This window comes from Eleutherodactylus coqui, chromosome 1 (assembly GCF_035609145.1).
Source record: "Eleutherodactylus coqui strain aEleCoq1 chromosome 1, aEleCoq1.hap1, whole genome shotgun sequence".
NCBI classification, from domain to species: domain Eukaryota; kingdom Metazoa; phylum Chordata; class Amphibia; order Anura; family Eleutherodactylidae; genus Eleutherodactylus; species Eleutherodactylus coqui.
In genome coordinates this window covers 189989319-190053869 of record NC_089837.1, presented here as the reverse complement: position 1 = coordinate 190053869, position 64551 = coordinate 189989319, and the positions used below count along the sequence as shown (strand labels likewise).

Here is a 64551-nt window from a genome sequence, read left to right as displayed (position 1 = left end):
AGTAGTTTGAAAGTTGTATTGCTTCGCATGCAAACCGCGTTTTCATGCGATGCGATGCAACAGAGAGAGAGGCTCTATAGGGAAACATGGGCTACAAAACCTCACATGTCGTGGGCATATCGCTGGACCTGCGAGGTTTGTGTGTCGTTTTGTAGCATGCTAGAAAACATCGCATGTGTAAAGTAAGCCATAGGAAACCATGGGCTTCACATACATGCGATTTGTAGCATTGTAGCAAGGCTACAAAATCGCGCGACTTTGTCGCCCGTGTGAAGGAGGCCTTAATCTACGCACATTGAAAATGTGATACTCTTTAAGTAAATTTTTGTTATTTGATGCTGTGGGCAATGCACACATCAGGTTTGCCAAGTGCACAATTATCTGATTTTAGCATCATACTTCAATAGTATTCAAATAAGTATAATCCAATTTTTTAAATACACGATGCACCTATGTTGTATGCATCAAGAACGTATTCACACAATTTCTTCTTTGCTAGACTGGTCTGTATTGAAGAGGCGCAAACCATTACATACACACAGCCTTCACACTCACACTCACAAATTCACAAAAAAAAAAACAGATTCACATTGAACCAAGAAGTGTAACAACCTAATTGTCTTGTGCAGCAAAAAGAACACATTTTCAAATCCCCCTTTACACACACATTATATATATAAATATATATATATATAGAGAGAGAGAGAGAGATATGTGTGTGTGTATATGGACAACTTTTAAATTACTGTACATAAATATCCTTTCAAATCAATTGTTAAGTTGTGCTGCTGGGACCTGTTGATCTACAGGTTTCTAGACCACACCCTCATGGCTGTGGAATAATTGAACTGGCTTGGTGTGGAGTTCTCCAGCCAGCCAATCCCCACCGGTCTGCTGCACATATATACCAGCCCTTCTGCCTGTATTGTGCATCTGTGCAGGTGGCTGGACATGTGTGTGAACAGTGATGTGTTCTGTGGGTCTGCACAGGTGGCCAGGCATGAGGTATGAGCAGTCCTATTCTGCGTGGTATGCAATCCCTACTGTGTTGGTGTGAACTGCATCCTGTCCTGCTTTGAATTGTTTCAAATCCTTGGCATGTAGGCAGGTTTCATGTGGAAGTTGTCTTGTAAGAGTAGGTACCAAAGAGACAACAAGCACTCTTGACGGCGTGCTTGTGGGCTTAAGTATCTTGGCCAAAATATTAACTAATACCTTGTACCATATCTATTTCATTTATTTATGCATGGTGAGTGTTTTGGGTGTTTATTAGTCGTCAATTTATGTCTGTCCATGAGTACTGTTTGTACTTGTCAGGACTTGAACCAGGAACCTCTTGTACTACAAGCACTGACCCTTCTTATTGCGCTATCCAGCTTGTGAACACTTTCACTGCATAATTCTCAGACCTGTTCTCTGATCCTAGTTATCTAGCTCCTACCTCCTTTTCCTGACCCTGCCTCTTGCCTTGATTGCACCCCCTATAAAAGCATGGCTTTGCCACACCCTCAGTGTGTGATTATTGTACTCCACCACCCTGATCAAGCTGCTCTTCCTCCTGCTCCTCAATAAGCATACCGATACCTCCTGCTGCTGACCTCTGGCTTCCATTTGACTATGCTTCTGCCTCATCTCATCGTACTGCATACCCATACCTACTGCTGCTGACTTTTGCCTTCCATTTGACTACGCTTCCATCTCATCCTAATTATTTTGCATACTGATACTTCCTGCTGCTGACCTTTGGCTTCCATTTGACTACGCTTCTGTCTCATCCCATGGTAGTGCATACTGTGACTTCCCGATAACGACTCCTGGCTACTCTGACCATTCTCTAGTGATGAGCTCAGCTACTACACCTACGGCTCCAAACCAGCATTGGTAAGACGCGACAAAATAATCACGCCCCCTAAAATGGAGTCCATAGTAGCCATGCTCAGGAAACCGGTCTCAGAGCTCCAAGAGTTCTGTGCCTCCTACCAGGAAAGGGTTGCTTCTATGCAAATGAGATCGAGGGGATACAAAGGCAACTCGAGGAGATGTGCAATTCAGAGCCAGATGTCTGCATGCCATTGCCATGAAAATTTGCTGGAGATTGTCGCCAATACAGTGGTTTCCTAATTCAATGACTGATATATTTCCAGATGCAGCCAAGCTTATTTACCAATGACACGTAGGTGTTTTTCATCATTACCCTCCTCACTGATGAGGCGCTCGCATTGGCCTTGTTATACAGAGACATAGTTCATAGTAATCTGCTTGACAGCCTTGATGCCTTCACGACTGGAATGGGTCAAATTTTTGATGATCCAAACCATTGTGCCATGGCCAACAAAAGGTTACATAACCTACGACAGGGGCGACGTTCCTTTGCAGAGTATACAGCAGAATTTCATAGCTGGGCAAATTATACCATGTGGGATCCAGCTGCACAACAGAGACATTTCGTCGGGGATTGTCGGAGTGGGTAAAGGATGAACTTGCCAGAGTGGAGACTCCTGAAAACCTGGAAGACTTCATTCAACTATGCATCTGGATTGACCAGAGACTTTCAAAATGGTCAAAAGGGAGACTGCAGTTGGGGCACTAACACCCCTTATTTCATCAGCCAATTCACATTGAGTCCTCCTCCGAGGACTGAAGCCACACCAGAACTGATGCAGGTTAATGTCATCCACAAACCCCTTTCCACAGCTGAAAAGGAAAGACACCCTGTTGATAATCTGTACCTTTATTGTGAAACTCGGGACATTATGCTTTAAACTGTCCAAAGGATTCTCGCCCTAGCCAACATCAAGGCCACAAGCAATCTAGCCATCACAGAACAAAGGGATGTCACCAAACACACCTTTGCATCAGTAATTCAAGACAGTTTGAAGACCCTTCGCCTGCTCCATTTTGTTCTCCCAATAGAGATCTTCACGGAAGATCAGATGATGCAGTGTTCAGTGATGCTGGATTCGGGAGCAGGAGGTAACTTTATGGATTTAAAATTTGCTCTTGACAAAGACATTGCCACCAGACTTAAACCCATACCAATTGAAGTGGAAACCATGGATAGATCACCCTTGTTCTCCGGACCTGTCACACAGGAGACAATCAAACTGAAGCTCCGCATGGAACCGGACCACCAAGAAACGATCAGCTTCCACCTCATCTCATCCCCTAAATTTCCAGTGATTCTTGGGATCCTCTGGTTCTCTGCCCATAATTCCTCTATTAACTAGAAATCAAGGACCATTGCTTTTCGTTCAGAATTTTACAAAGTAAGTTGCCACCCCTGAACCAGTGCAAGGCCCCGCGGATGATCAACAGGACTTGGACGTTACCAGTTCATTACCAGATGTTTAAGGATGTCTGCAGCAAGAAGAAAGCTGACCAGCTGCCACCTCATTGGCCATATGGCTGTTCTATTGAGCTGCTCCCTGGATCTTCTATTCCATTTGGGTGTATCTACAACCTCACAAAACCAGGGATAGAGTCCCTTTGGGAATATTTGGGTGGAAATCAAAAGACGGCCATCTTCCTCCCTGGTGGGAGCACCCATTAGCTTTGTTAAAAAGAAAGACTCTACTCTTTGGCCATGCATTGACTACTGGGAGCTAAACAAGATTACTGTTAACCCCTTAATGACATGGCCTATTTTGGCGTTGAGGACCAAGCGCTTTTTTGGTATTTTTCCATCTCCATTTTTCAAAAGCCATAACTTTTTTATTTTTCCGTCGACGTGGCCATATAAGAGCTTGTTTTTTGCGTGGCGAGCTGTAGTTTTTATTGGTGCCACTTTTGGCTACATAGACTATATCGTAAAATTTTTAATTTTTTTTTTATGATAACAGGGAGAGAAAACGCATCAATTCTGCCATAGATTTTTTTTTTCTTTTTTTTACAGCGTTAATCATGCAGCATAAATGACACACTAAATTTTTTCTGCGGGTCGGTACAGTAACAACGATACCAAAATTGTTATTTTTTTTAGGTTTTTACACTTTTTTGCAATAAAACACCGTTTTTTTGGAAATCTTTTTTTTTTCTCTATAGCTGCATTCAAAGTTCTGTAACTTTTTTATTTTTCTATGTACGGAGCTCTGAGGGCTTATTTTTTGCAAGACCTGCTGTAGTTTTTATTGGTACCATTTTGGGGAATGTACGGCTTTTTTGATCACTTTTATTGCATTTTTTGGGAGGCAAAATGCTAAAAATTAGCATTTTGCCTCTGTTTTTTAGGGTTTTTTTTTAACGCTTTTTGTCGTACAAAATAAAAAGCATGTTCAACTTTTTGTACACGTCGTTACGGATGCGTCAATACCCAATATGTCGGGTTTTAATTTTTTTTCCCTTTTTTTTATGCTAATATTACAAAAAGCATAAAAAAGGGTTTTTTTTACATTTTTCTTTTTTTTACATTTTTCTTTTCTTTTTTTTTTACACAATTTGAGTCCCTCTGAGGGACTTGCAGCACTATGCCTATGATCGCTGTTATAAGGCATGGCAGAGCTACTGCTCTGCCATGCCTTATCGCTTGTACAGCGATTATAGGCACAGGCAATACAGGACATCAGTGTCTGGCGTCCTGTTGCCATGGTGACAGGCCGGGCTCTCGCGATGACATTGCGAGAGGTGGCCAGAGACACAGAGGGAGTCCGCTCCCTTTGTGAACTCTTTCCCTGCCGCGATCTACTTAGATCGCGGCAGGGAAGGGGGTTAACAGCAGGGGGGCGCATCTCCGATGCCCCCCCCCCCCCCCCGCTGTTGCAGCGGGACGCCGGCTGTGACTGACAGCCGGCTCCCACTGCGGAATAGCGCGGGATCTTATGTGATCTCGCGCTATCCCCAGGACGTACCGGTACGTGCTGTTGCGGGAAGTACCAGGCTCCCAGGACGTACCGGTACGTCCTGGAGCGGGAAGGGGTTAAGAATCACTATCCTCTCCCCTTAATTCCAGAACTGCTGGAGAGGCTTTGAACAGCCAAGGTTTTTACTAAACTAGATCTCAGAGGAGCATATAATCTGGTATGTATCTGCCTCGAAGATGAATGGAAGACGGCTTTTAGAACAAGATATGGACACTTTGAATCTCTAGTGATGCCATTTGGTCTCCGCCATACTCCCGCTACCTTCCAGTACTTCATCAATGACGTATTTTGAGACCTGTTGCACTAATTCATAGTGGCATATCTCAACGACATCCTCATTTTTCCTGATAAGTTGTAGGAACATCGCAAGCACGTTCGGGTGGGCCTGGAGTGACTCCAAGAGAATAGTCTCTACATTAAGCTAGAGAAGTGTACAAATACAATTTCTAGGATACATGATCTCCCCAGACAGCCTGAGTATGGGCCACAGCAAGATAAAAACCATCCTGGACTGGCCCGTTCCATAAAATGTGAAGGAGGAACAGCCCCTGATCGGCTTTACAAACCTTTACTGAAAATTTATTAAGGATTTCTCAAAGGTCATCTCTCCCATCACCTCCCTCACGAAGAAAGCACACACATTCTTCTGGTCCCAGGAGGCACATGTCGCTTTGGAGAAACTTAAGGCTCTGTTTACCTCAGCAGCAGTACTGATTCACCCAAGACCAGAAGTGCCTTTTGTTGTTTAGGTGGACGCCTCCAACTCCGCAATAAGAGTTATCCTGTCACAACAAGTCAGAGATAAGATGTAACTACACCCTTGTGCATTTCTGTCCAACATCATATCACCCGAGGAGAAAAACTATGATGTTGGGAACAAGGAACTTTTGGCCATCATGGTGGCTTTCACTGAATGGAGGTACCTCTTGGAAGGTAACGGATCTTACTGACCATAAAAATTTAGATTTTCTCTGCACTGCCAAGAGGTTTATCTGTAAGGCAAGCAGGATGGGCCCTGTTTTTCTCCAGGTTTGATTTTATTGTGTCCTACAGCCCCTGTTCTCGAAATGGCAAGGCAGACGTATTGTCCAGGATATTTTCAGAGCCTGAAGTGAGTGCAAATACAAACCATACAATTCTGTCCCCCCCCCCCAAATTTTATTGGGTATCCTACACTGTGAAGACTTGCTAACAAACCTTAAGAGAGGATATAAAAAACTCATTCTTGAGTCATCCTTCTAAGGATGTGAAACTTTTCTTTACAGAGGGGCTTTGGAAGTGAGAAAAACAATTATATGTCCTAGAGGCTGGACACCTCAAAATCCTTAAATTAGTCCATGATTCTAAGCTTGCCGGTCACCTCGGGGTCACAAAGACTGTAGAACTTTTACTTTGTTTCTTTTGGAGGCCCAACTGCAGGATGAGGTGTGGAGAAGTATGTCACCTCTTGTGAAGTATGTGCTCGAATTAATACATTTGAGAACCTTGCTATTAGAAGCGTAAAAAAAGAACATAGACAAAAAATTCAGAAGGAAAGTAGAGGAGCAAGAGACACCAATCACAAACTAAAATGTTTCTACACAAATGCACAGAGCATGGGAAACACGGAGAATTGGAGCTCCTAACACAGGAAGAGAAATATGATGTCATATGCATCATGGAAATTTGGTGGAATAATACACATGATTGGAATAAAAGGCTTGAAGGATACAACTAATTTGTGAGAAACAATCCTAAAAAAGGGGAGGAGATATTGCGTTGTATGTTAGGAAAACATTAACCTCCGCAGAGATTCAAACTTCAGAGCATCGTAGTTATGTAGAAACTGTTTGGGTAAGAAAACAAAGAGAGAATAACAGAAAGGACACTATTGTAGACATTTACTATAAGCCGCCTGGACAAGCAGAAGATATTGATGAACTCTTTCTACATCAGATGGCCAAGCTCTCAAAAAAGCATGACATAGTGATCATGGGAGATTTTAACTATCCAGACATTTGTTGGGAATCTCTCTCAGGCAAAAGTAATGATCCAACTAATTCTTATCCACTCCAAAAAGTAGAAGAGAAAACAAGGGGATCTGCTATCTTGGACCGAATTCTTACCAACAGTAAGGGAATGGTTGAGGAAGTAAGAGTGGCTGGGACCTTAGGAGGCAGTGATCATGCTATCCTTAAATTTTGGATAAAAAGGGGAGGAAGACCTGAGAAAATTCAGACCTCAAGGTTGGTTTTCAGAAAGGCAGATTTTAATGAACTCAGAGGGTAGGGAGAATCCAATGGCTGGATGTTCTTAGGGACAGAAATGTCCAAGAAGGTTTGGAAACATTGCGAAATGAGATTCTCAAAGCACAATCTTTAACAATCCCTAAAAGAAGAATGGGAAGCATTTAAAGAGATCAGGATGGATGAACACAGAACTTGCACATATGTTAAAAATGAAGAAAAATGAAACAGGATTCTAGAGGTGAAGGTCCAAATGGATTGCATCCTAGGATACTAAAGGAAGCAGCAGAGGTAATTGCTGAGCCACTCGCCATAATCTTTCAAAATTTCTGGAAAACAAGAGAAATCCCAGAAGATTGGAAAAGGGCAAATGTTGTCCCTATCTTCAAAAAAGGGAAGAAAGTGGATACAGGAAACTACAGGCCTGTGAGCCTGACTTCTATACCGGGAAAAATCTTTGAACAAATTATTAAACAACATGTATGCAAGTGCTTGAATAAAAATGAAGTAATTAACAAAAGCCAGCATGGGTTTGTAACAAACAAGTCATGTCAGATAAATCTAAATTCTTCTATGACAAAATCATCGACTGGGTTGATCAGGAAAATGCGGAGGATATAGTATATCTTGATTTTAGTAAAGCATTTGACAAAGTATCTTAGCTAAGTAGCAGCAAATTGGAAACAGGCTTGGGTATACTAATAGATCATAGACTGAACATGAGTCAACAATGTGATGCAGCAGCCAAAAAGGCAAACAAAATTCTGGGATGTATTAAGAGAAGCATAGAGTCTAGGTCACGTGAGGTAATTATTCCCCTCTACTTTTCCTTGGTCAGACCTCATCTGGAATACTGTGTCCAGTTCTGGGCACTCCGCTTTAAAAAAGACATAGACAAACTAGAGCAAGTTGAGAGAAGTTATCAAGATGGTGAGTGGTCTGCAAATCATGTCCTGTGAGGAACAGTTAAAGGATCTGGGAATGTTTAGATAGCAAAAAAGAAGGCTGAGAGGAGACTTAATAGCTGTCTACAAATATTTTAAGGGCTGTTACAGTGCAGAGGGATTGGCCCTTTTTGCATTTGCACAAGGAAAGACCAGAAGCAATGGGATGAAACTGAATTGGAGGAGAGAAAGATTAGATATTATAACTTTCTGACAGTGAGGATGATCAATGAGTGGAACAGCTTACCACAGGAGGTGGTGAGTTCTCCTTCAATGGAAGTCTTCAAACAAAGCCTGGAGAAATATCTGTCTGGGATGATTTAGTGAATCCTGCACTGAGCAGGGTGTTGGACCAGATGACCCATCCAACTCTACCATTCTGTTATTCTACAAAGATGGCCCACTTCATCCCTATACAAAAGATTCCCACTGCCAAGCACACAGCAGAGTTGATGATCCGGGAAGTTTTATGATTACACGGAATTCTGGATGACTTGGTCTCTGACAGAAGGTTCTAGTTTACCTCAAAATTCTGCACAGCCCTGGGAACCACTGTAAATCTTTCTTCTGCCTTTCATCCCCAATCTAATGGCCAGACTGAGAGGACGAACCAGACCCTGGATCTCTGCTGCTTCATTTCACATTTCCAGGATGACTGGTTGGACTACCTACCAACGGCAGAGTTCCCCTACAATAATGCCAAGCACAGTTCAACTGCTTCAAACCAGTTCTATGACAATTATGGTTCCCATCCAGTCTTCATTCCTGGCTTTAACCCTTTCCAATCCAATTTTGGATTCAGGGTTTCATAAAAGGCTTTCTCTTTTTGCTGTTATACAACGGTGCCATCTGCTAGCTAAAGCCAGTGTGTGTGCGCCAGAGAGGCTCCGACAGCGGAGTGGCTGGCAATAGACGGTGTAGCGGCTAGTCGGTCGCGACAACATCGTGGCATGGTGGTTTCAGCACAGGCAAAGACCGGTTGCCTGGTTAAGCAGGTCAAGGGTTAATGCATCATGTGCAGGGTCTGCTTGTGCTGTCTGCCTTGCTGCATGAATGCATGCTGGATTAGCCATGCCTTAGAGTGGTTTTCTATTCACTCTGCCATTGTTTCAGGTGCAGAGAGGCTACATATTCTCATCCCTTCTGGTGAGCAGTGCTGCTTATTCCGTTCCATAGTGGAGAACTTGGAGGTAGCAGTTCTGCTGTGCTGGGTGGTTTTCAACTTGCAGATACGTCGCTGCTGATTCCTTTCCAGTTTGTTTTGTTGCTTTTCATTTCTGTTTTTGCTTTGCATGTTAGTTTATCTCTCCAGGGGTTCCTAGAGGGACAATCAAGGCCCAGAAAGAAGACCGCTGGGCCGCCTTTTATCGAGGCGATGTCCCCACTTTAGGCAGGGAACCATCACCCTCCCTGCTAGGTTAGGACCAGGCTTCCTTCCCTCTCCCTGGAGTAGTGCTACCGTCCCGCATAGCGTGGTGCGCGACTCTTTTTCTACCATATGTATGTTCCCTGTCACCGTGCGGAGTGTTGTACTCTGGTGTCGCATGGGCCTTACTTCTGGGTTACATACTTCGGTTGTGGCGCGCACTGTTCGTCAGTGCAATAGGTAGTTAACTACTGTCATGGTTACCATCACCCTGCGTGAGTGCTGAGCTTAGTGCTCGTGTGCTGCACGGACATGACAGATGGTAAGAATACCCCGTCAGACGTTTTCTGACATTGGAGCTGTACAATCTTCAATCAGAATGTAGGAAGACATCAGATAGTGGATTGGAAAGGGTTAAAAATCGTAAGGTGAACATACCCTCTCTCAGCCCTTCCCAATCTCAGTGAGGGTCAGCTAGGTGGCATTTCGTTTGAAACTCCCGGGCAGCTTGAAGATTCTCCCAGTCTTCCATGTGTCACTACTGAAACCACTCAAAGAGAACACATTTGCTGGAAGAAGTCAGCCACCTCCTCCACCCTGATCAAGCTGCTCTTCCTCCTGCTCCTGAATAAGCATACCAATACCTCCTGCGGCTTCCATTTGACTACGCTTCTGCCTCATCTCATTGTACTGCATACTGATACTTCCTGCTGCTGACCTTTTGGCTTCCATTTGACTATGCTTCCATCTCATCCCATTTGTACTGCATACCGATACCTCCTGCTGCTGATCTTTGGCTTTTATTTTGATTACACTTCCGTCTCATCCCATGGTACTGCATACTGTGACTTCCCGATAACGACTCCTGGCTATTCTGACTACTCACTAGTGACCGACTTGGTTACTACAACTGCGGCTTCAATCCAACATTGGTAAAAGTCGACAGCAATTTTGTAGTTTACGGATGAAGGAGACCTGACATCAATTTCCTTGTTACCTTCATCATACACTTTAATTCACTATCTTTTTTTCAAACATGCATATTTCTCTGTCTGATTCACTGTACATAATTCTAGGCAGCAGTAACACATTTTTTCTTTTAGTACAGCTCTCTGAGGCTGACAGCCCCTCCCTTCAGAATTCACCTTATCTCTGGAGTGGCATTGTATTAAATTACATCTCTATCACATGGCAATAACACTGTTATTGTTACATCAGTGTTAAGCGTTAAAACACCACAGTTAGCTCAATATGCTGCACAGCTCTATTCAACTTAAGCAAGCAGTGTGTAGTTGGTTCCTCAGTGAAACGCATACACCACACTCTCACCACGTTACGCTCTTCCCTTAAGAATGTGGACAGCAGTGCTTCATCAGTGGAAGTGTAGGAAGATAAATATATTGGAGAACCTCTTAACCATTAACACACAATAGCCTTTTCAGCACTGCTACATCTGTGTATTGCAAAAAGTGTTAGAGAGGACACAGAAACGATATAGCAAAAAACTACACTGCCATATTACAAATGCAATAACAATGCCAGTTATACACACATATGACTGTGCTCTATCAGAGTTATTCCAAGTTACCAATTTCAACACTCCGACCTTACCGTACAGTACAAAGTTTTGCCATGCGCAATCAAGGTTACTAAGAGACCAATTTAGAGATGTACAGTCTATCACTTCTGCCATAACAAGCAGCAGGTCCCCTACTTTAGAATTCAAATTCTCACTTGTTCCGTCGACCAATTGTTTCATCTATGATTTCTCTGACTAGTCCTATACGCCGAGGTTACAGTCTGAATCTCTGGGAGAGTGTCTTCCCCTGTGAAGCAATAGTTTCTTGGAGTGCCAGTGGATCTCCTCTCCCAGTCAATCAGGCCTAAAACCTACGAGTTAGCAGGAGGTGAAATCACCCTCTTCAGACTCTCCAAAACTCAAATGAGCCCCCAGGAATGTTGCAGGTTTCAATGATACCAGGTTGTTTCTTCAGACAGCTTAGACACTTTATTGTACCGGTACATATGTGTTCAGTGGAATCCCTTCCTAAAGACTGAACCAACAAAAAAAACAAAACATACTCTCTTATACAATGCACACAAAGACATTCCTTTGTCATCTAAAAACAAACTGATTGGTTACAGTCACTACAGTATTACACAGGCACAGTATACTCTTCTTCATACAAACTGCTCATTCTATTGTCTTTAAATATGCATACTTCTGCCCTCCATGTTACAACACCCACCATCTTACTTGCTTAACTCTTTTTTTTATCCAAATCACAGCTGCCACATTAATACACACATACAGTTCCGCTACATACATGCTCGCACACACACACAAAGGCCATACAGCTCTGCTACATGCACACACACATCTGCAGCTGGCATGCTAAACACTGATATTGGAGTGTGTATGGAGGGGGATCGTGGGTCGATCCTGCCCCATATAACGCGGGTGCCTGCTGTTTCTGACAGCTGACACCCGCCTGCAACAATAAGCCATGCCGCTCATCTGAGCTGTTAACACTTTAAATGCCACTGTTAATTCTGACAACTGCAATTTAAATTCCTGCACTGCGCCCCGCGATAAGATTGTGGGTTGCCCTGGCTGAAAATTGCATCTTAGACCGCATTCACATGACAGTATGCGTACTTGTGCATGCAAGAGCTTAGTGTTTTTGCAGAATGAATGTTGCTTTTCCGTGCGCACAAGTCCTGAGCAATTGTGCGTGCAGAAAAAAATACACCAATGTTCCCAGCCATTGGTCTGAGTTCAAGATGTGTCCTTTTACCTGTACAATTACGCAGTGCTTCACGCATCTCATAGTCTAGTGCGTGCATTAATACATTCCTATTGACTTCTATGGGGGCTTTTGGTACACAACTGCGCAGGAAAATAGAGCATGCTGTGTTTTGTTGGTTTTTTTTGTGTGACCAAACTTTGCAGAAAAAATATGCGCATGTGAACAAATCCATTGAAATCAATGGGTCCTATTCTCTGTGTATTGAGTACGCAAATTTTGCATGCGCAAATAAGCCTTTTTGAAGTCGGCCTAATGGTCAGAAAATGCAGTATTTATATATTTCTAAAATTATTTTACACAATAAAAGCATTTTTCATAGATTTTTTTTTCTTGCATTGCCATATTCATAAACATGTAACTTTTCATTTTCTCATCTGCAGAGCTGCCTGAGGGCTTGTTTTTGTGGGATGAGTTGACATGCGCATTGGTATCATTTTGGGGTGCATGTGACTTTCTGATTGTGTGTTTTTGGAACCGAGGCGTACAAAGGAAAACACAACTCTGACATTGCTTTTTATGTATTCTTTTTGCATGTTGTTGGTTCTTTGGTATAAATTATATGTTATCCTTATTTTGTGGGTCGTTTCGATTCCGGCGATACCAAATTTATATTTTTTTGTGCTTAGATTTTACTGCTTTGGGACAATAAAGGCATTTTTCATAGAAAGCATTTTTTTGTATCTCAGTATTTAGAATCATAACTTCTTTATTTTTTCATCTCTGGAACTGAATGAAGTCTTGATTTTTACAGGATGAGTTGATGCTTTCATTTGTACCCATTCTGGAGGGCAAATGACTTTTTGATCACTTGTTATTTCATTTTTTGTGAGGTAATCAGGTATTTTGGCATTTCTTTATATTTTAAAGCGTTCACCAAATAGGATACATAGCGTAATACGTTTATAATACCAATCGTTATGAACAGGTCAATACCAAATTTGTTGGAGTTTTTTTATTTGCACTTTTCCAACAATAAACAGGATTTATATTTTAGGGGGAGGACTTTAGATGTGAAAATATTGTTTAGTTATTTTCTTTACCACGTTTGTACATCCCACAAGGGGAGTTGAAGATATGATGATCCTTTAATCGCATAGATAATACAATGTACTACTTAGGGCTAGTTCAGATCAGCTTTAGGGGATTCCATTTTCCAGCTCCATTTGGAGAGCAGGAAAACTGCGCCCCTGGCAAAATGGCCTCCCATTGACTATAATGGGGTTTGTTCGATTTCTATCCATCAGTCCGGCATTTTGCTGGAATTTACAGAACGAAATAGCGCTGCTTGCAGAGATATTTAATCCTATTTTCTAGTGGAAATCAGCAATGGAGGTTCGGAATGGAACCTCCGACGCCGATGTAAATGAACCCTTATGTAGTAGATAATCACAGACGTGATAATCACAGCCGCATAACGGGACAAAACCAAACCACTGACTTTAATAGGATTTCAGTGGTTTCGTTTTCACTAGCTCTTTTCTCGGACGTTAATTGTACGGCCGAGAAAAGATAGGACCTGCCCTATCTTTCCCACATGTAGTGAATACCACTTGCGGGAAAGATCGGGCAGCACCTATCTTCCTGCGCTCCTAGAGTTTGAAAAGCCGGCGAGGGGAAGAAAGTCCCCTCGTTCAGGCGCAACTACGCTCCGTGTTGGCGAGCGTAGTTGCACCTACGCTTGTCTGAATCCACCCTCAGGCGCGTTTCATGATCATCAAAGGATTGCAAGTGTTCCCCATTAATTTCATTCACAGACATCTCATCGCACTCACATGCACATTGCACAGCATGTCAGTACCATGTGATGGCTTTGATGTCCCACTGAAAACAATGGGTGACGCTTTCCGCATTAACGTCCAAAGATAGAACATGCTGCGAGGAAAATATCGTTCATGTGAATAATTCCATTCAAAAGAATGGCTTTCATATTCAAGCGCGTTTTGTGTGCCTAGCATGATACAAAACTCGCACAAGAATATCGCTTAGATTTGGTCCGCGTGGAACTTGTATTTTTTAATCTAATCTGTGATTTGCTGTATATTCAAACGTAACAAGTTGAAATAGTGAAAGGAATGTAACTGCAATATGCTGTCGGCACAGTTCTGTACACGACGGTTTTGGTCTTGTCATCTTTTGCTAGTCTGTGTCGTACAGCCCAGCTTTCATTTGTTATACTGCTGAGGGAAAACGAAAGCTGCGCTGTGATTGGTTGCTATTTGTTATACTGCTGAGGGAAAATAGAAGCTGTGCTGCGATTGGTTGCTATGGGCAACACAGTTTTTCTTTAAAATCTCAATCCATGTTAATCGCAATGAAGTCTGCCCTCACATGTCTGCCCGTTTGTGTAAGCATAGCTTGTGATGTGCACCCCCTTCCCCTCGCCGAATGGCGCAGTGCCTGCGCATCACCAAATAAATCTGTCTTGTCGCGCTCCCTAGAGAACTCTATTGATTTACGGGATAAAACGTAGCCTATGTCCTTCCTCAAAATGCAAGCTATCTCCCTGCCAATTTTCATGAAAATCACTTCAGAGGTTTAGCCATGAAAAGGTAACAGACAGACAGAGTTACTTTCCCATTTATAATGGATTCCTAATGGGAAACTTAATGAATGATCAATAAAACAAAATTTCCCACATTCAGGCGACATTCATAGGGGTTAGTGAAATATTGGGCCGAGGAACAAGGCCCGATGTCACACTTGTCAATGTGCATTTTACCCACGGATGCACAGCGTTTGTTTCACGCGAGTCGGAGCATCGGAAAGTATATCCATCGATTTCAGTCGGAAAGATCACACCGCACTTGCATGAACATCGCATTGCATGCAATGTGTTTGACTGTGCCATTGAAAACAAAGAGCGATGCGTTCTGACGGATACGAGAAAAAAAATAAGACACCTGCAGCCTACCGTCAAGGCTGCATGTTATATATTTATTTTGCTTTAGCTTAATTTTTTTTATTTGCATTTACTTTAGAGGCAAGTTAGATTAGGTCCTACTAGTAACTAACTATTTCCTAAAAGGGAATCTTCAGCATTAGAGAAAAGGGAAGTTAGTTAGATGTTTGTTAACGCAATCCTATGCAGGCTTCCAGCGGCAGAAATCTCACCACGGAATTTTCGCCTGTCTGCAGGCGGCCTTAGTCAGAACTATATTAGCCAGCTTAAGAAGAAACAAAGAGACCATCTTCTTTGTTTCAAAGAAATATGCAAAAGAATGTCCATGAGCAATGTAAATAAGAGAGATCTGCATATTGAAAACACGGGGTCCACTGCTCATGTCCATCTGTACACAGTAGTTATACTTAGGCCGGCTGCACACGGCCGTGATGGGCTCCGCCGCGAAATTCCGCGGCGGAGCCCGTCACAGCGCCCCCCAGGAGACCCCAAAGTTACCTGCGGATTCGGCGTCCTCGCTCCCGTATGACGCTTCCCCGCCCACCGCCGCCGCGTCATGTGACACGTCCACCGCGTCGCATGACGCGGCCGGCCGCGTCACATGACGTGGCCGGCCGCGTCACATGACGCGATGGGCAGGGAAGCGTTTTCACGCTATCTTCTGCTGTGCTACAGTGGAAGATAGCGTGAAAGGACGGCTTCCATTGACTGCAATGGAAGCCGTCAGCGCTTACACCCGCGGCAAATAGAGCATGCCGCGGGTGAGGACGGGAGATTTCACGGTGCGGAATTCCACGGTGGAATTTCGCACAGTGAGCTATTAGGTTCAATAGAACCTAATAGCTGCGGGCAACGCAGCGGATTTCCGCCGCGAATTACGCGGCGGAAATCCGTTTGTGGGAAGGAGGCCTAAGCTTGCTTGGTCTCCTAGCCTACTCAGTCCTGGACACTGCATTTGCCTCTAAAATTAGACTAGACACTCTATCAGCAATTTATTTCTATATCTACGAAGGACTAGAACGTGATAGGAGACACCTCTCCTTGTGAGGCCTAGGGTGGTTCCTGATCAACTACTTCATACTGTAGGGAAACGCCTCGAACCCAACCCTAAGAACACTAAAATCAACGAGCGCGTACTCACCCGCGCCCGGCGGCCCCGGCTCTTTCATGTGCTGGCTGCCGTGCAGCCGGCGAATGCGCAGACTGGAGCCGGCGGCCGGGTGAGTGACATATCTGTGCGAGGGTCTGCGAGCCCCGCACAAAAATAGGACATGCCGCGGTTTGTTTGCCGCGCGACATTTCACGCGGCCAAACCGCGGCCGTCTGCATAGGAGTGCGTATTGTAATGCACTCCTATGCAGGCTTTGAGCGGTGGAAATCCCGCGGTGCAGGCGGCCTTATGTGCATGAAATATACATGCATAATACGCAGCCCGAGTGCGTCCTGTGGGGGCAGAAAAATGTAGCTGAAAGGAACGGAAACCAGGTCACAGATCAATGTGCTGCCTGATGCACTGAAGCCTGTGGCCCTTGTGCATGTGGGATGTACTTGGGGCCCCGAGCCGGAGATCGCAGCACAGAACCGCTGCCGTACACAGCCAGTCCAGAGTATGGCGCCCGGCCCGTGCCGACACTTTCCAGCGGGTGTATACTTGCGTTATTAGAGGACGCGCGGTATACTTGGACAGCCGCCATATTGCAGCCTCAGCACTCGTGCGTGTATCACTGTAGTGTAGAGAACACCCGGCAGTGCGAGGAACAGACATATCATCATGTCACGTGACCGTCCGCCCGCCCAGGGGCCTCCAGGGCCCCTCACTGCAACCACACAGTCCAGCGGCCCGGCCATGCAGAGTCCCGCCAATCACACGTGGTCTTACAGCCGTCCAATGGGGACGGCATTTCCATACAAGCCCGCCGGTTGCCTGGTGCAGGTCACGTGAGCGGGACGGAGCTGAGCGTTGTGCTTGGAGTGGTTACAGAGCGTTACCGTGGAGCTGCCTGTAAATATACTGCGGGCAGCAGCAGCAGCCTGCGACATACTGACAGCCTGGCGACAGAGGACCACCAGCGCCAGGAGGAGGGGGACGACCACCTGCCTGTGTGACCCGAGCTGGTGCTAGGTGGGTGCATGTGTCACCGCAGGGGCTCCTCCTTGTCCCTTCACTAGGAGGCCTTATTCACACGAGTGTCTGCTTTTGGTGCTTGACAACCGGACTAATTGTAGCGCCTGTCTGTGTGACATCCGTATGCGTTGCATGGCTCTGTATTTTACGTCCGTGCGGTATCCGTTTTTTTTCTCTTGCGCACAAAAAAATAGAGGCAAGTTTTTTTTCTCTAGAGTTGCTTAGCAACCCTCATAAAAAACACACTCAGAGATCTGTGCTTCAGGTTTTATTTGCGCACCCATTGATATGAATGGATAAGCGTTGTCCGAGAAGAACAGGATGCGCTACGACTTTTTTTTCACAGTCCGTGTAAAAACACGCATGTCTGTATAGTCCCATTGAGTGTAATGGGCCCGTGTGCAGTCAGGTGTAAATACGGACAGGAGAATCGCTGTATGTAATAAGTGCGATAGACGGAGAGATCATCAAGTCCTGTCTGTATCCAGTGACTATGGGGGCTTCGGGTACACCTAGCTCCCCTGTACTGCTCAGATTAGGAGCGCAGTGGAATATGCTCCTGACATCCTTGACATGATGTTCCAGATCGATGTAAGGCGGTGCTCACATCTGTGTTCGCGGGCGCTGTTGTAAATCGGGCATTAAATGCCAGACATTTTTATCAAGTAAAATGCCAAACGGAACGGACCCCATTGTAGTCAATTGGCTCCATCACAAAAATGGACCCATTCAGCCAGGGGATTCCCCTTTTCTGCTCCAACAACAGAACAGGTTCCGGAATCCCCTAATGTAGGTGTGAGCATGGCCTACGCTGTATATGTAGATGGCTCAGACCGCAGCTTATCTCCCGGGGTGATACAGAATCAGCGATATATCTGATCCTCCTATTTCCACATTTGCTGTTGGGAGACAATCTCACTATTCCTACTTGGATTAGACCGAAACTGCTAAATGGGTGAATGTCTATGTGCAGCCTAAAGATGCCCCATCAAAAAAGAAGTTATACCCATCCACAGAATCTGATCTCTTCTTACGGGGGTTGGGTTTACAGCCCTTGGATTCCCTTTTTTACTGAGCTGGTTGTGTTTTTGAGAATATGATAGATGGGTGCTGGGGAAGAGCGTGTGCCTGTTTCTGATTAATATGTTGCAGATGTGTGTCACAGGAGTCTTCCGCAGCCCATTTGGTGTGTATCCAGGAACAGCTGTGTACTCGGGATGTGGCGGTGCGCGGTACTACAGCTCAGTTTCATCCACTTGCATGGAACTGAGCTGCAATACCAAACACTGCCGCAACTGTACGTAGAGTGCTGTGAGTGAAGACCTGATGGCTCCTCCAGTGGGGCAGTTCCTCTTGCCGTGCCTCTTCCCCATGGCTAACAGAAGGGAGAGGGTTATATGGAAAGGGTTTGTCTAAATCTGCCCCAATGTGTTCTGATAATACTATTTAGCCATTCTTTGTTAGCCGCCTAACCCTGGTATGTTCTGAGATATTATCCATTATATTTGTTACTAACAGAAATGGCCAACTCACTGACATGACTAGCCAGAGCCCGTACACCCAGTATGATGAGACTGACAGACGAAGAGGAAGGAGCCCTTCGTCCCAGCAGGATTCTACAAGCATTCAAACCAGCACTGCGAAGAAAAGCATGAAGAACGACCAGGACATGGCGAGGACAGAGAGAGGAAGGACCAGAAGCGTCCGGGATAGAAGCCCGAATATTGATAAAAGTAGTGACTCTTACTATTCTGATGACTATGAGAACACAACATATGGGTCTGAGCGGTCACCAACACCTAGCTCCAAGAACGTGTCACCGTGTGCCAAGAAGACTGGCTATAAAGTGAGATCTGTAACACCTGTACATAACAGAGGTAAGATGTGGGTTTTCTACCTGAGGGTGACATTTTTATAAAAATTTACCAATCTGTGGGCCAATAAGAAGTTATGAAACTTGCCACAAACTTTTTTTCAACCTTCTTTTTTTTTTTTTCTACCTTGTTTCAAAAAAAGCTATACTCCATATGAAGGCAGCTTTAGTCTAGTTCTTTAGTTAAGCAACCCTATAAAGCTAGACGACCAGGTTTTGAGTTGTGTTTCTGCAGCGTGTTGCCGTGCTACGTGAAGTGCTGGGAATAAGAGCTGGTAGGAGAGCATTGTGCAGGAGTGACTTCATACGGTACATGTGTGGCAGCCACCTTGCCCTGGAGGTGGCAATTCGGGAGTTGACTAATTCCCAAGTTCTTACAAAGCATATCAGAAAATTATTAGTGGTTATACAAATTCCTAAGTAAATCCCTGTTATGGATCTGGGACAACACCTATAAGTAGACTAGATAGGATGCAGCTTTGAGGGCATGCGTTGTGTATCATATATACATACATATAAAAAAAAAATCCAAATATTGTTGCTAATGGAAGACAGACACAATAAACTTAAACCCACTGCCCAGTCTCATGTCAAACTAGATCACCAGATATTTTAGGCCTTTTTTTTTTATATCTGTTTTAGGCCGGCGGCACACAAATGGGTCGGATTCCGCATGCGGGAGCCTGCAGCGGAATCCGACCCTTTTCCCAGCTGGTGGTCGTGCGTACTTGCATATTTATCTGTATTGCGGATGGTGCGGATGGCTCGCGATCGGACATGCACAGTTCAGATTTTTTTTTTTTTTTTTTCATCACTAGGCAATGATGCGGAACTCGTGATCTTTCTGCAGTGTCAATTGCGGAAGGGCCGCAGGTCAGAAGGCTTCCATTGACTGTAATGGAAGCCATTCGTGTGGAATCCGCATGAAAATAGAGCATGCAGCGATTTTTTTTTTTTTTTTTTTTCATTTTATTTCCCCCCCTCCCCCCTCTCCTCCACGCGTGGAAATCGCAGTTTGATTCCACGAGTATATAGGAAAAAAATTGATCTTTACATTGCATATGCCAAACAGTATTAGCTGCGGATCCACGGTGCTGGCGCCAACTGTGGATTCCACAATGCAAATCTGTTCGTGTGCCGCCGGCCTTAGAGGTTGTGTTAAGAGTCTCCATCACAAATAATACCGGTAAAAATAGCACCACATGAGACCAGCTTGACTGCATTCAGTCATTCCGTATTGACTGACCATAATGTGCTTGTTGTTGCAGGTATAAAAAAAATGCATACCAAATTTTCATCCAGTAAAAAGGCACCACGATGGGGATTTCGTTCCCAGAGTCTAAACAAAGAGTCTCCTCCAAAGGACATAGATGTTGTCACTAAAAGAGTTCTTTCAGCTCGGCTCTTGAAAATTAATGAACTAAGAAATGAATTAACAGAGCTTCAGTTAAAATTAGAAGAGTATCAGAAAGAAAACAAGGCCCTAAAGAGGTTACAGTTCAGACAGGAAAAGGCCTTGAATAAGTTTGAGGATACAGAAAATGAGATCTCCCAGCTGATATCCCGTCATAATAATGAGATCCGAACCCTAAAAGAACGACTACGCAAATCTCAGGAAAGGGAGAGGAATACAGAAAAGAGACTGAAGGACACAGAAGAAGAGTTGTACAGGGCAAATGTCGCATTAAAGAAGTTAAAGCAGCTTTCTGAGAATAAACACCTTGCTGAACGTGAGGAGCTAACAAAGAAAGTGGATCTTCTAGAAAGTAGGCTGGATGATCGAGAAAGAAGAGTCCGGGTATTCCAGCATTTTATTTGCATTGTAATTTTACAGTGGATTAGTTATCGTAGATTGCTTTAACCCCCTACAGGTTACTCTGAACTCTGTTTATTCTACATATGAACCTTATAGTTTTGGATGAACAGAGTTTGTACTACTTCAAGCTACTATAGTTCCTGTTCTGTTAGTGCTAGCGGGGTCACAGTATAATTTTAAAGTCAAGTCTCCTGTCTGTAGCAGCAATAGAACTGACGTTACACCTATTTGAAGTAGGGTTGGTAATGCTGAATTTACCGTTATCACTTTAGACTGCGTGCAGAGCAAAGGTAGGACAGCTCTTTTGTCCAGGGGAAAGATAACATGTTAGCACCCCCTGCCCCCATTGTCAATTAGAACATTTTTGCTATCTTATTATCACAAATGGGGGTCTTTTTGCCAAAAGAGGATTGTGAAGATGAGCACTTGCTCACCTAATCATTACTCAATGTCCTTTAAAGGGGTTTTCCAGGGAGAATATTATTGATGACCTCACCTTTGATTTCGCTTGTGTTGATTTCAATGAGAGCCAAGTTACAAGCACCGGCCATTTCATAGAGTTTGGAGCAGAGACTTCTGCTGCTTTCATTACGACCTCTGTGTAATTGCGGTGCTGTCAACGGGCTCACAATCTGCTGATCGATCGGGGTTCTAAGCAATGGACCCCAACTGATCAACTATTGATGAGCTATTCTGAGGATATGTCATCAATAGTATTCTTCCTAGAAAACCCCCTTAACCCTGCAGATACTGCAGTCATTGCTGACCATGGCATCTAAACATTTTTGGAGAAAAAAAATTAAAAATGACTTTTTTTGTTTACAGAAAACCTACCAACCAAAAATCACTAACAAAGTACAGTGTATTGCTAAAAACTCTCCGAATCAATTTGATAAGTAAAAGCATTCTAAAGTTACTATCACATAAAGTGACACATGGCAGACTTTAAAAAATAGGCCTATGTAAAAGAGGACAAAACTGGCTGCTGAGGGAGGGAATAAACCTTTTAAAAACTTGTTCTTGTCTTCTTGGAAAAACTAAGAGTGCTGACACGAACCCTTTCCTGCATCTTCCAGGAGCTGGAGAAGAACATTGACCTGACGCAAAGCAGTTTCCAAAGGCAGTTGATAATTGAGAAGAAGAAAGTCCATGATGTTCAAGATGACAAGAAAGTGCTGCAAGAAGAGCTTCAACGGGTGACTCAAAAATTACGGGTATGCATTCTTTGATTTCTGTGTATGAAGTTGGTGTTATGTAAATTGGGATACCTGCATGATGCTTCTGAAGAGTTGGGTTTTCCAGGAAAATACTATTGATGACCTACTCTCAGGATAGGTCATCAATAGTCGATCGGCTGGGGTCCGTCGCTGTGAACCCCAGCTGATTAGGCGCCCGCTATCAATGCCGCAATACACAGGTGTCAGTGCAGAAACTACTGTCCCGACTCCAGTGTAGGCACAGCTATTATTATTGTTAATGAGAGCTGCGCCTGCCACTACATAGGGGTCGGAGCAGCAGCTTCCACTCTGACCCCTGTGTATTGCAGCACTGACAGCGGACGCTTGTTCCAGATTCTATGTCCATCTGGTTGTGTAGTATAGTTTACGTATCCAGTGTAGAGAACCAATATTTTCATTCATCTGTTCAAGATAATAAAGGTACTGTTGTTATCATAAACAAGTCCCACAATACAATTAGTTTATTGTCAAAATCAGGTGATAGACTTCCTTTAAAGGAGTTGCATCAAAATTGACTTATCACTTACTCTTGGGATAGGTGATAAGTTTGATCAGTGGATTGGTACTATTTTGGGGAGCATATGACTTTTTAATCGCTTTTTAATACTGTGTATCTTTTTATTTTTCTCTGACAGCATTTACCATGCAGGAAAAAGAATGCATTATTTTAGGGCTCCTGTCCAGGGGCGAATTTTCACAGTGTTGCCCGTCCACGAGCAGAGAATCATTGCTGCGAATTGCCGCAATTCCTCGCGGTGAGCCTATCTGTCAGATAGGCTGATTGCTGAGATCTGTCTGCCGGCACCCGCGGCGGAGATTCGCTGCGGGATTTCGCAATGCCTGTGGACAGGCAGCCTTAGCCAAACAGACAGGGTGATACCAAATATTGTTTTATATATTTTATTTTTATTTTTTTTGCTTTTTAATATTTTTTTTTTTTTTGTATTAATGAAAAATGAAAAAAAAAACTAAACATTACAATTTCTTTTTTTTTTTTTCTAACAACTGGGGACTTGAACTTGTGTTCGCATTGATTTCTTGTACAATATACTACAATACATTTCTAGTGCAGTATATTGAATTTTTACAAGCATCCTATTAAGCTATTTATATGCCGCAGTTTCTAAAGCATTAATGCTGCTGCATTCAGGTAACAGCTGTCTTTGACAGCTAGCACCTTAGGCTACTCCATACAAATGCCACGGATATCCAAAGTACATGTTTGCTTGCTGCCACGAGGGGTTAAAAAGGACCTGTCATGTGGTAAGGTCTGGGGGGCTAATTGCATGTATAGGCTCTCCTTAGATCCGGTTCCAGGCACTGTGAATCTGACAATGGGTGGTGTCAGACTTGATTGACAGTATGACGTCCTCCATTGACCGATTCATCAAAGTGCAAAGAGTCGATCTAAGAAGAGTCCGTACGGAAAACTGAGGTATCAAGAAAAGAAAGTCAGCAATAGACTTGAGATTGGAGCAGCTGCGTGTTCCAGCCCTCACCTCTGAAGATCTGTAAAGCACCCTGAGATATGATTGTAAGACTTATGAGCAAATTTGCAGCATAAGAATATAAATGGGTATTTTGTATGTAATACTGTTTTGCTCCACAAAAGCACTTCAGTCTGATGGACCCGGAAGTTCAGCTTTATATTTCTTTGCATGCATACACAAGTACATTTATGTTTTCCACCATACAGGACAAAGAAAGAGAACTTGATGCAAAAAATATCTATGCTTTGCGTTTGCCCAAGCCTTCACCGAAAAGGGACACTGAGATTACACCTAGGAAGAAAGGTAAGATAGATCATGTTAATGAAAGTACAGAGATTTCACTTAAAAAGGCGGAGTATAATGTATAATTGGATTTTTTCGTTATAGGGAAGAGTCATGGCGTTAACATAAGTGTTCAAACAAATGACGATGCCTCATGGCTGGACTTTCCTCCTCCACCCCCAGTTCCAACTGAAGATAAACTAGAGAGCGAGCAGGAAGCTCTGGTAATGCTTCACAATACAGCGTTCTCTCTATTTTTTTAACTTGCAGTTCTGAAGCTGAATTTCCCAAGACAGTAAATGAAGGTGGAGCACTAATGCCAAATGTACAAACTTATGTGTTTAATCAAAACCTAATAAAAGTTTAAAAAATTTAGCTGATGAGACAGAAACTTGCAGGAATAATCCCACAAATTAAAGTTATCGCTTAATCACAAGATAGGAACGAACAATCTGATTAGTGGGGTCCGGACACAGGAAACCCCAGCTCATATTAGAACAAGGTCCTGAAGGTCCCCAAACAAATGGAGCGATATTCACGCATGCATGCATACCGTTGCTCCATTCATTTCAGTGGGAGTGCCAAAGATATCTTAGCATATGTGGTAGCATGCATGCATGATCATTGCTTTATTCATTCATGGGGCCTTCTGGACCCCCATTCTCGTGATTGTTGGAGGTGTCAATGATAAGATACTTAGTCCGGCTGTCAGCTCCCATGGTGCTCACACAAGCTCTGCTTCTGTGCTCATGCAATCATCATCCCGTACATGTATGCTGAAAATGTGGGAAGGAGTTCATGACTGGTTAGCCAATGAGGAACTCCTTCCCCCAACTAAGGCTGACAGCAGCACTGTGGTCAGCTAGCCCACTAATGGATCAGCTATGGGACAGTTGTATAGCATCTGCCACAACAACAAACTTATAAGACGGATGACAATGCAGCGGGAGAATTCCTGCCCATTCGAATAATTGATCATTCATAATGTATATTTACGGTCTTCCTGCAAGTGGAAAAACTGCCTTTTTTTTTTTTTTTTTCTTCAAACTTTTTTGCTTTTGTTGCAGTTTGTCAGATGCTGAAAAGCTAAAATTCAAGTTATGATACAAAAATTTAAAGGAGCTAGGCTAAGATACACAACCCCTCCTAAAATGTTAGGTCTTGGGTGAAAAGCTAGTTGTCCCAAGTAGAGATGAGCAAGCATACTCGCTAAGGGCAATTACTCGAGCGAGCATTGTCCTTAGCGAGTACCTGCCCGCTCGGAGAAAAGATTCAGGTGCCGGCGGGGAAGAGCGGGGGGGATGGAATGGAGGGGAGATCTCTCCCTCTCTCCCCCCTGCTCACTCCTGCAACTCACCCGCGCCGGCACCCGAATCTTTTCTTCCGAGCAGGCAGGTACTCGCTTAGGACAATACTCGCTCGAGTAATTGCCCTTAGCGAGTATGCTCGCTCATCTCTAGTCCCCAGTCCTGGTCTCAGCACGCCCAGTAAGAAAACTGTAGTATTACTAGGCGACTTTCTGTTCTGGGTCATAGAGGAAGGTCATGAGTAGGGCATGCTACTCTCTGATGTTCATATGCACCAATAAGGAATATGCACAGGGGTTGTGCTTTTTCTTTTGCCTTACTTTTCAGAGAGGTGATAACAGACCTGTTTCAAATTAATAGTGAGTAGAGGTGACAACTTTTATATTATTCATTCATCTTTTGCCAAAGGAAGAAGATAATTTAGCAGAACAGCTTAAAAAGGAAGCAGAAAGCATTCAAAGAGAAAAGCAAGAAGCTGAAAGGCGTAAAAGAGAGAGAGAACAGGCAGAACGAAAACAAGCTCAAGAAGAGATGTTAAATAGAAATAAGGAGCAAAAGCTTTTGGAGGACAAAGCAAGGCAACTGCGTGAAGGTAAGATCACCATAAGCCCCTATAGTACCAAACCTATTTTGCCAGTAAGGCCTTCAGGAACTTTTTTTCATTTTTTTTTTTGACAGTATTCATAGAGCTATGACTTTCTCCATCAACTTAGCCATAAAAGGGCTTGTTTTTTTACAAGAGGGGTTGTATTTATCTCATTGTTAACATTTTAGGGCACAAACTGCTTGATCTCTTTATATTCCATATTTTTGGTTGGCTGAATGGGAAGAAAAATTACTACTTTTTTGTTTCTTTCCACCGTTCACATTAAATAAAGTGATAATCTTAGAGTTGTGGACTACTTATTAGGTGTTTCTAAAGAAAATACCTGATGATGGCGCAAGAAGGTTTTCCAGTAAATTGGGAATTGGGTTAGGATCCTTCCCTTTTTCTATGAGAATAATTACAAACACCTGTGTAGCCACCAGATTCTCTGTTAAAGAGGTTTTCTGAATAATTGGTGGCAATGGGGATGCAGTGTATATAAAAAATATAAACACAATACTTGCCTTCCACTACCATGATGCTCCTCTGTCACTGCTAGCTGCGCCCCATTCTACTGTTTGCAAGTGCTGCAGCATTCACACGTCTTTACTCATGTGACCCTGCAGCCATCAGAAGCCCTGACAGGTATGTAACTGATCACGCCCCGTAAACCTGCTGGGCGCTTCTACATTAGAAGCCCATGTGGCAGATTTACAGGATGTCACTGGGTCTTTTCGCCTGGTGACATTTTCTGTGAGATGCTGTATGCCAAACTGCCATGGTGAGTATATTTTATATATTTTTTTTTTGTCACGGGTAGCACAAAACTATATAAAATAAGACAAGCCCTTTTAATGGAGACCTCTCTCTATGTATCACTAGCTTAACATGCAAACTCATTTACCAGTTGTGTGTGTTATGTTAATGCCATATCTGAATTTAGGATTGTTTTTTTCTAATACTTGCAGAATGGGAGAAAGAAGAATTTGAAAGAAAGAGGAAAAACGACTTGATGAGTGAAGAAAGAACCATAAAGGAAGAAGGTGTAAACAGAAGTGAAGAGGAAAGGCTTAAAAAGGAGCTCTTATTGGCAAAAATGTTTGAAATTGATAACGAAAACCAAGACCCGTTTTACTCTGAGAACTCTCGACGTGCTCAAACTCCACAACTGGATACTTCAGTAAAAATGGATATTACAAATAGAAAGCATAAAATATATAGATTCTCAGAACCAACTGAGAAATTGTTTAATGGCCTTCCAGTTCACGGAGGACACGAGTCAAAAAGAGATGGCCAGAGTCAAAAAAACACAATGGATACTAATGGGGACTTAACATTTGGAAGTTATACTCCATCTTTTGGAAGAGGGAGATCCGTTGTTCATAATCCAAGAAAGGAAGTGGGGGAGGAGACGATTACAACCACCTCAAAGCTGGACATACAAAAAGACAAAAAATCTAGTTTAATGGAGCAGCTTTTTGGAAACGGTTCTAATGCTACGTTGCCTTCTATTTCCAAATTTGGGGACCAAGATGGTCTCATTTCGAATAGTAGTAAACTCCCTGTTCAGGACTCTAGCAAAACTTTACCTTGGGACCAAAACAGCAAAATCGAAGGGAAAGATGATGTGTTCTTATCTGGTGATGGGAAAACCTCAAGCTCCAGTAGAAGCCGCTTGCAGAACACGCCAGCAAGGACCTCATCAATAAGAGCTGTTAAATCTGTAGAAGATGAAATTGAAGAATTAGCATTATAGGAATGTAAATGTGCCTGTTTAATATTTAAAGCCTTGTCAAAATATACGGATTCCTTAATTGTGTGTTGCATATTTTGTAACTGCTAGTATTTTTCCGAAGTAGTCTCATTAAATTATTTTTCAAAAAACCGACTGACTGAGATGTGGAAGTACACTTAACATTCCTGATTTGTTTGTATGTATTTTTTTTTATAGATTATGTTAAGAATTTTACTAATGCCCCTTTTAAAATGTATAGTGGCAGCTCACCCTATTTGGCAGATGGAGCCTGCATGGCCACACTTACTGCAGCTGAATAGCCTGCGGTGGGATACTGATAGTACAACATAGCACTTTTGCACTGTATTACATTAGAAATTATTACTTTTGCGTATTCCACACCTAATGTTAAACAAATTTGTCATAATTATTAACTGAAAAATTGTGCATTTGAATTATAATAATTCTGATGTTCGGTTGATGATGATAACAATTTGTATTTACAAATGTGGAAGCGATGCCGGAAATGAAGATTATAACAAAGCATTAAATATCTATAATATTTGTTTAAGAGCATCTGTCATAAAATGTTGTTTGCACAATTTACTATGATTTTTATAAATGTATTTTACACTATATTTCGATAATTATAATCTATAAACTCTTACTGAGCTGCCAGTAAGGTAAATAATTAATATTGAAGTGTTATGGCATTTTGGAAAGTGAGAATATTTAAATATTTTACCATCTTGGCCTTGTCATCATGATGTAACTAAAATAAAATGAGTGTTTAAATATTCTGCTAATTTCTTTAATAAAGCCTAAAATTTCAGGCTTGAGCAGTGAAGCACAATTTGTCTTCTCATGCAAAATTAGATACAGACATTTAAACACTTTGTGTTTTTTTTTTTCTTTTTAATTCAATAGATCATGGCAATGTCTGCTGAAAATCTAATGTCTATTGGGCTTGCAGCGACTGAGCGAGAATCATCAAGTTTCTGCATGCTGAATGACGCATCATGCAGTGTAAACAGCAGTCACTCACTTTTGAACAACTGTCTGCTTTCTGTGAATGGAGGGGGGGGGGGGGGGGAGAACGCTCCCTAGTCTGCTCCGCCTCCATGGCGGCAGTTATGTCATTTTTCTTGCAGTTTGTGCACTGTAGAAACAAGACGCACCAAAAAATGGCGGAATGTCTTTTTTTTTTTTTTCATTTCTCTCCACTTAGAATTTTTAAAGTTTCTTCAGTACATTATATGGTACATTACAAATACAACGCGGCCCACAAAAAACAGGCCCTCATACAGCTACATCAATGGATAAATAAAGGAGTTATGTTTTTTTTTTTTGTTTTTTTTAAAGGGAGGGGGGGGGGGAGAAAAAAGAAAAACTCCGTCACTAAGGAGTTAAAATCTTTAGCTCTATAGGTGTTTGATAGCTGCAGAGTAGCACACATGTTAAAATAATTTCATTTGCATGAACATCTTCAAAGGTTTGTTACTAAATTATTACTGCTTTTAATTGCTTTGTTTTTTTAATAATAAGGGGGGTTTTGCTGAAGTGCAACAGTGCAAAGAAAGCCTTATCCTTAAAGGGGTTGTAGGAGAAGGGAGTCTGCTTTTTATTCAGTGCCACTCTTATCCAAGCACTGTGGCTGGTACTGCCATATGTAAAAGACTATCCAGTGTACTTTAGCACAGGTCTTGTTCACACTAGTACTGTTTTAGCGCAGTATAGGGGCGCGAAAAAAAATTGCACCTATACTGCGCTACAAAAATTATATGAACGGCAGCTGCTCCAGGAGAAGAGAGAGAGAAGTAGTCCCGCAGGGCCTTTGGATTTCCCAATAGCAGGCAGAGAGAGAGAAAGATATGGGGAATTAACCCATAGCCCTGCTTTGCCTCTCCCTCCAAACCCCTGCTCTCTCTCCCTGTGCATAGAGAGGGGGCGGGGCTATAGGGCTTCTCACAGAGATTCCCCATAGCAGATATAGAGATTTTGGGGGGGGGGGGGCATAAGGCAGATCCCTGTAACTCTGCCCCCCTCTCCCCGCTATAGGCAAATCCCTTGGGGAGAGAGGTGGAGGGAGTCCCCTACTGCCCCCTGTTGCTGGAGGAATACCCCCCTGCGTACAGCAGGACATTTAAAATGTGCTGCCCAGAAGCACATTTCAAATGCCCCGTTGTACATGCCTGTTAGTCCCTGCGGGGATTAAGGGAACCCTCGGGGAGTCCCCTCATCCCCACGAGGACTAACAGAAGTTTACAGTGGGACGTTTAAAATGCACTTCTGGTCAGCACGTTTTAAATGTTCTGCTGTATTCCCTCAGTCGGCAGAAATCTTTCCCTGCACAGGAGTTTTCATGGACTCCTGCTCCCATAGGAGTCTATATAGAAACTCCTGCGCATCTCGCACCCAAGATAGGTCAGGTCCTATCTTTTCTCACACCACGGACCTTAGATGCGGGCATTGCAGCCACGCATGTCCTATCTTTGATTGGTGCAAGTATTTAGCGTGTCTAAAATTCCTTCATGTGAACGCTTCTATAGGTAACAACTGGTTCTAACAGAAGCGCACTTTTCATGTGCCCCTAATGCACGAAAACAGCGCTCGTGTGAACAAGGCCTCAGAGCGTGTCTCTGATGTTATAACCGGTTCAGTTGCTGTTCTTCTGCCAAGACCAGAATTCAGCCTGGTCTTTAATTTTATTTATTTTTGAAAAGTCTAAATTTTTACCTTTCAGCAAAAACGAGGAGGGGATTTAAATACAACCCTTTAAAAGGGGTCCAGTAATACCTCTACCGGGCTGCCATCCACACAGCATGTGGCAACTTATCCTAGGTCAAGAGCATTCATGTGCAGAACACCTCTGAGCAGGGTCCCAAAGCCCTGCGCCCCTATGGCAATTAGGCTTCACCTACGACCCCTTTGTCAGACCCGCCAATGCAATGAAAACTTATGGGTCACTAGACTGACAGAGGGCGGACTCCTTCTGTCAAACTCCTTAGATTCTGTGATTGCTTTTGACAGCAGAATTTAAGGGGTTGGTTAGCAAGGTTTCTCTGATCCTGGCTCATAGTGCCGTAGTCTGTCAACCACTGCTAATAATGAAGTAATCCTTACATGTTATTAGGGGAAGACACAGGATTCTACGTTTGTAAAAGTCACTGCTCTAACTATCCTCCTTTCCAGATTTACCTTGCATTACATTGTGCACGACTTTACTACTTTACCCTTCCCTACTATCCCATATTTCAGCTTTTCAAAAGACTTAAATGCCATTTGTCTTATCTGTCACAATACGGCCTATATTTTTATTCTTCTATTGAGAAGAGAAGTGAGCTTATGTACAAACATTGTGAATAGCATTCTTACTTAGGGTGTATCCACATCTACGTCAGAGATTTTGTTAGGAGCCTCTGTTGCAGTTGCCACTTAATTTATTGGAAAAATTGGTGAAGCACGCAATACACTTTTTTTTTCCAATAAATCCTCTGCCTCAGTTATGGTCAGCCTCTGTCCATCGCTGTTCGTTTCCATCGTAGAACAGATCTGTCACTCTATTATTTTCGCTGTTCTGCTATGACAAAGCAGTACAATGCTAATGTTTAGCACAGATATGAATTCGCCCATGTGTAAATACGAAGCGACATGATATGAAATATTTAAATAGATGATACAACAGGCTGTTTTATGCAAATTATGGCATACTCTGATTAACTTGCGATCTAAGGGTCTAGGTTCTCCCTTTAAAGATCTGTATACTAGTTAAAGGGCTTGTCACATGAAAAATATTGTTTATAGTTAAATCTAGCCCATTACTATAAACATTTTTTGTATTTACACTTATTAGAAAATGTTTCTATACCCAGATATTCCAGGACTGAAGTTGGAATAGTGCTACCAGCTCCATCTATTAAAGAGCCTTTGGCCTCCTGCACACGGGTGGAAATTCTGCGGCGGGAATTCCCGCTGAATTTCCGTTCGTGCCCGCCTGCATAGGATTGCATTAGATACTGCAATCCTAGGCAGATGGCCGTGATTTGTCTGCGTGAAAACTCACGCGGAAAACAAATCGCGGCATGTTCTATTTCTGTGCGGGTATCGCATAGACACGCACAGAAATGTCAGTGGTGACGGGCCGGCTCCTCCCTGCACATGCGCCGGCGCCTGGCACACAGTGCAAAGAGGAGACGCCGGGAGTGGGTAAATTCCACCATCTTTGAGTGCGTCTTGTTACAATTACTATGATACCAAACTTGTATAGCTTTTTTTTTTTTGCTGTGCTACTTTTATTTTTTTCAAAGATATTTAATTTCATTAAATTATCTTCTGCTGCCATCTTCTGATAGCCTTAACTTTTTTATTTTTCAGTTGAGATAGTTGTGTGGGGCTCATTTTGTGTGGGACATCCTGGAGTTTCCATTAGTATCATTTTGGAATACATACGACTTTTTAATCGCTTTTTATTACTTTTTTCTTGGAGACGAGGTGACCTAAAAAGCTCAATTCTGGCGTTCTTTTTTTTTTTTTTTTTCTTTTTTCTGACGACATTCACCGCGCAGGGTAAATAGTGCATTATTTTGATAGAGCGGACTTTTATGAACGCAGCGATACCAAATATGTATTTTTGTTTTATTAGATGATTTTATTATAAATATGGCAAAAGGTTTTGATTTTTTTTATTACTTTTAATTTTTTTAATAATTAGTAAAACTTTTTTAAACCTATTTTAACTTTTTTTTTCTTTTTAGTCCCCATAGGAGACAAGAACTTGCAATGCTTTGATTGCTCCTGCAGTATGATGCAATGCCATGGCATTACATCATATCACAATCGGGCAGCCATTCTATCAATCCACGCCACAGGCATGGCTTGATAGGCAGTTTGAAATGGCAACCTTGGGGCCTTTCTAAAGGCCCCCGGCTGCCATGGCAATGGCACGGCAACTTGTAATCTTATGGCGGGGGCAGTTCGGGAACCCCGAACATTTGGTCGCGCATTTAACCCCTTGAGTGGCACGCCCGGAAATGTTCTGGGACGAGCTCCACTACCCATAGTGATATAGCCCGGAAGATTTCCGGGCTATGTTTCACTATGGAGCTGTGCAGGGTACTGCTGTATTATGTCGCCACTAGAAGTAAGGGGTGGCGACATTATACAGCTGTCAATGAAACTACTCACGCCCCCAGCTTCTGATTGGCTGGGGACGTGTTTAATCCCCGCCCAAAGCCCGTTCATACATACCTGGAGGACAGCGCCGAGCCTGTGATCGTCGCCCAGAGGAGGACCCAGACAGCAGGAGTAGAGCAGCACAGTGGCCAGTGGAGCGGAGAGTCTGGGAACGGCGGCAGCAGAGGGAGCCACGATCACTACAGTGAGTGATCTGCCGGCCGGGATGGAGTAGAGTGCAGTGCAACAAAGTGCCTGCATGGACCACTCAGGATCCGCAGGGACAGCTGCAGTGTGTGTGGACTAGATGAGAAGTCAGTGCAGTGGTAGGGGCAGGATGTCAGGCTGAGGGGGAAAGGGGACGGAGCCGTGTCAGGGGGGCAGCAATGGTGTGTCGGGTTGGTTGGGGGGAGGGGGGGCAATGGTGTGTTTAACAGTTTACATGCCCCGATCTATGCCACTGCAGCATATAAAGGGCTGTCGGAGGGGGCTCCCTCTGTGACCATCAGACCCCCCGCAATGTGATTAGGGGGTCCTTATCGGTTTCTGTGGCACCCGGAGGCTTAAATGTAGACTCCGGGTTTGCCAGCTTAGGCTATGACGCTCAGACTCTGTCTGAGCATCATAGCCTGTCTAATACTCTGTTATGCCTCCGCATAGCAGAGTATTATGCAAGTCCCCTAAAGGGACAAAAAATTTAAAAAAGCAAAAAAAAAAAAACAACGCCCAAATCCCACCTTTCTCCCTTTACTTTGTAAAAAATTAAAAACAAAATTACACATGTGGTATATCTGCGTTTGTAATGACCCAGAGAAGGAACTTAGTTCATTATTTAACTCCTTAATGACACAGCCCCCTTTTTTTTCCATTTTCGTTTTTTCTTCCCCCTTTTAAAAAATCGTAATTCCTTTATTTATTCGTTCACGTCACTGTATGAGGGCTTGTTTTTTGCAGAACCTGTTGTACTTTTCAATGGTTCTATTTAATCTGCATGAAGCTTCTCATTATAACCAATCTGGAGCAAACCAGTGAAATCTTCTGGAATATGATTTATTCCCATAACAGCCTGCTCTTCAGACTTTGCACATATCCTGGACAATGCATCTGCCTTGCCATTTCGAGAACCGGAGCGGTAAGACATAATGAAACTAAACCTGGAGAAGAACAATATTATGTCCGTGCTAAGGTAGCTGAGAGCATGGAGCAGTGACCGGGGGCCGCAGTGGGTGGCCTCCGGTCACATGATTGCCATTATTCAATGAATAATAGCGATAACGTAAAAGTTTAAAAAGTTGAAGTTTAATGCTCCTTTTGGTTTAGACACCATTGTGCATACAGACATAAGATTAGGGTCACAATGGGCATGTTTCTGAATACAGGACAAACAGGGGTATCCATTTTGGTGTGGAAGTCTTCATTAATATGTGTGCTGTACAAAAAAAATGGCCAAAAAAAGGAAAATCAGAATTTTGTCCTTCTGCTTTGCTTAGATTCATTCAAAAACGGTGGGGTCAAAATATGCAATACACTCCCAGATTAATTGATTAACTTAGGGGTCTAGTTTTCAAAATGGGGTCATTTTTGAGGGGTTCTTTGTCATTTTGGCCACTCAAGGGCTCTACAAGTGTGCAAAAACCGCCTTCAACCAAAATGTTTGTTCTGAAAGCCACCGGCTGCTCTTTTCAGTTTGGGCCCTGTTGTGCATATGGACAGAGGATTAGGGCCACAAAGGGTATGTTTCTGAACACAGGACAAACAGGGGTATCCATTTTGGGGTGTAAATCCTCATTTTGATGTGCACTGTAGAAATTTTGTAAAATTTTTTTTTTTCCTCTAAATTTCATTAACACCTGAAAAGAAACTGTGGGGTCAAAATACTCATATCACCATTCAGTGAATATATTAAGAGATAAAGTTTTTAAAATCGGGTCGTTTGTGGGGGTATGTATCATTCTGACACCTATGAGCCTTTGCAATCTTGGCTTGGTGTAGCAAAATAAAATGTTCCTCCAAATGTAATAATCAATGTTAAATTTGTACGTCTCCTAAATGGTTAAAAAAAAAAACGTTTTTCCAATGTGCTTCGGGAATAAAGTACATAGATAGAAATATATATCTTATCAAAAATTTGTACTGTAGGTTTGCAAATATTTGACATATTGCAGTTGAAAATGTTCCCAGTTTGGTTCTTTTAATAAATATACACAAATATTGGTCTATTTTTACCAACTAAATGAAGTACAATATGTGGCGAAAAAACAATGTCCGAATCACTTGGATATGCAAAACCTTTACGGAGCTACTCTATGTTAAAGTGACACGTCAGATTTTCAAAATTTGGCTTGGTCATTAAGGTGCAAACAGGCTTCATTATTAAGGGGTAATAAATAATAAATAAATAAATAATTGCAAAAAATAAAACAAATAAAAATAAATAAAATGTGAAGGACTATTACTTTTTTTAATAAATAAAAAAAGCTAGCAGTCCCCTCATAACACCCTCCCACCCAAATAAAAAAAAAGTAAAAGCCTCTTCAGACAACATACAATAATTGCCCCAGTCACAAATTTCAGTCTGTTCTACCCAATACTAACTGCTTTTGCATCTTTGCTAAAGATCTTCTGTACTTGGATGATTAACATCTATGTACAGACGTTGTGGCTAAAATAAATAGAGGTAGTTACATTTAAAGCATCCTTTAGGGGTTAATGCAATAGACATTAGATATCTACAAACAATGAGGCCTTATTCACACGACTGTATACACGCCACTATTTAGCGGCATCAAAAAATTGGGCAAAATTGTGACCATCTGAAGCATTGGATTCCAATGTATTCACTCAGATGAATGATTTTTGGCCCCATAAAAAAATGCTGCGTTCAAAGATGGGTCTTTTGCGGATATACGGTGGAAACTCCCATAGACTCCAATAGAAGCTGCAAAAAAGGAAGGGGGGAGGGAATTTACCTGTGCCCAACACTGGGAAAAGAAGACTGGCTGGCTCTTTTTAAGCATTAGTGGTCATTAGAGGTCAATGGAGGACCCTCAAAAACGATTTCAGGGACCTAGGATTCAAGCTTAGGACGACGCCCTCCAAGCTAGTTTTCTCAGAAATACTACCTGCACCACAAGCCATATTAGAAAGGCAGCAGGGTCTTAAGGAGGTAAACAAGTGACTCCGGAGTTGGTGTAAGGAGGATTGTGTTCCTGGAGAACTAGGCTGACTTTGCTGTCAGCTACAGGCTTTACCATAGGGATGGGCTGCATCTCAATGGGGAGGGAAGATGGCTAGAGGGCTTGAGTAGTGTTTAAACTAGGGAATGGGGGGGGCAAAAAGAGAAACAGGGGGGTAGACAGTTTAATAGTGACCTGGGACCAAGAAATGGAAACAGGGGTCAAGCATGGAGTAGGGTTAGTACAATTAGAACTGACAGAACAGCTAATAGTACCATTAGTAGCAAAATGAATATAAAAAACAACAACAACCGTGTCAATTGAATGACAATGAATGCAGGAAGTCTGATCGGTAAAGTGGGTGAGCTTGAAGCGAGAACATCTGATGAAAATTACGATATAGTAGCAATAACGGAAACATGGCTTGATGATAAGTGCGATTGGGCAATGAATTTACAGAGTTACAATCTCTTCAAAAGAGAACGTGGAAACCAGAAAGGGGGAGGGGTATGTCTGTATGTTAAATCATACTTAATGCCGAAGCTACAAAAAGATATAGATGCAGGAGTTGAACGTGTGGAATCTCTGTGGGTAGAAATACAGGGAGAAAATAACAAAAGCCTAATAGGGGTTTTCTATAGGCCACCAAAGCAAAAGAAAAACTGAAATCTTATTATTAAGGCAAATATGATATGGGAAGACAAAACCTGCAAATCTCACAAGGGTGATAAGTTCTTGAAAACAATTAAAGATAACTACCTTACCCAACTTGTGCGGGAGCCAACTAGAGGGAGGGACACTCCTGACTGGTATTACTGTATCTTTACGCCACCAGGAAGTCCTGGTGGAGTCAAGATTGACAAGGGGTTGATGCACCCTGTTCCTGATTGGCCAGTTGGCAGCCTCCTCTCCCAGGTCCTGGCAGTCAGTGAACAGAGAATGAGGACGGGGAATCATTGGCAGTCACAGCTGCAGCAGGCACAGGAGCACTAGCAGACAGTGTGGTTGCTCCCTGCGGCTGTCCTCTGCCACCTCCGCTCCCCATTGTCAGTCTCCCATTTCTTGGCCTGGCTCCCAGCAGTCCTCTCCCAGCTGCTCTGCACCCCATTGTCAGTGTGCTCACCTCATCTGCAGTGTCCCAACTGCTACCAGCTCTCCTCAGCCACCTCCAGTCCCCGTTGTCACTCACTCCGTCTCCTGTGTACCGGCCCTGCTGCTGCCGGCTCTGCTTTGCCTCAAGCGATCCCCTTATCTGCCCTGCTGTCAGTCTTCCCATGTTCATACACAGGTGGGGGCTCAGCAGAGAGTGCATCGCAGGGAGGGTTCTGTGAAGGGGAGTAGCTGAGCTCTGCTGCATCAGCGCTCCCCTCTCACATCAGCATGTCTAGTGATTTATCCCTGCTCTCCACACTTAGGGTTCGGGTTACTGCTCCTGGTAGGCTTACAATTGTAGCTGTAGAGCCTTCCATTGAAGCCTCTCCAGCTAATAACTGAAGCCAAAGTGGACAAAATACCCGAGCCCTTACTGTGGACAGCAGGGAAAGATCTCTACAGACGCTGCTAAAGGACCTTCAAGAACCCGGAGGAATCCAGCCAATCAGGAGCTAGGGATATGACAGGGGCGTTCCTGCACCCAAGCCCTGTCAAACCCCTAGCTTCCTGGTGGCGTCAAGAAACACTAATACCCTCTGGACTTACTATTAACTAACAAACAGGACAGAATCACGGGGGTGCAGGGGCAGAGACACTTGGAAAAAAGTGACCACAATATAATTAATTTCCAGCTGTCATTTAACAAGAAGCCTTATCATGGAGTGACAAAAAAACTAAACTTTAATAAAGCAAAATTTGATCAGCTCAGAACTACTATGGGTAACATTAATTGGGATAATGTCCTCAAAAATAACAGTACAGACGACAAATGTAAGAAGTTTAAAAACATCCTAATGACCTCATGTGACCTGTTCATACCCTTTAAAAATAAAAGAACTACAAGTAGAAGGAAACCAATGTGGCTCGACAAGACTGTAAGGAGGGCAATAAATGAAAAAAGGAAAGTGTTTAAATTACTAAAACAAGAAGGCAGCTAAAATCATACAGGGGAAAAAAACAAATCATGTAAAGAAAAGATCAAAATTGCCAAGGAGGAGGCAGAGAGACTGCCAATGAAAGCATAAATAATCCTAAACTATTCTTCAATTATATAAACAGTAAAAGGATTTGCACTGAAAGCACTGGCCTGCCAACAAATAATGCAATTTATTAAATAGTTTTTTTTCTAGTGTATTCACAAATGAAAAGGAAATGCCACACGAGATGCAGGGGAATAAAATGAACCCCCCACTAAATATTGCTTGCCTAACATAAGAGGAAGTGCAGAGCCAGTTAAAGAGGATTAAAATCGATAAATCGCCGGACCAGGATGAAATACACCCAAGGGTTCTAAGGGAACTAAGTGACATGATAGCTAGACCACTATTTCTTATATTTATGGACACTATTGAGACCGGGGTTGTACTGCTGGATTGGCGCATTGCCAATGTGGTTCCAGTATACAAAAAGTGATCTAAAAGAGAACCTGGTAACTACAGGCCAGTAAGTCTCACTTCAATAATTGGAAAAATATTTGAGGGGTTTCTCGAGAGACGCCATCCTAGAATACCTTAGGGAAAACAACGGTATAACTCCTCATCAGTATGGGTTCATGAGGGGTGTAGGGGTGCGCTACAGAAGATTGCCTGTAGGGGGCAACAGACAATCAGTCTGATGCCTGAAGCAAGAAGGAAAACACCCACAGGTGTGGTGACTGATATAAAAAGGGTTGTACCCTGCTGCAACAGAGACAGTGTCTGGCTGAGAGCCAGAGAGTGCAGGGCTGCCAGGCCCAGTGTGACTTCCAGTGTGACTTACAGTGTGAGCAGAGAGGTAGCAGGATCCCTGGGGAACGCCTGCCGCGCACTAGAGTCTGAAGAGACGGAAGGCCCTAAAGAGTGAGGACAGGGGGGCGTGACCTGGACCATGAGGAGCTGAGTCGCACTTTGCTGGAGCTCCATTTCCCCACGCCTAAAACACTAAAAAAAAAGCATCCAGACCCAAAAATCAGCAGCCCAGAAGGCAGAAATGGGCAAGAAGAAGAGGGGGACCAGCGTTCCAAGAAGAGAAAAGGAGGATTTAGGTCCGCTGGACCGCTTCATCACAGCCGCCGGTGACCGCTGCAAGATGCAGGAGGAGAAGAGCGGGAAACGGCCCCCGGCAGATCAGCCAAAAGAAGGGAGAGGACGCCGACCGGAGGACGGAGGGGACCTGGACCAGAGCGACTACTCACCCAGCAAGTCTCCCGACGGATCACCGCACACCAGCCCGCCACCACCTTCAGCTCGGCCAGACAGGAGGGCGCCGGTAGAAAGCGCGCGACCGCGCCGACACTCTGAGCCCTCAGACAGCACCTGCGGAGGACTGACAGCTGGCTCCGTCTCCCCACAGAGCATGAGGTACTCACCGCTACTGACAGCCACGGAGACACCGAAACAACTGCACCGGGAAGCCCTGCCGGAAGTGTGGGTTCGGCCGCAAAACCGGAAGTGGAGGGAGATCGGGACACCGCAGCAAGGGGAGCAGCGGGGAGAGGCGCCGAAGCACGGGGGACACCTGCAATGGACATAGGTACAGGAGGGGAGAAGCACGGGAGCCCTATAACCCCCAACATGAATAAGCCTACACCCACACCCACCAGGGGCCCTGAGGTGCCCAAAAGGGGATATGTGGAGGCCTTAAAACAGGCACATAAACCCCAAGACCCCCCACAAGAAAGCGAGGAGGAGTGGGCAGCCTCCCCTGGACCTTCACCTAGACCCCAGGGAAATAGAGGGGCAGAACACCAAAAAGATATGGGAGACCCCGATTGGTGGGCCCACCTAAGAGAAAAGGGGGGAGAAATGGAGAGCTGCCGCGCACACCCACACCCCAGCTAGGAGACAACACTCCAAGCGCAGAGCAACATATGGCCATGCCCAGCAACTCATCACAACAGGACACACCGCGAACAGAAAAGCGCCCCACGAACAGAAACGCGCACCAATCCCAGAGTAGAACCAGTAACCAGAGAAGATCAACCGAGTCAGACTCAGATGACTGGAATTGGAAGGAGCACCTTAGAGCTATCCCAACCAAGGGCGACCTGGACAACCTGTTCGCTCAATTCGCCTCGTCCCAAAAATCTGCCCTAGAAGCCTTACAAAAAGAAATCCACCAGATGGGACGACTGATGGAAACGGAGGAGACTCAAGAACAAGTATTCCAGCGCATAGACGAACATCACGACATCCTATGCAAACACGCGAGTCAAATTGCGGAGCTCACAACTCAATTAGATGACATAGAGAATCGCCACAGGCGCAACAACTTGAGGATAAGGGGATTAGGAGAGGAAGTTGAGAACAAACACTTGGAGGCATGGGCACAAAAATGCTTAGGTGAACTCCTGAACAGAACCCCGAACGACCCAATCGAAATAGATAGGATACATAGAGCGCTAGGCCCGAGATCAATAGACCCTGAAAGACCGAGAGACGTGGTGTGTAGGATCCATTTCTATAAGGAAAAAGAAGAGATCCTACGCCAGATCAGATCCAAGGGCCCGATAAAGTTCTGAGAAAGAAACCTCCTGATACTGCCGGACCTCTCCAAAAGAACACTTCAACAACGGCGAGCACTGAAGCCTCTATTGACAATACTAAAAGAAAAAGAAATCCCGTATAGATGGGGATACCCCTTCCAATTGATAGCGGGCACAGGGTGCGAGACAGCCACATTCAGATCACTGGGAGATCTACCCAAGTTCCTCTCAGCATTGAAACTCCCGATGGTGTCGCTACCGGAGTGGCAGAAAACAAGCGCCCCGACACCCTCCCCCCCTAGGGGCCAATGGCAGGTGGTCAACCACGGGCGCAAACAGCCACATAAAGAAGACAGAACTCGTCCACCAAGAGAACACCCCAAATGAGTCTGATACAACCGGACGCACGCAAGAGATTTTACCGAACCTCGAACATCACCCCCGGAGGGAAGGACCTAAAGAACTCACAAAGTAGAGACATTGCCCCCAGCAAGGTTCCCGAAAGCTGACACAAAATATCCAGCCTATGATGACATAAGGGGACTGCTAAAGGAACTACCTAACCCGACAAAGGAGGACTGACCAACCGAACCTCTAGATGGACACGCAGTCTCCTGGGAATCTTGACCCAGGACCTAGGGCAACGGGGCCACTCTTTTATACTTTGAATCCTTCTACCATTTCCTACCTGTTCTATTTCTAACTAACAGTATTTCTAACTAACAGTATGCCCTCTAAACATTACAGTCAGAGGGTCCTCTCTGTCTCCCTCTAAGATAAGAAGCCCCTTCTCCTTTCCTTCATACTAATATTCATATAGTCACTTATTCACCCTCTCTAGTGTGTCACACCTATTTGTCCCTCTTAGTCTAATCTCAAACGGGTCTGGATGCCCACCACAACTTTCAATAATAGACGTGGAGTGAGGAGGTGTGGCTCTCGGACTCGACCTACCCAGCCACCCCCCCACTAGGGACCGCAGCATCACACTGCTGCATAGACGTTAGCCGTCTATAAATGTAGAATGCTTTCCACAATTGAACGCAAAATTAATTGTTGTTTTCTTGTCATTGCTCATATGTGGACTTATGTTTCCCCCTCCCCCCCCCCTCTACCCTTTCGTGTTCCCCACACCCTCCCCCGTTCCAGGTTATACCCGCAGGAACGATAAGGTGCCAAGATTCCCACCACAAACTACGGATACCTCCAACAGATTCCAATGGCCAACCTGACGATATGCTCTTTTAATGTATAGGGCCTCAATTGTCCCAACAAGCGTAACCAAGTGCTGTACAGGCTCCACAGGAAAGGGGTGATGATAGCGATGCTCCAAGAGACACATTTCCCACGCACCAGCACGCCGGACTGCAACATGAACAAATATTACCCCAAGTGGTTTCACTCTACCCACCCCGAAAACAAAACCTGTGGGGCCTCGATAGCATTTCACGAATCAATAGCCCCAGAGGTACTGGCCCAAAAGTCTGATGAAGAAGGGAGGTACATATTTCTGAAAATACTCATCGCCAACAAAATTTTTACAATTGCCAATTTGTATTTTCCTAACCAGGGACAGGTGGGGTTTGCTTCCACAGCTCTCCGGGGGCTCGCAGAATTCGCAGAAGGATCACCGATCGTGCTAGGCGGTGATTTCAACATGTGTATGGAACCCCGACTGGACTCCTCCACGGGACGCTCAACATTATCCAAAGCAGCTATTCGTAAGGTACAGAGGATACTAGTGAGTATGGACCTGATCGACCTCTGGCGCATCCTCCACCCGGGTAAGCGTGACTACAGCTTTCACTCAAGGGCACATAACTCATACAGTAGAATTGACTACATATTTGTTTCACACGGTCTGCTCGACGGAGCCCCCAAGTGTTCCTTAGACATATTCCTTTGGTCTGACCACTCCCCGGTATTTGCATCCTTGGGCTCGGGGGACACCGGGGGGAGGACACTTGGCGGCTCAATGACAGCCTGCTCAAAGACTCCGCATGTGCACAGGACATCAGAAAAACTATAAAAAATTTTAAGAACGATCATAAATCAGACCCCACAAGCGCCCCTATAAAATGGGAAACTCTAAAGTGCGTGTTGAGAGGTGTCTTCATCTCACATAGCGCAAGGATCAAAAGAGACCACACCGCACGCCTCACCCAATTAATACGTGATCTTAACATAAAGGAAATCTCTAACAAAACAGCGTCGTCGGCCACTCTACAAACAGAGATATCAGAACTCCAGCACAAAATCCTAGACATATTAGATCAAAGAGCATTATGTAATAGAGACAAACTGAAAGCCGGTTATTACGAATACGGGGACAAGTGCGGTAGCTGGCTTGCCAAAGCTCTACATCCAAGAATGGCACATCCACACATACACTCCATTAACTCAGCGAAAGGGGGGAGGGTCCATGCTCCACAAGAAATACTAGGGGAATTCAGATCATTTTACTCCAAACTATATAACATACGTGAGACTGAGGAGGGAGCAGGGACTCAAAAGGCACAAAGGCTATCAGAATATCTAGATTCTCATGCCCCAGGGCCCCTCCTGCCAGAGGAATCCGAGGGTCTAGAAAAGGACTTTGAGCCAGAGAAACTCAAACAGGTGCTTTCAGAAATTAAACCAGGGAAAAGCCCAGGCCCAGACGGGTTCTCCCTGAGATTTTATAAGACTTGTGGAGACCTGATCTCAGATATGCTACTTAAAGCCTTTAACGAGGTATCAGGGGGCTGCCCCTTCCCACCTCAAGCCCTTCAGGCCCACATCGTCCTGATACCCAAACCCGGGAAGGACCCCCTGTCGTGTGGCAGTTACCGACCAATTTCTCTCATCAACTGTGACTTAAAAATATTTTCAAAAATGATAGCAAATAGGTTAAATCCTACAATCCCCCGAATTATCCATGGAGACCAGGTGGGCTTCGTTTTGGGGAGAGAAGCGAGAGATAACTCCATAAAGACCCTGGCCTTGATCGACCAGGCAAGAAAGAAAAGAATCCCATTATGCCTGTTATCTGTCGACGCTGAAAAAGCGTTCGACAGAATCAGTTGGAAATTCCTAGAAGCAACTCTCCGCAAGGTGGGACTCGGACCAAGAGCTTTAGCCCGGATAATGGCCCTCTATCATCGCCCCTCGGCACAGCTCAGGGTCAATGGCAAGTTGTCAACCCCGTTTGAGGTTAGGAATGGCACACGACAGGGGTGTCCCCTATCCCCCACATTATACATCTTAGTCATGGAAGCATTAGCTAATGCAGTTAGGAACAATCCCTCAATACGTGGAATACAGACTGGTAGGGAGGAACGAAAACTATCACCATACGCAGACGACCTCCTGTTGTATGCCACCGAACCACACGTAAGCTTCCCCAATATCTATATATACAAGAGTTCGCCACTTTTGGCAAGCTTAGCAATTATAAAGTAAATGCCCAGAAATCTGTAGTCTTAAATATCACTATCCCACAACAGGAGGCCAGTAATATGGCCGTAGCTTTCCCATTTCAATGGAGAAACGACTCACTCAAATATCTGGGAATTCACATCCCAGCCGACCCAATTCAGCTGTTCGAACTGAATTACAAGCCGTTACTACTGACCCTGAAAAAGGACATGGAAGGTTGGGCTAGAGGCCCGCTGTCATGGTTTGGCAGAATGAGCGCAGTTAAAATGGATATCCTCCCTAGGATACTATATACCTTCCAATCAACACCATGTAACCCCCCGAGAATCTTCTTCGACAGACTGAGAAGTTTGATACTCCGGTTCATATGGAGGGGAGGTTCTAAAAGACTCAGTTATAAAAGCCTGTCCAAGCCAAAATCTAAGGGAGGGGCGGGCCTACCCGACTTTCACCTCTACCATAAAGCCACAATAGGAACCCTAACACTAGATCTACACCACCACGAATCAGATAAATTACGGGGACCAAATCGAAAACGAGAATAACACCTTTTCACCAAAAGGAGCATTTTGGATCCCGAAAGGGGTCAATTGGGAGAAAGCGGAGGCTTCAAGTCTGATGACCACCCTCCTGGGGGCATGGAAAGGGGGCTGCCGGACAACAGTCCCGGGTCCCCTCACCCCCCTAACCGGAAACCCTCAGATCCCTGCAACACTGGGCATTCGCAGACTGGGATTCCTACCCCTCGGAACGGAAGCTAAAATAAGGGAGGTGATAGACACTCGGCGTGCGCGACCTGGCGAACATACAGGGAACAGGGGGAACTCCCCCGGGCTCATGGATGCAATACCTACAGATTCGTAGTTACCTGGGGAGGGTGAGACCTGAACAGGGGTGGAACCTAAACCTTACCCCGTTTGAGAAATTATGCAGTGGGGAAGAGGCACTGAGGCATACCGTGTCAATACTGTACAGTCAGCTACTGGAGGAGAAACTTGATGGTCATACCCCCAGGTGGATCACTGCGTGGGAGGAGGTCCTGGGCAGATCCTTCCCCGGAGAGCTCTGGAGCAAAGCATTCCAACACACCCATAAGATGTCGGTGGCCAGTAGGCTGCAGGAATTGAACTTTAAAATACTATCAAGATGGTACATGACACCAGAGAGGCTTCGCTCCCTCTTCCCATCGGCCTCAAATACCTGCTGGCGATGCCTTGGGGAAGTGGGCTCGATGCTACACATATGGTGGGAGTGCCCCATGATCAGACCCATCTGGCGAGACATGGAAAAATTATACGGGAAGGTGTGCAGGAAATGACTGACCCTGACACCAGAGGTGGCACTTCTATCCATTCCTCCCTCAGGAACCCACTCGCTCAAAAAAGGCCTGCTGAAATTCTTTATCATGGCTACGAGGCAGGTAATACCCAGATTCTGGAAACAGGACATGGAAATCCCCAGAGGCGCGTGGGTAGGGGCAATGGATGAAATAGAAAGATTAGAGAGACTGAGATCACAGGACGACGTAGCTGGACGAGAGAATTTCTACCGCACCTGGGCAGCCTGGATAGACACACGTAACTCTCCCGTATTCACTAGGTGGCTACGGGACGGCAACTGTGAATAAAAACCAAAGGGTTTCAACCTGGATTCCCCCCCCCCCTGACCTCGCTCTCCCCCTAATATCTTACCCCCCCCCCCCTCCTTCCCGTGTCTGTCAAGTAACAGAAGAGAATTTACACAAAATAACATTGTTTTTCATAATGTTTTCTTTAATAGTTGCAACAATCGGTTTGAGACGTGAATTTCACGCTACTAATGCTACTTGTTAAGTAATGTTATACATGCAACAAAAAATCAATAAAATATGTTGAAATAAAGAGTGAGGACAAGCTACGCCCTGGATACCCACAGGTCTGTGCAGAACCTATGGACTTGTATTGCTGCCATAATGGAGGATGTACTTGCTTTACCCTACGGACTGTGAAGGGTTAAAGCCATCAGAAACTTTGTTTCATGTATTGATTATTACCCCTGGAGACCCAGTAATCTTTGTATTGGTTAAGTTGGTGTTAATAAAATGAAGATAAAGAAGGAAAGTGAAGGTTTGGAGTACTCTTTAACCCCCGTGTTGTCACAGGGGTTAATCATGTCAGACCAATTTGATCAGTTTTTACAATAAGGTAAGTTCTAGGCTGGACCTGCGAGAGTCTATTGATCTCGTATATCTGGATTTCTCTAAAGCATTTGACACCGTGCCGCATAATAGGTTGATATATAAAATGAGACCGCTGGGCGAAAACGTGTGTATCTGGGTAAGGAATTGGCTCAGAGATAGAAAGCAGAGGGTGGTAATAAATGGTTTATACTCTGATTGGGCCACCATTGCTAGTGGGGTGCCACAGGGTTCAGTATTAGGCCCCATTCTGTTCAATATATTTATCAATGACCTGGAAGAGGGACTACACAGTAAAATATCAATATTTGCAGATGATACAAAATTATACAAGACAATTAATACAACAGAGGACAATATGCGGCTACAAAAGGACCTAGATAAGTTGGGGACATGGGTAGAAAAATGGCAAATGAAGTTCAATATTGATAAATGTAAGGTTATGCACATGGGCAGGAGAAACGGGTGTCACCAATATACAATAAATGGGGTACTGCTAGAAAAAAGTTATATGAAAAAAGACCTGGGGGTACTAGTGGACTGTAGACTTAACTGGAGCAATCAATGCCAGTCAGCTGCTGCAAAAGCAAATCAAGTCTTAGGGTGCATTAAAAGAGGCAAAGGGGTGAGGGATGAGAACTAATATTATTCTTCCACTATACAAGGCGCTTGTCAGGCCTCACATGGAATACTGTGTACAGTTCTGGACCCTGGGGCTCAGGAAAGACGTTGCAGTGCTTGAGGGGCTTCAAAGAAGGGCAGCATACTGTAGTGTGACTCTGGACACATGGCATACATTGAGTAGCTGGGAGGGCAAGATGCTGCTTGTCATGGCGGAACTTACCACTCTCCCTCCTGGAGGGAGGGACCCATGCAGCCAAGGCCAGGGCAACGTTGGGCCTCTTCTGGACACCCCCGGCATGGGGATGCCCAATAAACATTAGGATAGGTGAAAGGGTTGTGACGGGTGATGCCACTGTTCTGATTCCCACTGGCATGAACATCGGCGAGGAAATAAATGAGCCACAGACAGTTGTATAGTACTTCAGGTCCCTGGGAACAGTCAGGGCCTGGAATAACTTTACTTGAAACTTCAGTAGTACAAGGCATAAATGACAAGTTTAGAACATGCAGGAATGAGATTAAACAAAGTACCTCCACACGGCAGACCCAGACTTTAGGACACCCGTGTGTTTTTAAATAAAGACACATACCTCCACTCAGCAGGACTCAGACTTTTAGATGCTTGAGTGTGAACAATGAAACTGGAGTACCTACACCTGGTGGTCCTAGACCAGTGGTGGCGAACCTATGGTACGCGTGCCAGAGGCGCCTTCTCCCCCGACATCTCCTACTTAGTTCCGCGAGAGCAGGGGGGCGAGGCATCCTGCAGCATACTGACATCAGTGTGCACCAGCGATCAGGAAGAAGAGGAGCGGCACTTCCACGAAGAGGAGGGGTAAGTATGTGGGTCTCTGGGTGGGGGGCGCTGTGGGGGAAGCATTATTACTGCTGGGGCCACTGGGGTGTCACTATTATCACTGCTGGAGGACCGCTGGTGGGGTGTCACTATTATTACTACTGGGGGCAGCTGGGGGGTTTCACTATTATCACTGCGGTGGGTGTCACTATTATTACTGCTGGGGGGTGTCACTATTAGTACTGCTGGGGCCGCTGGGGGTGTCACTATTATCATTGCTGGGGGAGTGTCACTATTATTACTGCTGGGGGCAGCTGGGGGGTTTCACTATTATCACCGTTGGGGGCCGTCACTATTATTACTGCTGGGGGGTGTCACTATTATTACTGCTGGGGGTGTCACTATTATCACTGCTAGGGGACCCTTGGGGGGGTGTCACTATTATTACTGCTGGGGGCAGCTGGGGGGTTTCACTATTATCACTGCCGGGGGCCGCTGGGGGGTGTCACTATTATTACTGCTGGGGGACCACTGGGGGGTGTCACTATTATTACTGCTGGGGGTGTCACTATTATTACTGCTGGGGGTGTCACTATTATCACTGCTGGGGACCGCTGGGGGGGGTGTCACTATTTTTACTACTGGGGGCAGCTGGGGGGTTTCACTATTATCACTGATGGGGGCCGCTGGGGGGTGTCACTATTATTACTGCTGGGGGACCGCTGGGGGGGTGTCACTATTATTACTGCTGGGGGGCCGCTCTGGGGGGGTGTCACTATTATTACTGCTGGGGAGTGTCACTATTATTACTACTGGGGGACCGCTGGAGGGTTGTCACTATTATTACTGCTGGGGGGTGTCACTAATGTTACTGCTGGGTGGCCGCTTGGCGGTGTCACTATTATTACTGCTGAGGGGCCGCTGGGGGGTGTGACTATTATTACTGCTCGGTGGTGTCACTATTATTACTGCTGGGGGGCCGCTCTGGGGGGGTGTCACTATTATTACTGCTGGGGGCTGCTGGGGGTGTCACTATTATTACTGCTGGGGGTGTCACTATTATCACTGCTGGGGACCGCTGGGGGGGTGTCACTATTTTTACTACTGGGGGCAGCTGGGGGGTTTCACTATTATCACTGATGGGGGCCGCTGGGGGGTGTCACTATTATTACTGCTGGGGGACCGCTGGGGGGGTGTCACTATTATTACTGCTGGGGGTCGCTCTGGGGGGGTGTCACTATTATTACTGCTGGGGGACCGCTGGAAGGTTGTCACTAATATTACTGCTGGGGGGTGTCACTAATGGTACTGCTGGGGGACTGCTGGAGGGTTGTCACTATTATTACTGCTGGGCGGTGTCACTAATGTTACTGCTGGGTGGCCGCTGGGCGGTGTCACTATTATTACTGCTGGGGGCAGCTGTGGGGTTTCACTATTATCACCGTTGGGGGCTGTCACTATTATTACTGCTGGGGGCCGCTGGGGGGTGTCACTATTATTACTGCTGGGAGACCGCTGGGGGGTGTCACTATTATTACTGCTGGGGGCTGCTGGGGGTGTCACTATTATTACTGCTGGGGGCTGCTGGGGGTGTCACTATTATCACTGCTGGGGACCGCTGGGGGGGTGTCACTATTTTTACTACTGGGGGCAGCTGGGGGGTTTCACTATTATCACTGATGGGGGCCGCTGGGGGGTGTCACTATTATTACTGCTGGGGGACCGCTGGGGGGGTGTCACTATTATTACTGCTGGGGGGCCGCTCTGGGGGGGTGTCACTATTATTACTGCTGGGGGACCGCTGGAAGGTTGTCACTATTATTACTGCTGGGGGGTGTCACTAATGGTACTGCTGGGTGGCCGCTGGGCGGTGTCACTATTATTACTGCTGGGGGGCCGCTGGGGGGTGTGACTATTATTACTGCTGGGGGGTGTCACTATTATTACTGCTGGGGGGTGTCAATATTATTACTGCTGGGGGGTGTCACTATTATTACTGCTGGGAGGTGTCACTATTATTACTGCTGGGGGACCGCTTGAGGGTTGTCACTACTATTACTGCTGGTGTGCCGCTGGGGGATGTCACTATTATTACTGTTGGGCGGCCGCTCTGGTGGGTGTTACTATTATTACTGCTGGGGTGTGTCACTATTATTACTGCTGGGGGTGTCACTATTATCACTGCTGGGGGACCCTTGGGGGGGTGTCACTATTATTACTGCTGGGGGCAGCTGGGGGGTTTCACTATTATCACTGCTGGGAGCCGCTGGGGGGTGTCACTATTATTACTGCTGGGGGACCGCTGGGGGGTGTCACTATTATTACTGCTGGGGGCTGCTGGGGGTGTCACTATTATCACTGCTGGGGACCGCTGGGGGGTGTCACTATTTTTACTACTGGGGGCAGCTGGGGGGTTTCACTATTATCACTGATGGGGGCCGCTGGGGGGTGTCACTATTATTACTACTGGGGGACCGCTGGGGGGGTGTCACTATTATTACTGCTGGGGGTCGCTCTGGGGGGGTGTCACTATTATTACTGCTGGGGAGTGTCACTATTATTACTGCAGGGGGACCGCTGGAGGGTGTCACTATTATTACTGCTGGGGCGGCCGTTCTGGGTGGGTGTCACAATTATTACTGCTGGCGGGTGTCAATAGTATTACTGCTGGGGGGTGTCACTATTATTACTGCTGGAAGGTGTCACTATTATTACTGCTGGGGGACCGCTGGACGGTTGTCACTACTATTACTGCTGGGGGACCGCTGGAGGGTGTCACTATTATTACTGCTGGGGGGGCCGCTCTGGGGGGTGTCACAATTATTACTGCTGGGGGGTGTCAATAGTATTACTGCGGGGGGGGTGTCACTATTATTACTGCTGGAAGGTGTCACTATTATTACTGCTGAGGGACCGCTGGAGGGTTGTCACTACTATTACTGCTGGGGGGCCGCTGGGGGGTTTCACTATTATCACTGATGGGGGCCGCTGGGGGGTGTCACTATTATTACTGCTGGGGGACCGCTGGGGGGGTGTCACTATTATTACTGCTGGGGGTCGCTCTGGGGGGGTGTCACTATTATTACTGCTGGGGAGTGTCACTATTATTACTGCAGGGGGACCGCTGGAGGGTGTCACTATTATTACTGCTGGGGGGGCCGCTCTGGGGGGGTGTCACAATTATTACTGCTGGGGGGTGTCAATAGTATTACTGCTGGGGGGTGTCACTATTATTACTGCTGGAAGGTGTCACTATTATTACTGCTGGGGGACCGCTGGAGGGTTGTCACTACTATTACTGCTGGGGGACCGCTGGAGGGTGTCACTATTATTACTGCTGGGGGGGCCGCTCTGGGGGGTGTCACAATTATTACTGCTGGGGGGTGTCAATAGTATTACTGCGGGGGGGGGGTGTCACTATTATTACTGCTGGAAGGTGTCACTATTATTACTGCTGAGGGACCGCTGGAGGGTTGTCACTACTATTACTGCTGGGGGGTGTCACTATTATTACTGTTGGGCGGCCGCTCTGGTGGGTGTTACTATTATTACTGCTGGGGGACTGCTCTGGGGGGGTGTCACTATTACTACTGCTGGAGGCCGCTCTGGGGGGTGTCACTATTATTACTGCTGGAGGGCCACTCTGGACAGTGTCACTAATATTAATGCTGGGGGCCGCTCTGGGGGGTGTCACTATTATTACTGCTGGGGGAGTGTCAATATTATTACTGCTGGGGGTGTAACTATAATTACTGCTGGGGGACCGCTGGAGGGTTGTTACTATTATTACTGCTGGGGGGGCACTGGGTGGTGTCACTAATATTACTGCTGGGGGGCCACTGGGGGGTGTCACTATTATTACTGCTGGGGGGCCGCTTGGGGGTGTCACTATTATTACTGCGGAGAGGCCGCTGGGGGGTGTCACTATTATTACTGCTGGGATGTGTCGCTACTATTACTGCTGGGGGTGTCACTATTATTACTGCTGGGGGGGACGTTGGGGGTGTCACTATTGTTACTGCTAGGGGGCCGCTGGGGAGTGTCACTATTATTACTGCTGGGGGCCGCTCTGGGGGGTGTCAGTATTATTACTGCTGGGGGGGTGTCAATATTATTACTGCTGGGGGTGTAACTATTATTACTGCTGGGGGACCGCTGGAGGGTTGTCACTATTATTACTGCTGGGGGGGCACTGGGTGGTGTCACTAATATTACTGCTGGGGGAGCCACTGGGGGGGTGTCACTATTATTACTGCTGGGGGGCCGCTTGGGGGTGTCACTATTATTACTGCGAAGAGGCCGCTGGGGGGTGTCACTATTATTACTGCTGGGGGGCCGCTGGGGTGTCACTATTATTACTGCTGGGGGGGCGTTGGGGGTGTCACTATTATTACTGCTAGGGGGCCGCTGGGGAGTGTCACTATTATTACTTTTGGGTGGCCGATCAGGTGGGTGTCACTATTATTACTGCTGGGGGCCGCTCTGGGGGATGTCACTATTATTACTGCTGGGGGGCCGCTCTGGGGGGTGTCACTTATTACTGCTGGGGGGCCACTCTGGGCAGTGTCACTATTATTACTGCTGGGGGGCTGCTATGGGGTGTCACTATTATTACTGTTGGGCGGCCGCTCTGGTGGGTGTTACTATTATTACTGCTGGGGGGCCGCTCTGGGGGGTGTCACTATTATTACTGCTGGGGGGCACTGGGTGGTGTCACTAATATTACTGCTGGGGGGCCACTGGGGGGTGTCACTATTATTACTGCTGGGGGGCCGCTTGGGGGTGTCACTATTATTACTGCGGAGAGGCCGCTGGGGGGTGTCACTATTATTACTGCTGGGATGTGTCACTACTATTACTGCTGGGGGTGTCACTATTATTACTGCTGGGGGGGACATTGGGGGTGTCACTATTATTACTGCTAGGGGGCCGCTGGGGAATGTCACTATTATTACTGCTGGGGGCCGCTCTGGGGGGTGTCACTATTATTACTGCTGGGGGGGTGTCAATATTATTACTGCTGGGGGTGTAACTATTATTACTGCTGGGGGACCGCTGGAGGGTTGTCACTATTATTACTGCTGGGGGGGCACTGGGTGGTGTCACTAATATTACTGCTGGGGGAGCCACTGGGGGGGTGTCACTATTATTACTGCTGGGGGGCCGCTTGGGGGTGTCACTATTATTACTGCGGAGAGGCCGCTGGGGGGTGTCACTATTATTACTGCTGGGGGGCCGCTGGGGTGTCACTATTATTACTGCTGGGGGGGCGTTGGGGGTGTCACTATTATTACTGCTAGGGGGCCGCTGGGGAGTGTCACTATTATTACTTTTGGGTGGCCGATCAGGTGGGTGTCACTATTATTACTGCTGGGGGCCGCTCTGGGGGATGTCACTATTATTACTGCTGGGGGGCCGCTCTGGGGGGTGTCACTTATTACTGCTGGGGGGCCACTCTGGGCAGTGTCACTATCATTACTGCTGGGGGGCTGCTATGGGGTGTCACTATTATTACTGTTGGGCGGCCGCTCTGGTGGGTGTTACTATTATTACTGCTGGGGGGCCGCTCTGGGGGGTGTCACTATTATTACTGCTGGGAGGCCGCTCTGGGGGGGTGTCACTATTTTTACTGCTGGGGGAGCGGGGGTGGAGGGGTCACTATTACCGCTGTGGGGGGGGGGGTCACTATTATACTGGGGGCCGCTGTGGGATGTCACTATTATGCTGGCGGGTCACTATTATCTCTGTGGGGTCACTATTATCGCTGGGGCCACTGGCGGAGTGTCACTATTACCATTGGGGTGTGTTTACATGTGGCGGAAAAGGGCAGGGCTGTTTCAAAGTAGACAGTGTGCAGATTTTGACTGCTTTTTGGATGCGGAAATACTGCAGAATTTTCCACAGAAATTTCCGCTGAGAACATTCTGCAGCATTTCTGCATCCAATAAGCAGTCAAAATCTGCATGCTAACTATTTTGAAACAGCCCTGTCCTTTTTATAATGACGGGGGTAAAAATCATACGTCGTGATAAGCCCTGCCTGCTGACGTGTTGGCAGTTTGCGGTAAATAAGTGGGTTTTGGGTTGCAGTTTGGGCAATCAGTCTCTAAAAGATTCGCCATTACTGTCCTAGACGGTAGAACGCGCAGGTTTGAATTGATTAGATAAGAGTGTCTCTGCACTAGGCCTTGCCACAAGAACAAGCACGCTCAACTCACACTCTCTCTCTCTTTTGGGGGGCTCACTCCTCTACCAGCATTTCTGGTGGTGTGCGGGAAATCTCTCCTCCTCCATTCTTCACTACGTGAGGGCTGAAGGTGCCCCCATGTAGCTGGCACTCTTTGACAGGAACCCAGAAGACATGGACCTTTTCCCGCTCTCAAGCACTCCCATTTATACCTTCTCTCATACCACGTGACAGGACATAAATTGATACTTTTGCAGACAGGCAGCTCATGCTTTGCAGACATTAACCCATCACACGCTGCAGCTGCGCAATACACAAAACAGAATGACAAGACATTTTGCACAGTGCATCAACATAAGACATCACATGTATGGCATTATGGAGGGGGCCAGGAAAGCAAGTACTGGGCCACTACAGGAGGACTAGAATACCCAGAGAGGCTATCAAAATAGGGATGATTTACCCTGGAAAGAAGTCGGTTAAGGGGCAATCAAATAACTATGTATAAATACATTAGGGGACAATACAAGGATCTCTCCCATGATTTCTTTATACCCAGGACCGTAACCCAGGATAGTAACAAGAGGGCATCCTCTATGTCTAGAAGAAAGCAGGTTTCATCACCAACATAGAAGTGGGTTATTTACTGTAAGAGCAGTGAGACTGTGGAACTCTCTGCCTAAGGACGTGGTGATGGCAAAATCTATAGAGGAGTTTAAGAGGGGACTAGATGTCTTTCTAGAGCGTTATGATATTACAGGATATAGAAATTAGGTGACCAGCGGGGTTGTTTATCTCAAATGTTGATCCAGGGATTACTCTGGTTGCCATTATGGAGTCAGGAAGGAATTTTTTCCTCCATAGGAGCTAATTGGCTCACTGGAGTTTTTTTGCCTTCCTCTGGATCAACAAGGGAGAGGTTAAAACAGGTTGAACAAGATGGACATTGTCTTTATTCAGCCTAACATGCTATGTTACTATGTATTCCTAGGATTTCTGCCAATTGAGGGATTTCCACACTGCAGCGTATTTTTTTGTCGATAGAGAGCAGCTGCCTGTGTGAATGGCAGAAAATACATGGCTTAAGATCAGGACTCGATCGCAGCAATTCCTCATTCATTCGATTTTATGGCACATACGGACGACCATAAAAACACATACAATCGTGTGAAAGAGGCCTAAAGGTAAGGCCTCGACCCTACCCCATATAGACTGGGTAGAAATTGCAGAAACTAAATAGGTAAAGGTTCTTGCACCATATCTCAGTGCTTAACCCTAAAAAGCCTACCATAACCTCAGCCAAAATGACATTTAAAACTATGTAAAGCTAAAGGCTGAAATACTGGCTCATCTGGGGTCCAAGGCTACTATACAGGCCTAAAGGGTACATGACTAGAGATTACTGGTGTGGCCAACCTGCCAGGTCCCAGATGTTTGATCTTTTCCACCTGGTCAAGAAAATGGTTGGAACCAGAGGTCTGCACACCAACCTAGATTACGGAAAGGATAGTGACTGATAGCTACGTTCGTGCCCTCCCTGTGGAGTTACAATGCGTGGTCAGACATGGAGACCCCAGAGATGCTAACAAGCTGGTCGAGCTTGTGGACTAATATGCTGCAACAGAGGACTATCTCCGTGACCTCCTAGCTGCCCAGACCTCCCCACGGACCGTCCGGCCTACTGCTGATAAGAGACTTTTATTTGCTGGAGGAGGGTTGAGGCCTGTGGAGAAAGATCCAAGGGCCTTTAAAGTGACACCATGTGGGTTAAGGACGGATGAGCCCAAAGACCCAGTCAGCCCTAAAATGGACTCTCGGACAAAGAGACCAGGGATGTTGTAGTGTTGGAGGTGCCAGGAATCTGGACATGTCATAGCCCATTGCGCCATAACTACCAAGCCTATGGAGTGTGTCTGGACTAGGCGCAGTTCCTTGTTTGCAAAGCCGGCATTCATTGCTTCGCTAGGACTACAGACTGAGCAAGAGTGTGAGCTGAGCGTAAACTATTTCTTTGTGAAGACTCTTCTGAACTCTGGTAGTCGGGTCACATTAGTTCATGCTATCCTAGTAGCTGGAGGCTATCTGCCAGGAAAACACATGGGGATATCTGCTAGGAAAAAACATAATTTGTATACATGGGGATACAAGAGCATACCCCGTAGCTCTGGCTACCATAGAGACAATGGTGGGAACTGTATCCCACGAAGGAGGTGTGGTAAAAAATTTAATGCACAGTGTGATATTGGGGTGTGATTTCCCTCTATCTTGGGACTTGTGGAGAAAAGCAATGCCTAAATCTAAAGAGCTTGATGTAATCCCTAGTAATATCGTGCCTCCTCCTGACAGCAGCGAAATTGTGGACATTGAGGAGAAAGGTGTTAATTTTCCATTGCAGCTCTTGGCTGGAGAAGATGATGAGGATCCTCCTCCAGCTCAGGCCATATCTGAACTAGACATTTCACAGGAAAACTTTGGGACTGCACAATTGAGGGATCCCACTCTCGCAAATGTGCAAGAGAGTATTATGGTCATGAATGGTGTGCCACAAGAACCAAGTACCGACCAGCGGTTTCCACACTTTTCCATGAACAACGACCTTATATATAGAGTAACTAAAATTAATGAGCAAGTGGTTGAACAACTGGTCATACTTAGGTCATAAACCGTATTTCTCCAAAAATAAGACCCTGTTTTATATTTATTTTTGCCTCAAAAATGTCTTTGTATTCATTTATGGCCATCACCCAAGGGGGCTGCTGGACATAGCCAAACAGACATGGGAAACAGATATAACTCCCTACAAGAGCATTATTGAGCATGTGGCACAGATACAAGACCGCATTGCTACTATAATGCCTTTTTTCAGGGAACACCTGCAGAAGGCACAAGAGGCCCAGAGCATAGTGTATAATCTGTCTGCCAAGGTTAGAGATTTTTACCTTGGGGACTGCATGTTGGTCTTGGTACCTATGGTGGAAATTAAATGTTTCGTCAAGTGGCAAGGTCCCTATGAAATAGTAGAGAAGGTTGTAGACGTAAATTATAAAGTACACCAACCAGGGAAAAGAAAGCCTTACCAGATTTACCATGTTAATTTAATTAAGCCCTGGAAGGATAGAGAATAGGGTGCTTCAGGTGTTAGGGAGGAAAAGGTCCAGCAAACTATTCCCACAGTTAGAATAGGGGAATCCCTCTCAGTGTTCCAACAACAAGAGGCCAAAGAATTTCTGTGGAGAAATAGAAGGTAGTTCTCTGGCCAGCCGGGTCGCACCCATGTAATAAAGCATTACATAATAACTGAGCCTGGAATGAAGGAAAACCTAAAACTATACAAGATACTGGAAGCGCGTAGAGAAATAAACTCTGCTGAAGTCAAGCACATGCTTGAGCTAGAAGTGATTGAAGAGTCAAAAAGTGGGTGGTCAAGCCCCATTGTTTTGATTCCCAAACCAAATAGCACTTGGAGGTTCTGTAATTACTTTATAAAAGCTAAATAAAGCTAAATAAAGTTTGATGCTTGCCCCATGCAATGATCCTGTGATTAAGAGATTAGGTAATGTCAAATACATTGTCACTCTTGATCTTACAAAAGGGTACTGGCAAACATCTTTGATGGATAGAGCCAAAGAGAAATCCGCATTTGCCACCCCAGATGGTTTGTTCCAATACAAAAACATGCCATTTGGATTGTTCGGAGCACTGACTACTTTTTAGAGGTTGGTGGATCAGATTTTGAAGCCACTTCGTGATTACTCCGCTGCATACCTGGACGATGTGGTGATTCCCAGTTCAGATTGGGAAAGTCACTTTTGCGAAGTACAGGCAGTCTTGCATGCAATAACAGATGCGCACTTGACTATAAATCTGGAAAAGTGCGCTTTAGGCTTGGAGAAAGCCAAAAACCTTGGCTACATCATTGACAGAGGTGTAATCAAACCATGGGTCAGTAAGGTGGATGCCATACAGAGTTGGCCTAGACCTTTGATTAAAAAACAAGTAAGAGCTTTCCTGGGCATTATGGGGTATTTTCAAAAGTTTGTGCCAAATTTTGCCTCCATAGCTACACCATTGACTGACTTGACTAAGGCCACTCTCACACATGCGTTCAGAAAACACCGCTCGAAATCGCTGCATTTTTACTGCGATTTTGAGCTTCACTTTTGAACGCATGTCACAGCATTTGACACTGCGTTTTAACGCACACCATCATTGTGATGGGTGATGGGGTGTGTTAAAAAAATGCAAAAACGCACATGAATAGAATAGACAGCGCTCAAGAATTGCGGCGTTAGAAACGCTACGTTCGAGTGCAGGTCTGTGAGCCCCCATTTCAATGGAAGTGTTGTACCACAGTTAGCGTGGTGCTCAGGACACCGTGCTAATCGTGGTAAAAAGCGATGTGTATGTGAAGGTGGCCTAAAGGTCCAAAGTCAGTGATGGTGATGTGAACTCCAGAGGCAGAGAGGGCCTTTCAGAACCTGAAGTCTGCTTTGTGCCAACAGGCAGTACTAATCACCCCTGATTTCACCAAAGAGTTTATAGTGCCGAGAGATGTTTCTGACACAGGTTTGTGTTCAGTGTTATCCCAATCGATAAATGGTGAAGAACATCCAATAATATTTTTAGTCGGAAACTGTCCCCTGCCAAGAAAAATCATGCCATCGTGGCAGGGGAGTGTTTCACTGTTGAGTGGGCACTGGAGGCATTAAAGGGGTTGTCCCGCGGCAGCAAGTGGGGTTATGCACTTCTGTATGGCCATATTAATGCACTTTGTAATATACATCGTGCATTAAATATTGGCCATACAGAAGTTATACTTACCCCCTCCGGTGCTGGTGTCCCCGTCTCCATGGCGACGATGAAGCCTCTTCTCTGGTCGCACGAACAGTCGCGCTTGCGCAGAGTGAAATCCTCCGCTGGATGTGTCCGGGCTCACGAGCTGCGTCCTGGCTCCTCCCTCTTCTCCGTGTCATCGTAGCTCCGCCTCCGTCACGTGGTGCCGATCAGCCAATGAGGTGGCTGTAATCGGCAGTGGAACGCAAGACTGGAGAAGAACATCCACGATGCACCATGGGAGAAGACCCGCGGTGCACCATGGGAGAAGACCAGCGGCGCCATCTTTGAAAGAAGAATCTTCAAAGCTGAAGAACGGGGATCCAGGTAAGCAAAATTTTTTTTTTTTTTAAATAACAAATGGATTCGTTTTTACTGTGCACAATGTGGGGGTCTGTTTAAAAAAAAAATTTAGGTTTCAGCGCGGGACAACCCCTTTAAAATACTATCTCCTGGGTAGAAAATTTAGGTTGATTTCTAACCATGCTCACTTAATCTGGATGAAGCAAAACAAAGAGAAAAATGCAAGGATGACAAGATGGTTCTTGTCACTACAGAACTTTAATTTTGCCCTCGAGTAGACCTGGCTTGTCTCAGGATAATGCTGCAAAGAAACTCCATCATACCTTACGCAAGGATAATCGTCTGAAAATCAAATTCCCGGACCTTCTGTGTTACAGGCAACCTCCAAATTTGAGGAACTTTATAATCAGGAGTGCATTGCCCTCTGACACACAAAAAGGAATTTATCCCTGTAATATAAGGAGATGCAAGACCTGCTCACATGTATTGACCACAGACAAGATACAAATCCCCAACACACAGCAGTGGAGAATATGAGTGCATCAGTGGAGAATATGAGAAATCTGTAGCAGAGATAACACACTGGCCTGGTGACCCCCTAACACCAATTTAGAGACCATAAAACTAATTAAGTATTTGCTCCTCTGGTCACCCTATTCTGGAATTGTTTTCAGTGCAAATTAATCACACCATGTCTGTGCTTTTTCATGTGTGTGTGTGTGTGTGTGTATATATATATATATATATATATACCTCTTCGGCTTTGTTTCATTAAGTATGAAGAAGAAGCCTAAGTAGGTTTGAAAGTTTGCTATAACATTATTATTTTTATTAGCCATTAAAAGTTATCATGTCTTCATACCAAGATTACTCGGTTTCTCTTACTAATAACAATCACAATTAATGTTAATGGGATACTTAATTAAATAATGTCACATGCCATGCAGTGACTCAGTACTTCCTGCTCTCATTCTTGCTTACCACTAGAGGAAACTAAATCTTAAAACTGCTTTTGCATGTTCTCTCTTGTATGGCATTTCTCTCTTTAGCTGCAGTTTATCATCTTAACAGCAGTTGTGAAAAATCAACTCCAAAGGTACCAGCATACTCTCCACATAGTACTTAAAGGGATTTTCCAGGACATAAAAAAGAAAGTCAAAAGGGCTTAAAATTAACTAAAATTGAATACTCACTTTTCCCAGCTGCTCTCTGTACAGCGTTGCAGCCCCGGGGTCCGCCGCACAGAACCCAGAAGAAGCAGCAAGCGGTCTTTGTTGTGCACGTGATTGCTTAGCTACTCACAGGCTTCAGCGGTGATTCTTCTATAGCTGTTGAATCCTGTGAGTGGCTGAGTGGTCACATGTACAATGAATGGCACTTGACCGCCCTCCGCTTCTTCCACTACTTTTGTAGTTTATCTCATCACATGTCTATCCTGTCAAGTGCCGTATGTTAGATGAACTGTCTGCAGTTTAAAAACTAAGATGAGAAGATATATATCTGATATTGACCATGCTGGAAGGAAAAATGTATTTTCCTGCTGTTTCATCCCATTTCTTTTTGGTTCATAAAGTAGATATTTCCTCTCTACAAGTCTGTGGTACTGAAAGAGTTAACCGCCCATTACAGGGTGGAGATCATCACTGCAAGCTTCTTGACAGAGAGGCATTTGTGATGCATATTTTGCAAACCTATGAACCACATGGTATAAACCGCTGATTGGACATTTTATTGCATTATTAGTTATATATTTTTACCTTGTTTCCTTGTAATTGTATTCTGCCTCTGGGATCATGTGTTTTTGTTCTGAGCACCCCATTGGCTATTCATTGTGATATATGTGTAACTAACATGTGCCTTAATGTCTACACTATATGGACAAAAGCATTTGAACACTGCGTGTTTTTCAGAAAAAGTGCTTTATTATTCTATTTAGTGACATGTTGGCCCTCCTATCAAGGCATACTTTCCACAAGTTCTCTGTAAGGCCGGCTTCACACGGCCGTGACGGGCTCCGCTGCGGAATTCCGTGGCGGAGCCCGTCACGGTGCCCCCAGAGACCCCAATACTTACCTCCGGATCCGGTGTCCTACGTCCCGCATGACGCTTCGGTGCGCATGCGCAATAGAGCGAGTGACACGCCGGCCGCGTCATATGACACGCCCACAGCGTCACATGTGCTACAGCGGAAGATAGCGTGACGGACGGCTTCCATTGACTGCAATGGAAGCCGTCCGCACGTACACCCGCGGCAAATAAAGCATGCCGCAGGTGAGGACGGGTGATTTTATGGTGCAGAATTCCGGGGTAGAATTCCACACCGTAAGCATTGTGCTATTAGGTTCAATAGAACCTAATAGCAGCGGGCAACGTAGCGAATTTCTGCCGCGTATTACGCGGCGGAAATCCGTCTGTGGGAAGGAGGCCTAAGTCTGGGCAGGAATAGCTCGCCATTCCTCGCACCATTCCTTGAAGACAAGATGGGCGGGGGTGGCGGTGTCGTACCCGTCGCTCCAGTTCGTTCCACAAGTGCTCGATCGGATGAATTAATAGTTTTTACAAAATGAGCAGCTTTTTATATTACCCATGCCCTTCCCAGCATACCGTTCAGCAAACTCAGTATTTGCTGATTTTCTGCAGTGTCCAAATACTTTTGTCCATATAGTGTATGATTAAGGGCAACATGCTTGCCTGAAACATGTAAGACAGCACATGTCCTTTTGTTCCTCCATGTCTGTCTGGATCATCTAATAAAGACTGAAAGCTTTTAACCCAATGCTGGACTTTCTCCATTTTCCTTTGCATCAGTTGTGGTTTCCACACAGTCCGTGCATGGGAGCAACGGCAGAGGAGCTGGTTTCTGGTTTGCATCTCTACTGTGTAAACATAGCTCAGGTACTGTTCGGGGGACCGGCTTCGGTACATCCTGGTCAGATGTGATAGCTCCTTTAAAGGGGTTGTCCCGCGCCGAAACTGGTTTTTTTTTTTTCATACCCCACCCCCACCCCCCCGTTCGGCGTGAGACAACCCCGATGCAGGGACTTTAAAAAAAACCGCACAGCGCTTACATGAATCCCCGCGCTCCGGTGACTTCTTACTTACCGGTTGAAGATGGCCGCCGGGATCTTCTCCCTCGGTGGACTGCAGGGCTTCTGTGCGGTCCATTGCCGATTCCAGCCTCCTGATTGGCTGGAATCGGCACGTGACGGGGCGGAGCTACACGGAGCCAGCATCCTGCACGAGCGGCCCCATTGAGAAAAGAAGAAGACCCGGACTGCGCAAGCGCGGCTAATTTGGCCATTAGACGCCGAAAATTAGTCGGCTCCATGGAAACGAGGACGCTAGCAACGGAGCAGGTAAGTGAAAAACTTCTTATAACTTCTGTATGGCTCATAATTAATGCACAATGTACATTACAAAGTGCATTAATATGGCCATACAGAAGTGTATAGACCCACTTGCTGCCGCGGGACAACCCCTTTAACAATCAGCATGAATAAAGACCAGGATCTGAATATTTGGATTTTCAAAGCCTTCCCCCACAATACACACTGACTAAAACCCCATAATACACAAAGAAAATGACTGATACGTTACAAGTGTGTTACTTGCATGTATGTTGTGCAAAAGCTGCTGACGTGCAAATGTCTGGACCTGTTCCTTTAATGGTTACTGTAAATTTTAAATCTCATAGGGTATAGTTTACTATCAAACATACCCCTTTGAGTCTTTTTAAAAGCATCAAGCCTCACGCAGAAAAACTAAGAGACAGTTTCAGAGACGTGACATTGTTGTCCATAGCAACCAATAAGAATTATTATAATTTCACTTCTTAACTTCACTGGAAAGATGACATAAAATATGATTGTATGGCTATGACCAACAAAATTACCTTTGATACAAGAGGGTTTCTATTTTCTCAGTTCATAATGATGCATTTAGAAGCATATCACCGTTATGAAGAAAAAGGATATTTATGCTGTTTGAAATGCTCCTATCTTTTAATAAAAGGAACAGCTCACCCAGCAGTCTTTTTAGCCGTTTCCCTATTACTCCACCCTTCCACATTATAGCACCAAGTGACTATGGCCTTTGTTAAAGGAAATCCTTTCAAAGCACCCTACTATCCAGCAGTTTGTACAAGAAAGAAAGGCACATCACTATTTCAACGTATCTATAGGCCGCTGGATGCTAGGTTTGAAAAATCGCATGGCTAAGCAAACCTTTAGTCGATATTCCTGAATGTTCTTTTGCCACATGAACAGTGCATTTTGCTTGGCCTTTGTTTTATCCAGGAGTGTTATTATTTCACTGTTTCTTGTTATAATAAAATGTTATGTCTAATTTACTAAGTGTTATTTTTATAGGTTTAATTTTCTAAATTGTATAGATTAACTAAAATTAATTTGTTCCATAATATATAAATAATACATAAAATATATAACACATTTTCTTTGCCTCTTTTATAAAAGTTATTATACATTATATATAAGATATTGCACATTAAACATGAACGTTAACTAAGTTAGCAAATACCTATTTTTTAGTTTTACATGACAAGATGTTTCGTTATACTATTGGTACATAACCATAGCAATCAATTAATATTTATAAAAATATCCCTATATGTCGCAGAAAAAAATGCAGCAAAAATAATTTTGGTAGCTGAAGGAAAAAAAATAGGGCAATAAAACTACCACATGGCTAAAATTCGTAAAAAGTGTCTGGTCCTTAAGAGGTTAACCATGTTTTGTTGTTTGCATTCCAAAGAATTACCGTATATACTCGAGTATTAGCCGACCCGAGTATAAGCCAAGTTAATAAGTTTTACGACAAAAAAACTGGTAAATCTTATTGATTCGAGTATAAGCCTAGCTATACTCGAGTATATACAAGGTAAAGAAAAAATGCAATACTCACCTCCCAGCCGGCGTCTGTGTCCCCGACGCAATGGTCTCCCCGGCGGTGGGGCAAGCTGCTTGAGAATTCTCCCCGCTGTCTTCTCCCTGCTCGGCTTTGAATTCCGCCATTAGCGCTGTGTAAGTGAGCGTTGTGATTGGATCGAGCGCCAGCCAATCACAGCCGATGCTCGATAAACCAATCACAGCCATTCAGTGATGTCATCCACTGAAAGGCTGTGAATGATCGAGCACCGGTTGTGATTGGCTGGCCCTCATCCAATCACAGCGCTTACCTACACAGCGCAGACGGTGGGGAAATTCAAAGCTGAGCAGGAAGATGACAGTGGGGAGAATTCTCAAGCAGCTTGCCGCACCGCCGTGGACACAGACACCGGCTGGGAGGTGAGTATTGCAGGATTTTTGTTGTTGTTTTCTAGCTCACTCGAGTATAAAGCCGAGGGGAGCTTCTTCAGCATTAAAAAATGTGCTGAAAAACTAGGCTTATACTTGAGTATATATGGTATGTCATATTATGACGTGTGAGAAAACCCTTACAAAGTGTACTTTGCTTTTAATATACTTTCCCTTTTCCTGCTTTGCGCAGGTTCCTGGCCACTGGGATTTCTTATGCTTTGCTGCATTTTGATTTTTTTTTCGGCCGCTCTATTATTTCTGGGATTGTCAGGGAGACCTGTGATATCCTTTGGCAGCATCTGGTGTCTTTAGTGGTAGCTCTGCCCTCTCGTCAGGATTGGTTGGACATCACCAAGGAACTTCTGGATGCAGAACTGCGCATTGTG

General features: G+C 45.0%; 1 protein-coding gene and 1 long non-coding RNA gene across 4 annotated transcripts; one reads left to right on the top strand and one right to left on the bottom strand.

Moving 5' to 3' along the window:
- The first annotated feature begins 17011 nt into the window (after nucleotides 1-17011).
- On the top strand, nucleotides 17012-28335 carry LCA5 (lebercilin LCA5). The gene is made up of 8 exons (XM_066604890.1): nucleotides 17012-17222; nucleotides 18744-19102; nucleotides 20367-20896; nucleotides 21991-22128; nucleotides 23849-23945; nucleotides 24030-24148; nucleotides 25640-25823; nucleotides 26786-28335. The coding sequence occupies exons 2-8, from the start codon at nucleotides 18763-18765 to the stop codon at nucleotides 27571-27573; spliced, it is 2196 nt and encodes a 731-aa protein (XP_066460987.1). The 5' UTR covers nucleotides 17012-17222; nucleotides 18744-18762; the 3' UTR covers nucleotides 27574-28335.
- LOC136628794 (uncharacterized) lies at nucleotides 23746-37445 on the bottom strand. 3 transcript variants are annotated; one of them, XR_010792900.1, is made up of 3 exons: nucleotides 36660-36725; nucleotides 27407-27538; nucleotides 23746-23933 (listed from the first exon to the last, which is right to left on the bottom strand). It is a non-coding gene; the product is annotated as an uncharacterized lncRNA (long non-coding RNA). The 3 variants fall into 3 exon arrangements; XR_010792899.1 differs by lacking the exon at nucleotides 36660-36725 and adding an exon at nucleotides 37024-37445 and having other exon boundaries at nucleotides 23749-23933; XR_010792898.1 differs by lacking the exon at nucleotides 36660-36725 and adding an exon at nucleotides 30928-31124 and having other exon boundaries at nucleotides 23751-23933.
- Nucleotides 37446-64551: the final 27106 nt, after the last annotated feature.

What these genes read in the sequence shown, in the direction of transcription:
- LCA5 (XM_066604890.1), top strand. Translation starts at nt 18,763, where the DNA reads ATGACTAGCCAGAGCCCGTACACCCAGTATGATGAGACTGACAGACGA. An exon ending in ATCGAGAAAGAAGAGTCCGG is followed by an intron (nt 20,897 to 21,990) that starts GTATTCCAGCAT and finishes TGCATCTTCCAG; the next exon opens with GAGCTGGAGAAGAACATTGA. An exon ending in AGCAAGGCAACTGCGTGAAG is followed by an intron (nt 25,824 to 26,785) that starts GTAAGATCACCA and finishes TAATACTTGCAG; the next exon opens with AATGGGAGAAAGAAGAATTT.